Below are 72089 nucleotides of genomic sequence, written 5' to 3'. Positions count from 1 at the left end.
AACATCCCCTCCTCCACCCCACTGCCACCAGTTGGTTCCTGTCCTCTGCCTGGGGCAGGCTCCGCCCCTCCTATTTCCATTGGCAGGATTTGTGATCATGTCAAGTCTACTCTCTGCCATGACGGAGACCAGCGTCAATTCTAATTCACCATTGGACTGTATCATTCTGTACATTGTCTTGTTGCATTAAAATGTTTAACAGACATATTACGGTCAGATATAAAGACCAACTTCAGAAGCTGACATTGGAGCTTAAAACATGAATCTAAAGCAACCTAAAGTTGTTATGTGTCGGACGCGGTCGGAGCACCGACCCAGCGTTTGACAGGACCCAGCATAAAATAAGCAGAGCACGGTTCAAAAGATAACAGAATTTAATAATCATAGTGAGTTTAGTGATAAACAACCAAAAATGTCCGCGGTCTGGTGAGGTGAAAACACGGTGCGCTCTCAGCAGCGCAAACGGTCCGGAGCCACAGCAGTTCGGACCCAGGGACCCCGCCGACACCCCCCAGGTGGCCGCAACAAACCGAGTCTGTGAAGAAAGAAAACATGAGGTGAGTCCAACTCCACACAGAGAGACACAGCTCAAAGGTGCACACAATCAGCAAACACTTCCTGGCTTAAATATATACATCAGCTTCTCACCCTGCAGGCACGGAACAACTCAGTTCAAATCTCCACTGCAGCAGAAGCTGATTAGACAATTAGCATAACGTGACAGCTCACTAACACAAGGTGTGAGGGACACCAAATCCACTGTCATTACTTCATAAAAGTCACCAAAACCAAATTACCTCAGGAAGTGTGCTGAAGAGCGTGAGACCTCACCCAATCCTCCTTCACAGACTGTGGCGTCAAACCTGGAGCGGTCTCTGCGTCCGTGATGGTGAGATTGTTCTCCTGACGTCGATCTCACACGTCTGCTCACAAGGTCGAGTCTCTGGCAATCACACACTGTGCATTCAAGGTTTAAATGCAGCAATCTCTGATCAAGACAAAATACACCACAGCTGTGAGTCCTTATGACCTGCACGTGAAAACAAGCCTCAGGTGTTCAGGGTGAGGTCCTAATGCTCAGCCACTCAGTCCTGAATGCATACCACCTGGTGGGAGAAACACAAAACAAAAACCAAGCCAGCCAAACACCCCAGCCCATAACATAAAGTAGCTCAATGTGTACATCACCTTTAACTTCCCTTCTGTCCTTCAGGTAGAAGTGAAAGAATAAGAGGAGAAACAAAGGTGGGAGAAACATCTAACAAAGTCCAGGAACGTAGGTGTGTGGTTTGAACGAGAATGTGGTGTGATGAGAAGAGAAGATGAATGTGTCAGTAAACAAGTGATGAGGAGGGAAGTACAGTGTAAGAGAAAGAGGCTGAGGACCATCAGAACCATCACTCACATAGACCAGGAAGATTTCATCAACTGAATGTGGCTAATTGATCATGTGACCAGCATTTCGGTGGCCCCGACTGCGTCGTATAAGTCGACCAGCCGGTCTCAAACCTGATGTAAAAGTCAGTGAAAATCCAATAGCTCCATCCATCCCTGGTCTGTTCACTTCACTTTCCATCTAACCTCAGCCCATTCTCTCCTTCCTCTCCTCTCTTTCTCCCCCTCTCCTCCTACCATTTATCAGTCTCTCACCCCCTGTTGTTACTCTCCCCACATTCTCACCCTCCTTTTCTTCCCCTGCAACCTGTGGAACCAATTAGACCCTGTAAGTCGGGGCCTTGTGCCCCTGTCGTGCAGTCCATTTAACCCACTGCTCTAAAGGACCTGGACTCATAGGACAACCGCTGCCTCAGTGGGTGGGTTTGAGATGGTGGCTGGGGAGGGGGGTGAGGGGTGTGGACCACCAAGCCTCCTGTGAACCCATGTCCTCAGTTAAAAACAAAATGTTGGGTTGACATGGTTTAAAAGAGAAGATGTGGACACCGGTGAGAGCTCAGGTTCCCGTTTCTTTAGTTCCTCACTGACCGCGGTATGTTTGGTCGGCTTGTTTATCTGTTAGCACAAAGTCTTTAACATTAAAGACTCCATGAAAACTGATCAATCTCATCAAGGTGAATAACTCTTTAAATGTTATCAGTCAGTTGAGGATTCAGGATTATTCTGGTTTTATCTTGAACACAGCGGTTGTCTGTGTGGTTGCCATCCAGGACCCAAGACACTCCCACACTGTGGTGGATGTTTCACTGCATGACCTCATCTGATCTGACCTTTAGCATAGTGAGATCAGTAGTTCTCAATTTTCTACTGATCCCCAAGATGTTAGTGTGAGAAGGTTCCTGGTTCCAGGTCTCCTGGGCCCATCCTCTATGTACAACTGGAGTTAAGCTAGGAATGGCATCCGGTGTAAAACTTGTGCTAAATCAAAGTGTAAGAGAATGGGAGGAGCAAGAAAAAATGAGTAAAGAAGCTATGAAATTTTGGTACGGATGAGGGTCCAGATGTGGGTTCTGGCTTATTTCTTTGTGGTCTTTATGTCCTGCTCCACTTTTTGTCCTGACATCCAGTTATATTTTGATCATGTCTTTCCTGTTCTGTTTTCTCTTTTCTTAGTGCTGATTTAGTACATGCAGGTTTGTTATTTTCCTCTCCATCTTCGCCTGGCTCCTCGTGGGTTTATCTACCTTGTTTGACCACCTTTTGTGGGAACTCTGAGGCCTGACTGTTGATTCTTCTGCTGCCTAATCCCTCGCCGACACCTTGGATGTGGTAACAGATCTCCTGTGTTTTTGACTTAGGCCTGTTTAACAACACTGACTAAATAACTTTGGACTTACCTCAGGTTGTCTTCTCTGCGCTGGAGTCACCCATTGCTAGTTCATTACGTTTCCAGTTTTCAATGTTTTTCCCCTTAAAAAAGGAAAAAAAAAAACTGATCTTGACCATAGTTGTCAGACCTACATATCCAGTGGCACACAATCAAGTTAAATGCAGATCCAGATCTGGATCCACAACAGTAACTGAGATGGATCTGGGGATGGGGGATGCAAGATGTGAAAAGAAAAAGAAAAGAAAAGATGTGAAGAAAGCAAAAAGAAAGGAAAAAAGAAAAGAAGAGAAGGTTTTTAAGTCTGATAACATGATGTTTGCCTCGTGCCTGCAGAGTTGGGTTTCAAAGTTCGACCTATTGCTGTAGTTAAACTTCATGTTAGGTGTTGAAAAATAGTCAGATTAAGATCATGAGTCTGACTTTTTTTAAAAATTGTTCAGGTTTGATAAAAATGTGTCTGGTGACTTAACTCACTGTTAACAGTTGCAAAAACTCGCAATATCACATTGTATGTACACAGAGTAATGAAAAACAGGGTTTACAATAAAACAAATACTTTACAAATTAAACTTTTTATGTTATTATTCATGATGGAAAGAGTTGCTGACTACTGCTATATTTTTTTTTAACATCAGTGACAATATTATGCTGTCATTCCATGAATAAGCAGACTACCATAAATCAGACCCCCCAACCAAAAAACCTGGATCCACCCCTGGAGAGTGAAACATTTAGAGGGGAGTAACGTTGTGCTGTAAGAAGCAGCTCTTTAAGCCCTGTCGTGGTGTTAAAGCTGTGGAGCTGTCTGTGGACCTTCTCGTTGTCTTTCTCTGACTCTCTGCAGGAAGGTGACAGCAGGTTTTCGGTGCTGTGCTCGGCTGCGGCTGAACAAACTCCTCTTTTGGCAGCGGAGCGTCCCCTGGAATGCTTTTAACAATTCTCTGTCGGACGCAGAGGAGCACGGGATGCTGGCAGACTGTCACATTCCAAAGGGAAACATTTTTTGTAGCTCTTCACATGTCAATCAGCGACACTATCTGCATGTCACCCCTCGAAGGCCCTAAAACACACAAACACACTCGGCGAGCCTCCGTGCTGTGTCTCTCTTCGAAGGACGCGGCCGTGGATGTGTTAAGTGCGGAAGAATGCGGCCTGACACACAAATGCCGTTTTCTCAGACTTCACACAAAGACTCGTCCACCTCTGATGGGTGTGATCTGGGTCACTGAGGAGAGAACCAAGAACCTCTCCACTGGTGAGAGTCACAGTTCTAAAGACAAATCCTGACGGTGGAACTTTCCACTCAAAACAGAATCCTCAGGCCAGAGGTTCTAAGATCTGTTCCCAAAATATGATGGTGATGTTTGTTACTGATGTTTGCACCACTAGCTCTTACTCCAGGTCAGAACCAAACCTCGGGCTTCCAGCAGCACCAGAAAATGCTTCCTGAATACTGTTGGAGACACAAATGTTCGTCTGTAGTAAATGGTTGTCGTGACCTGGAAGTTCTCAGGTTGTTGTTAAACCCACAGTGAACTAAATCTACAGAGCAGAAAGTTGGATTTTTGGCTGAAGTTTCCTGGAACTTTCTTGCAGTTTTTGGGACTCGGTAGTTGGGTGATGGAGATTCACGTTAAAACATTCCAGTGATTGGACAGAGAATCTGCTCCGAGGCGACTTAGCAAACTTTTTGGGTACAAATTATCAACAAACTAAAGCAAAGGATTTGATGTGATTTTTTTTTCCTTTCTTTCTTTTTGTGACAAAAGCTCAAAATTCAAAGGTTTCATCTGAAGATGTTTGGAGGCTGGTGTGATCAAAAATACTGTAACAAACATGAATTAAGGAAGATGTTTTCTGGTGGTAGATCTATAACTGTGTATTTTTTCTAAAAATCTGACAAAATGTAGTGATTTCAGCAGAAGCCGCCGGTGTCCTGCTTGGTGTCCACTGGGAAGGTCAAAACCAAAACACCAGTGTGGCACTGTGAGTCCGTATTGGAGCGCACACCTCCACACTGGGCAGAGGGGGGCATCCGGCCCCTCAGCCAACCTTCTCCCCTTACAGCCAGGATGTCGGTGCGGGTGAGATTCCTCAGTGTGTTATCAGCGCGTTGAAAGCACCTGACTGGTGTGTGTGTGTGTGGGGGGGGGGGGGGGGGGGGTGACCCGGGGTGACACGAGTCCTGCTGGACACTCGACAGGAGCTGTCAGTGAGCCGAGGGGGGGGGAGCTTATCAATCAAGCACCTTTCCTATCTGCTGGGCTGACCTTTGAGCCACGACACGGGAACGTGTGTGTGTGTGTGTGTGTGTGTGTGTGTGTGTGTGTGTGTGTGTGTGTGTGTGTGTGTGTGTGTGTGTGTGTGTGTGTGTGTGTGTGTGTGTCAGAGACTGAAGTAATGTCTCTACAATATCAGAATGAAATGCATGAAGATCCAGTCAGTGTGATTCATGTGTCGTACAAACACAGACTGAGACTTTAAATGACTGATGATGTGATTCTTGTCTGTTACTGTTGGATTATATCAAAAAATACAACTGTTTATTCTGTTCAACAACGAAGAAAAGCTTTAGCAAAGAAAATGAAGAAATAAACACAAAATCCTGGCAGAACCCTGAACAGTGTGTGTGTGTGTGTGTGTGTGTTCATTTAATGTGACGGTTTTAATTAAATTTGTGACATTTCGACTTCTCAGATGTTTCTTCTTTTTTCTTTTGTCTGACGTCACAGTTTATCAGAGAGAAGCGTGTTGTGCTGCTCATCAGCTCCCTCTGCTGGACACTACAGTGTGCTGAATGGCCTTATGTTATATTATTATTATCATCCTTCCATCCATTTTCTACCGCTTACTCCAATTACAGGTAATTGTTTTTATTAGTAGTAGGAGTAGTAGTGATATTATAATGTGAAATAATCTCCCAGTGTAAAATGAACACTGTACGTCATTTAGGGGTTTTTTTTTCTAGAAGAAAGTTCTGCTGTGGATCACAAAATACAGTCCAACAGTTCATGAGCTCACCTCAGTTTTTACGCAGGATCACTTTGTGACATTCTGGTTTTCTAGTTATACAACAATTTAATCAGAATAAATGACAAGGTTAGACTTTACTTGTGTGAAGCACCTTGAGGCAACTTTGTTGTGATTTGGCGCTATGTAAATGAAAATAAATTGAATTGAATTACAAAATAAATAAATAAATAAATAAAAAATCTGCAATATTCCTGAATGTAGATCAGGACGCATTGGAATTTTCACAGACATTCTGAAATATTAATGTCATGTGATCACAAATTCACTGTAATAAACATTTTTAGCTGTTTTGAAAGCTGCTGCAGAAACATTAGGCTCCATCCATTCTGCTGAATTTGCTCATTTTTGTTACAGAGATACTGCACAAAAGTTTCGACATTCCAGCTTGTAAGTGGGATTATTTTCACTGTTGCAAAAGCGTGGAACCGGCATGGCTGAGCATGTGGCGGAGAGGTGTCCATGCGGCTGTGTGAAATTCAGTTCCCCTGAAACAATCTGTTTCTCTGGTGTCAGGAGCGCGCACGACAGCCGCAGAGGTGGATTCACACAGTTCATCATGTCAGTTGATCATGACAATTCCAAAAAGGTGTAGTTTGGATGATCTGTGACTGAATGTTCTGGGGTAAAAACAGGTCGGTTTCAGTTTGTACAGGGGTCAAAAGTTAAAGTTGCTCCAATTTTTGTCATAAGTGATGCAAATTATTGTTTGGGTTAATAGGGTTCTAAAAACTAACAGTTTGTGCCATCTGTCATGCTTAGTTGCATGTTACAGGGTAACATATGTCTCATGTAATAGAATCCAATGGACACCGACTTTGTTTGACCTTTACTTTGGTGACCAAACATCCAGCACAGTCTAAAGTATTCCATTTATTAATCCTTTTAGTTCTTTTTATTCCTTTTATCCTTTTATTCATTTTATTATCATTTTTGACCAGTTGGACTTTGGAATCCATCTCTACGGATGTCGTGCGCGCTCCCAACACCAGGGAATTATTTGAGGGGAACTGACTTTCCCATCGGGCAGGTTGTTGTCATGTGGGGTCAAGGATCATGATGCTGCCACCACTCTCACTGAAGACTGAAGCTTCTAGCTCTTCCTGGGTTGTTGTGGGTGTCTTGGTGGCTTCCCTCACACGCCTCCCTCGTGCACCATCACTGCACAAAGATGATATGCTGTGACTTGGAAATGTTCTGGCAACTCGTTTAACTTTTCATGGAGGTGCCTCACTGGAGTCTTCTTTCTTCTTCACAGTGCTGGTTTTTCTGCAGTGCTGACTCAGCAGAGACGATCAGCTTCATGTGACGTCTATGCAGCTGGCTGTAAAAGTGATGATTTTAGTTGTGTTCTGTTAAACTGGGTGAATCCAGTATATTTTTATTTGATGAGATTTTTTCTTCACGTGTGTGTCTTCTCCCCGTCCTGCCTCCTCTCCTTCCTTCTGTCTCCTTCCTGCTCTGATCTATAAATACTCTCTCATCAGCAGAGGCTGGCGGTGAGCGGTGGCGACCCTGGCCTCTCTCCGTCCAGCAGAGCAGTGATTTATGGGAGCTCAGCAGGGCTCTAACCTTGCACTTGGGCCCTGGCAGTATAAATGATGGCAGGTCAGCGGCTCTGTGGATGGAGGCGAGAGAGTCCTTTTCTCTTCGCTCGGCCTTTTTTCTGTCCTGTTATCATCAGCGTGATGGAGACATCATCATCTCCGGGGAGTATAAATAGTGCTGGATCAGGTGACATGCCGGCCCTGGCCTTTGATGGGAGCTTTAATTTCATGGCTAATTTCTCTCGGCTCAGAGAGGATCAATGCTGCCCCCCGTGCCTGTTCTGGGCTGCAAAGACTGAGAGAAAAAAGGACAAATGTTGGCTGTGCTGAGTGATTTAAACACACGTGTGCATGCAGATGTCACAGGTTCCAAACACTCACCAGGAGGACACAGAAAAATCACCAATAATTACATCACAGAGCAAAACTGGGATTATCGCTACACAATTACATCTTCTTCTTCCAGTTGCTCCCATTAGGGGGCGCCACAGCAGATCAGTCGTTTCCATCTCACCCTGTCCTCTGCATCTTCTTCTGTCCCACCAACCACCTCCATGTCCTCCCTCAGCACGTCCATAAAGGGGCATTCACAAGAGAGCACGAATGAGCCCGAATGCCGTCCGAATGAGGACTCCAGCCACATTTGGACAAATTGGAGCTGCATTCCATGTGAAATGGGATGGTGACATCCGCCATAATCGGAGGGCAGATGCGCCACCCATTACGAAATAATTATTCCATATGACGCCGCGGTGGTCCTGCGTGGGTCCACATCATCTGATTGCTTCGCTGCGTGTGCGTGAGCTCACCTGGACAGCGGGGCATCCGGCTGTCTGCAAAAAGCTGAACACCTGGAGAGCGAGATCAAGCGCGTGCATTGGATGTGGTCCTACATACATGGATCTGTACACATGATATATTCCTCAGAACTGATATTGTGTCACCAGCTGATATGCAGCCAGTAACTGATGGCACTTGTAATGATGCTGTGGTGATGACAGTTGCACCCTGCAGCTGCAGCAGAGGTCTGAGGACCATTTTAAAAGGCTGGATGTGACGTGGCCGCTTCCAATTCACCCTCGACTGCGTTCACATTGTTTTGAATGCTTTGATGCCGTGAGAATATTTAGTATGCCAGCAGATTACAGTCCACCTCGACTGCCGCATGATATTTTTCCACCTCAAACGCACCTCGACAGAAGACAGCATGTGCACTACAACTTCCGGGCTCATTCGTCCTCTGGTGTGACCTGGTGTGACGGGGGTGTTATTCTCACTGCATTCTGAAAGCATTTTGGGATTTGAACTGCTTTCCACAGCTATTACACACAGCATGTGCAGGGTTCATTTGAGGCGGGTCGGGGCACACTCTGAGCATTTGGATGCCATTCTTGTGCATTTCTTAAACCCTCCCAGATGTGGCACAAATTGTGGGTTTTTTCCTCCATTCAGCCTGATTCAAGTGTGAAGGGGCCCTAAACCTCCTCTTTGTCCTCCCTCTTCTTCTCCTGCCTGGTGGCTCCATCCTCAGCATCCTTCTCCCTATATACCCTGGGTCCCTCCTCTGCTCATGTCCAAACCATCTCAATGTCACCTCTCTGACTTTGTCTCCAAACCGTCCCACCTGAGGTGTCCCTCTGATATGTTCATTCCTAATCCTGTCCGTGCTCATCTGTCCTGTCTTTTTGTTAGTGCAACAACCAAGAAGCCTAGATGGATGATGGACAGCATATATTGATCAGCAAAAATTTGTGACTGATTAGTATGAAGTTATTCAGAAGTTACATGATAAAGACATTCATAGTCAAAAACTACCATGACAGACATAATGTATATTTATATTGTGATGTGTTAAGTGTGTACAGTTTGAATGAGTCCTCTGATACATTTCATTCATATTGTTCATCTTTAGATTTTTAATCCTGCTCTTATATATATATATATATATATATATATATATATATACTTGTATATATATATATAGTTACTAAGGCTCAAATTTTTCAAACAGAATGTTTATTTTTAAAGGTTAAGTGTGATGTAATTTTAATTTGCTACAAAAAAGGTTTTTTTTAATGGGTGATCCTTTTTTGTTGTTTTGTACCAAATTTTGTTTGGCAGATGTATAATGCAGACAGAGACAAATGATGACGTAACTTATTTTGCCAAAAGTGCAAAGTTCAGGGTGGTCCAGCATTGCTGGGTGTGGTTGGCACAGTCTGTCAATCAATAAATTGGTAAGAGCTGGATGAATGAGCTGGTCTTTTAAACTGCACTGGCAGAGATGATTGATTGCAGGTCCAAGTGGCAAGTAGGTCAGTCACGCCCATCCTAAGACTCACAAGACATGAAGACATGCAGGGTGAAGGAAAGAACAGCAGTGGATACAAACAGAAAAAGGTAAAGTCCTAACAAATGTATTTATATATCTCCAGCTAACTGTCTTGCTGTCTGGATCACATGTTGGTCCTTTTTGTTTGTTTACACACACACACACACACACACACACACACACACACACACACACACACACACACACACACACACACACACACACACACACACACACACACACACAGAAACAAGGAACCTTTGACTTAAATGAAACAATCGGTTTAGCGAATTTAATGATGGAGGAAATAAGTGTATTTTCACTTGGTTGAAACATTAAATAAAAGAGCTGCTGGGGGCGGGGTTACTTTCTCCGGTGGGTAATGAGTAACTGCACTGGAATACATCTGTCAGCCAGCTCTTGCAGCACACACTTGCAGAGATTCGTTTGTGCACGCGGAGCGATCAATACTGCAGGAACACATAAGAGCAACAACCAGACTATAAGTACACAACTACTCACCTGTGTGTTTCACATTGCCATGGTGATAAATATCAAACTGTGGGTCCCTGCTCGTGGCCCCGGGGAGACATTGAACTCTAGCCCCTCCATAATGACTTTGTCTACCTATCGATCTGGCTATGATCCATGTACTGTAATTCTTATATCATCAGCTGCAGCCCCAGCAATAACTCCAAGTCATATTTTGGGCCTCCCGTCAACTTGACAACTTAATGATGCAGGGGTCCTTGCCTGAGACGCAGTCTCCCTTCCTCCTCCTCCCCTGCAGGGCTCTAATTTCTCCTTGTTCTTTCAGACTAATATCAGCGAAGGTGCACAGAGGCTGTTGTCTCCGAGGACTCGACTCTCTCAGCCACATATCTTCTCCTCTTCACCTCCGTGTGCGTGCCGGATCGCACAGGTTAGTGTGTGCGACTGCTGTGCATCTGTCTCCTGTTTGGAGCACTGACCCCGCGGGCTCTCAAGGAGGCTCAGCCGTCCCTCTTTAGACCCTCTTCTTCTTCCTTCTCTGAGTTGGCCTATATTTCATTGTCATTTCAAGCCTCTCTTCTTAGCCTGGATGTAATAGTGGGAGATATATCGCCTCCATTCTGCAGCCTTCTGAGCTTCCTCTGCCTTTTATAAAACGCTGTCAGAGTGACAAAACAGCAGCCCCCGGGTATTCGGGCACAGATGCCCCCTCATCCAGAGGCAATTCCTCAATATCCAGCGATGATCCTTTTAGCAAGAGATAACATCTGGGTCCTTGGCAGGATGGGTTTGGAGCAGTTGTGGCGGACAGAGTCGTCGCTCATCTCTATTGCTCTGTCTGCCTACGAGCCCAAAGCTGTCTGTCGACTCGCTCTGTAGAGGCGCTGATTTAAAGAGCGGCCCTTCATCCTACCGCCAACACTTTTGATTTCTTTTTGATCCAACCTGACAATCAAACAGCTCAAACAACTTCAAATGTGAGCGGAGTTTTATGTTAAACATCCTCAAACTGTGCAAGTAGGAACCTCGCTACCGCTAAAAAGGAGCCAGTTTTAGACTTCTGTGACCTATGTCACCAAAAGACCAAACCTCCTGTCCACTGAGCCAATCAGCAGTCTGTGATATGCCTGTTCAACCACCGATCAGAGATCTATAGTGTCCTTATTGATCAGGTCAGCAGTTTAATATTTTTTGAAGTTATTGAACTTTTCAATGAACCGGTGTCTTTAAATTAACTTCAACCCAAACACATGACTCTGAGGAGGAGAACCAGAAACATTCTGTTTCTGTGACTGTAGCTTTAAGAGGGAACAAGCTGCTGCTGATGGGAGAGGTGGGCGTGTCACTGTCGGCCATATAGGCCATGTGGGCGTAGCACTTAAAAGGGACTGTTACCAAAAGCCAGGGAGCATCCACGTGCACGGTCACATTCAGGGCCGCAGCCAGGGATTTTGTGCCCAGCAAGAATTCTTACTGGGCACGCCCATATTATTTGGTCAGTATTATAATTGTAATAGGGGCCTCTCTGGGCCCTTGTCAATCATGGGCCCCTACACTGTAAATGCTAACATACAAATGAATTAAGTATGACAAGTGAACCAAACTCAGTTTTCATCAACCTGTTATGAACACTCATTTTAAATAAGTAAGTAGTACTTTGAGATTGGAAGACATGCTTTAGTTGATGTTTCCCATTTAAGACAAATTAGAAAAAATAATTTTTCATACCCAGTGTCCTTTGGGGCATTCTTTCAGACATGTGCAGATCTGCCTCACTTACTTTGCGCATTCCTGCCCGCATGTCCATGGTGAGCCCGTGTTTGGACCACCAGTGCTCTCTCCACCCTGTTTTTCACTCATTGATGATAAACTGTCTGGAATTAGTTTGGTTTATAAATCAAAACCATAAGTCAAAACTGCTTTGCTTTTAATGTCCTATGTGACACGTCAGTACTGTTCCATGTTGAAAGTAAATGACTCGTCCTCACAGCAGTGGGCAGAGTGCTCAAAGACAGAAGCTCTGACTCGTTGTTTGTGTTGGGTTTGTGATCGCCTTTGTTTTTCCTCAGAAGTGTTGGCGGTGCTTAAACGCAAAACTGGCTTGTCAGTAGCTGACCGGAGTCAATACTAAAAGTTAGCGGTTAGCTGTAGCTTCAAGAAAATTAAGTTGACCTGAATATGAAGGATGAACAAAACTAAAGAGAATTACGCTGTCACTTGTGTACTGGATGCTCACAGTAAATATGTTACTGTAATCTAATTTATTTGACTACTGTAAACTCAAAATAAATAAGTTACTATAATCTAGGTTTTTAAGTTTATTTGAGTACTGCTAAATCAAATTGAACAAGTTACCATTATCCAACTATTTAAATTAATTTGAGTACTGCACACTCACAATAATTATGTTAATCAGATCTGATTCATTTAAGCCAACATAAATTACTTTATTAAGGCAGCAAGTTTGCATAAGTTTTTTTTTTTAAGTAAAGTCAACTTATTATATTTTACAGTGTAGAATCCTTCTTATTCTCCCCTTTTCAGCAGCCGTGGTCATACGAATCATGAAAACCGGACACGACCTCTCGAAAGTACCAAAACTGATCAGTGGTCAGGTTCTGGAGGTTGATAAGATGTGAAGGTGTTCATTTGGACCAGGGTCTGGTTCCTTTAGCGTTCGGGGCTGATGTCGGGTTCTGGAGGTCGGTACGATGTGAAGCTGTTCATTTAGACCAGGGTCTGAGCTGTGGTTCCTCTGAGGTTCGGTTCTGGGGCAGCAGATGGGCTGCAGACAATTAAAGGTAAATGTTCTTTTGTGTTCCTGTCTCTCGCCTCATCTTTAGTGACGTCACCCTCTCGGCTGCATCTATTGGCCCCGGTGCCTGCCCCCCCTCCCCCTCCTCCCCCAGCCTTAATTGGGAGTCAGGGAGAGCGCTGGAAATCGCATTAACGCGGCCCCGGCCGCCGGTGCCATCCGTCTTGTTTTTTATTGCGCCGCGCCGGGGCTGCCTGCGCGCTGCCGTTCGATTTGTCACCGGCCTCGTTCGCTGATAACGGGCATTTGTCATCGCCGTGCCTCCCTGTTAATGTTATCATCTCCTCCCTGACAGCCGCCCTCCGCCGGGGCGCGCCGGCGACAGAGCACATCCGTCAAGCGAATATTTCCACGGCCAAAGGGAGCGCACGCCGCAATCACGCGCGCTGCAGCGCTTATCAAGGCGCGTGCGCGCGCAAACACTGATGTCAGCGCCATAAAATGAGGGGGGGGGGGGGGGGGGGGGTAATTTGTTGCAATTAATTACGCAGTGAGTGCGGCTTTGTTGTGTTCGAGCGCGTTTTATCTGCTGGAATGTTCCAGTGATGATGTTCGGCTGATTTACTGCTACCTGCTGCTCGAGGCCGCGCGGCGCGTGCACAGATACAGAGCCGGCCTCACAGGCACGGTACCGAACCCAGTACCGGAGACCAGAACCGATGCCAGTGTCAAATGTTTAACAATGATTCCGGTGTGACCCGTTGTGTGACCCGGACCTGAATGTCAGGATGATGATTGAACTGGATCGAACCAGTATCACCATGGTAACGTCTTCTCTCAGATTGTGACACTATTTTTGTTCCACGGTTGACAGTGGATGTGGAGGTGGGACGGTCTCCATGACAACGTGACTGCTGCAGATGGAAGTGACGGTTTTCCAGCAGCTGGTCTGTGTGTCTGTCAGAAACTCAAACAGTCACACAGACGTGACTGACAGCAAACAGACCATCACTGCGTCCAGCACGTTACTTCAGTTATTATTATCTGTTAGTGTCTCTCAGCAGTCTGCATGTTATTTGTGGTTTGGTGAAACAGCGCCCCCCTGTGGCACTGCAGCAGCCTTCAGCTGTGGCGGAGCTCTGCACTCTGAGTGCTGCCGCATTATAAATGACTGATAGCACTTTGAGACTTTGTTCCTTTTCGTTGTTGAATGTTTGGGATAAACGGCTTTAAAATTTTCATGTGAAAAACGATGAACATGAAAACACTTTTTTCTAATTACATAATCTTGTTTCCTCTCTGAATGTTCTGTTTATTTTTTGTTGGTGATAAATGTGATAAGAGCAGAAAACACCGTTTCATAGTTTTTAATCAGGTTTTTCATAAAAGAACCCAAATAAAAGTGAATAAAAATAAACACGGGTCACAGTTTGTGTTTTAATATTTATCTTCATCTTTTATTTCATGTACCTGATTGTTTGTGATGCATCATAAAGGGACGCCTTTTCCACTCACACAAAACTGCCAAATTAGCAAAAAGCAAAGTGTGAAAGTTTATTACTGTTCTGACCTTTAACCCCTGAGATGACACACCAGACTTCCTTCAGTACATTTAACATTGAAATATGGACAATAATCTGACGAGAAAAAAAACTGGGAATGCATTAACAAGTCACATGACTGCATGGATGAATCCTTCTTGATGGATTTCACAGAAAGGCAGCTAAAATACTGCAGTTATTTTCAGTTTGACAGGTTTTTGTTGCACCATTAGGTGAGAATACATAGAAAACTCCTGCAAGAAAGTGAGACACAATCTGTAACAGGAGAAGATTTATTTTACAACAACAACCCCAAATGTAAAGCCAGCAGCTAGTTAACATAAGGTTCACGTCCCAGAGAGGCCGAGTCAATCCTGTTGAGTTTTATGACCTGACCTGAAGGAGGCGGTCCCACTGACAACAAGATAGGAGGCGGAGCCAGAGATGGTGCAGATGCTGCAACTTACCTGCAGAGTAATAAGGAGGGACACTACAAGAAGGACGTTTGGAGACAGAGAGGCGAGATTGAGACGGTTTACACATGTGAAGAGGAGGGTATATAGGGAGAAGGATGCTGAGGATGGAGCCACCAGGCAGGAGGAGAAGAGGGAGGACAAAGAGGAGGTTTATGGATGTGCTGAGGGAGGACATGCAGGTGGTTGGAGAGACAGAGGAAGATACAGAGGACAGGGTGAGATGGAGACAGATGATGTGCTGTGGCGCCCCCTAACGGGAACATCTGAGAGAAGAAAACTTTAAACCATAAACAGTTGATTTTTTTTAAATGATATGTTAAAACAATAAAAACAAGAAAAGGCCAAAGTGGTTCAAACTTTTCTATTCTTCACTTTAGTCTTATTTGTGTCTAATGACACTATGTAACACAGTTTTTGTTCCTGGCTTCTAAGTGTTATATTTCGACTGCTTATGTCTAAAGTCTATGGAAAAATGACTACATTCAGCACAAACTTTGATTTTTTTTTTAACGTTCTAGAAAGTTTTAAAAGTTTCTTGAAATTTCTAGATAATTCTGGAAACTTCTAGAAAATTCTGGACAGTTCTAGCGGTTAAAGAATATTCTAGAAGACTACTCAGTAATAGTGAAGGCGAATCGAGAATATTCTTGAAAACAGACAAATTTCAAAATATCATTGTCCTGATCACAGAAGCAAAGTTTCTGTGGAATAACAGCTATTTTCTATTTATTTAAGGCGTAACAGGTTAGGAAAACACACTGTGTACCCAGGAACAAAACTAAAATAAAAATGTGTTACATAGTGTTGATTCCTGTTAGAGAAACGTCTCCTTCTGGCTGATGTAGTATTTTCTCGTGACATGCTGAGGTTACAGAACAATCTTCTTCTTCTTGTCGTTGTCTTAGTTTCCATCCCAGTGGCTGATGGTTCCGTAGCTGTTCATCACGGTCATGGTGAGATGACTGATGCCAAATTTGTTAGAGTCCTCCTCTTTGGGGACGCTGCTCATGTGAGCAAACATCTGACTGATCTCCACAAAGGTTTTATTCTTGGTCTCTGGGATGATGAAGAATGTGTAGAGAGCCACACCCATGCAGACGGCACAGAAGATCAGGTAACAGTAAGGACCCATACCAACCTGGACAAAGGCAAACACAATGGTACTGAGATCAGTGGCTCACCCCCCCCCCCCCCACAATCTGAAATTGCAGATACTGTGAGGAAGATGCGGTTCAGACCTCTAAGAAAGGGAAGACGAAGCCAATGGTGAAGTTGGACAACCAGTTAAGACATCCTGCGACTGTGTAGGCGGCCGGACGGTGCGACTGCTTAAAGAGTTCTGCGGTGATCAGGAAGGGAACTCCAGCTTCAGGAACAAGAACATGCGGAGTCAAAGAGCCGTTAGACCACGTTAGTCCACTCTGTTCACTTCAACTGTATGACGTCACACTCACAGCAGCATCCTCACTCATTCATGACATCACTTCCTCCACTGAGGCGGCGATGGCTTCAACTTCAACAAGGAAGAACTGTTTCTATTTACATGCTCATCAGGAACTGGATGTGAATTCTGGATCTCTTTTATTGCTTCCTTTTACAGAATGCAATGATGCATTTTTTTTTCTAAGATTTCAATCATTTACCCAAAAAATAATCCAGAGAGTTTAATGAATCCTGCCCATTTTCTGTGTTGAACAATCCAGTGAGCTTTGGTACCAATCCAGATCATAGCCCAAATCTGATCCAGTCACATTAATACAGGGCTGGTGTTCCTGGCACATGATGAGAACAAATAGCAGTAAGCCCTCTCCAGGATCTGGGATCCATCGATATCGGTGCTTATCCCCAAACTCCAACAGAGGTCACTTTACCAGCCAAGACCAGCGCCCATTTACAGCTGGGTGGACCGATTCGAGTCAGACCAGGGTTTTTGTCCAAGACCACAGACTCGGAATCAAACCAGGTCTACACATTGGTAGTTTGACCTGTTACCCTTCGTGCCCCCATCATGAAATGTGCCTGCTTTTCATCAGATGTTTTTTGAATTTTGCTATTTATACGATCTTCCCCTTCTCCTAACTGGAACCATAACCACAGCATAAGTGTCTACCCTCCCCAAACGTTAACCATGATCCCCCCGACAGTCCCTCTTTTCACCCCACATTTTGTGCCCCCGTTATGAAAAGTGCCCCATTTTCATACCCCCGTCACGAACCCATAGATTAATGTACTTTTTGTAACCCAGCCCCACAAAGAGCTGCGAGACTGGGTTGGTTTTGGCAGGAGTACGTGCTCTCTGAGTGCCACTTTAGACAAAATGACAAAGTCAGACAGACTGTAAACAGTAAAGAGTCCAGACGCCCTAAAGCGTGGGGCCGTCAGCATGGACTTCATTATGTCTCTTACTCAACGATCACTGATTGACACCAGGCAGGAAAATATTTTCAACTTGGCAAAACTCCAAAGCTCCAAGAAGAGAAGAGTTTATCCGGGACTTTGGCCATTCGTTACTTTGATGGGCAGGATGGAGGTGGCCGTGAAGTGGAAATCAGTGAAAGCTCTAATGATGAGCTTTTGGAGAGATGTCCTCATTATGTGTGCATGATAACTGCATGGAGGAAGGTTTAATATTGTCAAACCAATAACGAGGCAGTAATTTGTCAACATCTGTGGGTCTGTGAGCTTCATTGTGCATGCGAGGTTTCGTCTGAGTGAAACCGTATTCATCATGAGTAGCTTATGAACAATGAGCCATTAAAAGTCTAATTGCAGCTGCAGAATTCCTCGTCCTCGTGCTGCCGTATAGATTTTGCTTGACGGATGACGTTATGTAAACCGGATCCTCGCCGGTCCACTCAGTGCGGCTCCACCGCTGTAAACTATTTCCTCTTAATTCACTTTCTTCCTCTGTACAAATGGTTGTAGTGCAGCTGTTATGATTTCCTAATTTACAAGACAAATGAAATACAATATCTGCTGAAGGAGCGCTGCCGCTGTGCAGGCCAGCAGGGGGCAGTGTGACCTCATTCACAGCTCAGTGGAATCTGGATGAGTTCAGAAAAACATTTCAAAGAATCATTCTGCTCACCTGGTCCGATGCAGAAACCAGCAATAATCCCGACCACACAGCCGACGCTGACGTAATGCATGAAGGGCAGCGCCTGTCAATCAAACACATCAAACACAGTAACTGTCGTTAAGCACTTTGATGACACGTGGCTCCTGGAGCTCAGGTCTCTAATTACCACATTAAACCAAACAACAAGGAACCAGATGTTGAAGTCTGGGAACATGTGCTGATGCTGCACATCTGACCCCGGGTCCTGGGTGGTAACCACCCAGGCAGACAACCGATCCATCTGCCCCTCTCCAAAGTAACCTTCTGCCTGCTGCAGCCAAGTGAAAGGTGGGCGTGTCATTGGCCAGGTGAAGTGTAGGCGTGTCATTGGCCAGGTGAAGTGTGGGCGTGTCCTAGCCCAGGTGAAAGGTGGGCATGTCATTGGCCAGGTGAAAGGTGGGCGTTTCATTGGCCAGGTGGAAAGGTGGGCGTGTCCTTGGCCAGGTGAAAGGTGGGCATGTCATTGGCCAGGTGAAAGGTGGGCGTGTCCTTGGCCAGGTGAAAGGTGGGCATGTCATTGGCCAGGTGAAAGGTGGGTGTTTCATTGGCCAGGTGAAAGGTGGGCGTGTCCTTGGCCAGGTGAAGTGTGGGCGTGTCCTTGCCAGGTGAAAGGTGGGCGTGTCCTTGGCCAGGTGAAAGGTGGGCATGTCATTGGCCAGATGAAAGGTGGATGTGTCATTGACCTTCTGTAGCCACTGGGGTCCTCAACACTGAGGTGGCTGCGTGCTGAATCATGTCCACATGGACACAGCGTGGTAGCTGATGTTCCCTCACAGCCTGTTCTCCAGAATCATAAGACCTACAAAATCTAACACACAAAAATCCCTATAGATTTTGAGTTGGAATGTATAAATATCCCACATATTTTCCTGGCAGATTTTCTGAGCAACAATACAACGTGACAAATCATCTTTTGCTTGTTATTGTTAATATAACCCTCAATGTCACGCTAACCTTAGCAAAAATGTAAACGTACGATTCTGAATGTTAACCCCTTAACGCCTGAATTTATATAGCTGTATATAAATAAATGTTTTGTGTGTGTTTTTGCCTTTAAGTAGATTGTAAATAATGTTGAGATTATTAATTTCATTTTTGCACAAAAAATAAATAGTAATTTTGGATTTTTGGTAATAATGTATGTTATAATGTTATAATAATAATAATAATAATGGTATGTTGCAAATTTGCAACAACAGGCATACTGATCAATTTGGTATGTTGCATATTTGAGTCAAATATTGTAGCATATATGCGACAATAGGCGTTAAGGGGTTAAATGTGAAACCTGTGCTACATGTGCATGTGAAAAGTTTGTAGGAATATGCACGAAAGCTTGCATTTATCTTTACATATCATCTCATATGAAACACGTCATGCCAGTATAAGGTGGCAACGCAGATTAAAGTCCAAGTCTGACAGTCAGACAGGAAGACTCACATCCCAGTACTGCAGTCAGAGTTTCTGTTGACTCAGCAAGGATCACAGCAGCATCAACGATGTCAAGGTCAGCAAAACGTTCATCATCAACAAAGACACAGAAGCTGTTGGCCTCCACAATCCAACCCAACACCCAGTTCATGCAACACCTGAACCGTGCTGGAGCCAGAACACATCCCTGAGGAACACCAGAAATCCGCTCTATACGGGACCTGTGTGTAGGACGGCCGTGATGTCCGGAAACATGCTGGGGATCATGAGAATTCTCAGGATGCTTCAGAGGATGACCTGTTTAACTGAATCAAAATCTTTGTGACGTAAGAAGCTCTGATGACGTTGGAGCTAGCGCTCAGCGAGTACTCATAGAACGAAGATGCAGCTGATGGTCGACGTCTTTTGGTGTAAAGTCCGACTGCTCTGCTCACTGAGTAACCGGGACTCAGTACTGTTAAGAAAAATCCTTACAGTTACAGGTCAAAAGGTTAAAAGTCAGAGGTCATGATTTTTTTTTTACACTTAAACTCAACAGTACCTGAAGTTAGCTCATCTGGAATACAGACTCATGTGGTGAGATTTTATAAATCAGATTTACAAATGACATCATGCAGAATATCTCTGGAGGTAAACAGGATGTGAACCTGGAAGGTGATGGACACTGTGATCCCAGCGCAGCAGCATCCCATGAAGAGGAACCCGCCAATCATCAGAGGTCGTCTGCCCACGCGGTCGATGGTGAAACACTGGAAGGCGACAAAACCAGAAACAGTGAAGCTGGCTTTAACCAGGTCCAACAAGAAGAGGCGGCTCACTCACCCCCAGCATCCCGGAGACGACCTCCACGGCACCCGTTCCCACAGTGGTGTACTGGATGTGAGGGTCTGGGATTCCCGCGTTCCGAAATATCTCGTTTGTGTAGAACCAGATCTGAAGTCAACATGACAACACGTTAATGCCTTCCTTCATGCTTATTTCATGTTTCCACGTGATTCATCATCGCGATCATTAACAGACAGGAAATCAGTCATGCGTTTGAGATTCAGTCTTTCATCAGTATGGACGTCTGACAAGTGCTCCCTTTGAAATTAATTTGTGCATTCTCATTAATCACACTTTGCTGACGCAACATCCATCATTGATGAGGTGTGGACACGACGGTGATCGCTGCAGTTCAGTGCTGTCTGCTTGATTTAGTAACCACATGCACGGCGTTCCATCACCATTCCAGCACTTAATTATCCATGGATGCTCCCAAATCCAACAAGATAACATGCACAAGAAGAGCCTGCAACAGGTCCACACCAATCAGCTTCTGCTTCAGCACAGTCCACCAATAACAGAGCTTCACTGTGATTTTACGTCTGTGGACACAGGAAGTGCCCCCCCCACCCCCAACCAAATAAATAAATAAATAAATAAATAAATAACAAGCTTGATTTATAGCAAACTCCTGAGTCAGAGAAGATCTGTTTGATAGGCTTTAGTTAACTGTCCGTCCATCCATCCATCCATCCATCCAACCAATCATCAATACATCTGTCATCTGCCTGTCCACTCATCCATTCATCCAACCATCAATCCACCAAACCATCCATCTCCTATCTGTCCATTCATCCTTTCCCCAACGTTATCCATCTGCCTATCCATACTTTGTCTATTCAGCTATCCATTCATCCAACCAATCATTATCCATCCATTCAACCAATCCACCAACCAAACAACCATTATCCATCCATCATACATCCATTCATCCAGCCATTGTTCATCCATCATCTATCCATTCATCGAACCAACGCTCAGTCCATCTATCATCTGTCTGTCCATTCATCCAACATTTCACCTAGCAGATGGATGGTTACTTTGGAGACTAATTGGACCATGTGGGTGGTTGCCAATCAGATCTAAGAAGCTAAGCTGGTTAGTACTTGGGTAGGAGACCTCTTAGGGAGATCAGGGGCTGTGTCTGTTTCTCCTGAAAAAACTGGAGCTGTGTCAGGAAGGGCATCTGGTGTAAAACTTGTGCCAAATCCCAATATGGACCTGTACTGGATCTTCTGGGCCTGAGCAAATGGTGCAGCCGAATAACAAACAACATGATGATGTATGAACTCATCACTTCATGCACCAGATGGGAAAACGTGTGTGATGGTCCACTGAAACCAAAAAAGTTATCATCAGTAGAACAGAGGAAATGACAGTTTAATGTAAATAAACTGCAACACCTGAAGATTTAATAATCTTCTCTGCTTATTACGCAAAGAAATAAACTCACTGCATCGATACCAGACAGCTGCATGCCAATGTTGATGACCATGATGGTGATGACCTGCCAGCGAACACGACGGTCAGTGAGCAGACCCCAGACAGAGAAAGCCTGGATGGAGGACAGTGAACGAAGCTCCTCCTGCATTTCTTCAACCTCTGCCTCAATGTTTCCTTCAGTACGGAACCATTTCAGGGCTAAAAGAAAGAGCAGATCCACCAAGACCAATCCTGGAATTAACTTAGACCAACCATGATTCAAAAATAAAATATTCTATTCCAAAGGTGCAAAAGAAGTCAGCAGGTCACAAGGTTTTCGAAGTTTTCATGGTTTTGTGCTTCTTTCAGCTGTTTAAATCCAGACATAAACACATCTTTTCTCTTTGCTTTGTTTTATTGTCTGTTTTACACCATAGGGGATCATTTTGGCACTATGTTTACTCTGCAACAAAAATGGATAAGGAGTAAAGCAAGAGTCCATGCTGACCTGCGATAGTGGCATGCACGTTTCCCTTCTCTATCAGCAGGTACCGAGGACTCTCTGGAAACCATGGCAACAGCATCAACTGGAAGAAGGTCGGAAAGACCACCAGGGAAAGAAGAAGAGGCCAGTGCTCTTCCTGTGTGAGAGTTTTGATGTGTTTTAGGCTATTTCAGGAACCATCACATCACCAAAAGAACAGAAACAAAAGCATCAGCATCAGCAGGAACAAATATGAATGGAAGCTTAACGGACCATAATGGACATTTGAGACAAGAATATGCAGTTATCATGTTACATAACAGGAAGACGTGCAGTCATATCTCACTGGAACTATACAGACCCTGAAGCCTATTGGGCTGGGGCTAATCCCTGGATACTACAGCGTGGAACACATTAGAGTCTACAACTCTCCCTGGATGGGATGCCAATCCATCAGAGGTTACTTCCCCAGCCAAGACTGGTACACTTTTGCAGCTGGGTGGACTGGGAGATATGAAGTGTTTTGTCCAAAGACACAGACCGAAGAAGACACCTCGAATCAACTGTTCTATATCGAGTGACTCCTGACGCACAGAGCCGCTGCCGTCCTGACTCTGGAACAGTGGCGGATGCTGGTCTTTCAAGGAGGGGAAGCTCAATTTCGGCCTACATCATAAAATGTGTTGGTTTATTTATATGTAAATTCTACCCTCCGTTCCTTTTCAAGAAAATGATCTGTGACCCTGTCGTACCAACAAGGAGTCTTTTCCAGGGACTTGACTAGTGTCCTCTCAATGGCCAGCAGAGCTCGGCTGCTTAAACGGCCTTGGCCCATGGTGTTGCAGGTGTAAGACTTCAGCCGCTTTAAACAGGAGAAGCTCCTCTCTGCACCTGCAGATGTAGTTCCAATCGTTGCCACTAATGACAATAGTTTGTACACCTGAGGCATTGCACTGTCCAACTCCATGTCTTTCAGAAACAGCAAGAAATCACATAGCTTTCCCCTGTTGCTCTGCAAGTCCTGGCTTGAATATAGGACTTGAAGTTCAGACCTCAGTCTCCCTGAATCAAAGAACTGGCCAAAACTTTTCAGGACACTCTGAAATGCCTCCTCTGGAAACACTTGTCTCATCTCATCAAATTTCCCTGGATTGACCAATTCCAAGAAGTGCAGACTTTCCAAATTTGCTGATTTTGTCAAAAAAAAAAAAATTGCCAAATTTTTGTCAAAATGCCGAGGTAGCTGCTCTGTGAGATTGTTTAGGATGGCTGTGTACAGATTTCTATAGTGCTCCTTGGGATCCTGTAGTTGTGACAGACGGTGTTTTCTCACGGGCTCAGTTTGTGGGTCTGATGTGAGATCTGCTGCTTTGGCATAAACAGTTTGGAAAGCCCCTCTGACCTCTTCTCTTTGACAAAAGCAAGAAGAGACTCAATTCTTTTCTTGCAGTACAGAACATCCATAGCTCTCTGCTGGACAATATCAAACACCACATCAGTCTCAGAGAAGATTTGTTCATATGTGTACAACATGAACACAAACTCAGAATCCTCCAGTTTCATCAGAAGGCCTTTGGCACAGTCTAATGTGTCATCATCCATGGACTTATCTGCAATGATCATCTCAAACGTTTGCAGGAGGCATCATAATTGTTTGCCACAGTGCTCACTATCCGTGATGTGAAATTCCATCCAGTAGGAGCATTTCTGGGCAACCTTGAGCAGCCTGCAGACTCAAGAAAAGACATCCTCTTTGTGGATTTTGAGAAAAATGTGGCAAACCCAGAGAGTGATGCAAAAAATATTCTGCACTCAGATAAGCATTTAGCCCCCTGAGACAGAACCAGATTCAGTCTGTGAGCATAACAATGCACAAACATTGACCTGGGGGCTGTTGCTTTAATTTTGGCCTGCAAACCATTGAGAGCTGAAGCCATGACAGCAGACCCATCATAGGTTTGCGCCACAAGTTTCTCCCTGAAATTGTAGCCCTGCATGTTCTCATTCAAGACTTCAAAAACAGACTGAGCATCTCTTCCCCCAGAAATATCAAAAAATCCAATAAAGTGCTCCTGAATTTGACCTGCCCTATCCACATAGTGAACAATGACAGAGAGTTGAGCATGGCGAGCTATATCAGTTGTTTCATCCACCTGTCATGCAAAAAAGGGAGCAGCCTGGATTTCATCCTTGATCTCATCAGAAACTGTGGCTGAAAGAGAAGAGATCAAGTCATTCTGGATTGCACGGGACATACCAGAAAACACAGCTGATGACTGGAACTGTGTGGCCAGGACAGAGTCATATTTAGCTAATGTTTCATTAAACTCCCTGTAATTCCCCTTGTTGGATGATTCAACACTCTCATCATGCCCCCTAAATGACAGCTCCTGATGGCCAAGTAAGGAAGTCCCATCAATAAGGCGGTTTAGGAAAGCTCTGTTTTGTTTAACTGCTTCATTATGTTTTGCCACTTGAATGTGAGCGCCTTCATTGATTACATGCTCAACCCTGACTCTGCCCAGGCAGCTTAACCTTACACATGCACTCACATGTTCATTGCTTTTTTCATGCCTTTTGTATGCCCTGTCAACGTTGGACAGATCCCCAAAACCCACTTTTGACCAGACAACACATCCCTGAGATGGTTTCATCAAGAGGCATGACCAACAGTACATTTTATTTCTTACAGCTCTTCCAGTCAGCCAGCTCACTTTCATACCAGGACAGCAGAAAAGACTTTCCCCACCTTTTGCACCAAATTAATCTGAGGAGTTGATTCTGTCCTGCTGTTTAACTCTAAGTTTTTCTTCGTAAGGAAGCCTATCAAATGGCTTCGCCAAAATCTGGTCCACAACATTCAAATTGTCTGCCATTATGTGCAGCTTGCTACCTAGCTAGCTCGCTAGCTGGGACTGGCGCGAGGCTCGTGTGAAGTTTGTCCGCCTGTGAGCGCTTTGTGACGGTGGAGGAGCTCAGCAGCACCCGCTGCTCGGTAGGAACAGAAACTGAGATAGAAGACAGAAAGAGTGATAGAAGTCAGTCTGCAAACACAAGCAGCTACAAAAAAACACACCAGAAATAGAAGCTCAATTTGTCGCTAGTCGTTTTTAACAAAGAAAATGCCGCTAAGAGGATTAGGAAAGTCTCCGGTTAACTCAAAACAATGAAAATGCTCCCACGGATGTTTACACCAAAAGATCGCTGATTCGCTCATTTTGCTGTCAATCAAAAAGGGATTCAGCCTCAGACAGATCATCCAATCATCATGCAGAAGCTGAGCGTCCGGCCCAGCCGAGGCCCGCCCACTGCCCCATAGACCCCCAGACACACTGAGCGTCCGATGGGCGGGACAAAGCCCAGCATTTATCCAATGACTCGTCTCGTTTCGCTGATGCTTTGTGTCGCTCAGCGTCTACACTGTTTAAAGCGCTGTGAAGCTGCGGGTTTGAGTGAGAGGAAAGCCGCGTCGTTCCCAGTGATAAGAAGCTGATTCTGAATAAAAGTTGAGCGCGTTATAGCGCAAATTTAGTCAATCACATGTACACAACAGTATATATTTGATCACTTATTTTATGACATTTTAGGAGAAGCTGAGCTTCCCTTGCAGTCTGAGAGCAATCACCTCTGCTCTGGAAGCACTCAGCAAACTTCAGACCGGGAGTGACATGTTTAGCCGCATGTTCTCCTTGAATTGCTGGCTGTCTGAGTGGTGTCCAAAAAATGAGGTGGGTTTCATAGATAATTGGCAAAGCTTCTGGGGAAAACCTGGTCTTGTTAGGAGAGACGGCATCCATCCCACTTTGGATGGAGCAGCTCTCATTTCTAGAAATCTGGCCAATTTTCTTAAATCCTCCAAACCGTGACTATCCAGGGTTGGGACCAGGAAGCAGAGTTGTAGTCTTACACACCTCTCTGCAGCTTCTCTCCCCCTGCCATCCCCTCATTACCCCATCCCCGTAGAGACGGTGCCTGCTCCCAGACCACCAATAACCAGCAAAAATCTATTTAAGCATAAAAATTCAAAAAGAAAAAATAATATAGCACCTTCAACTGCACCACAGACTAAAACAGTTAAATGTGGTCTATTAAACATTAGGTCTCTCTCTTCTAAGTCCCTGTTGGTAAATGATATAATAATTGATCAACATATTGATTTATTCTGCCTAACAGAAACCTGGTTACAGCAGGATGAATATATTAGTTTAAATGAGTCAACACCCCCGAGTCACACTAACTGTCAGAATGCTCGTAGCACGGGCCGAGGCGGAGGATTAGCAGCAATCTTCCATTCCAGCTTATTAATTAATCAAAAACCCAGACAGAGCTTTAATTCATTTGAAAGCTTGACTCTTAGTCTTGTCCATCCAAATTGGAAGTCCCAAAAACCAGTTTTATTTGTTATTATCTATCGTCCACCTGGTCGTTACTGTGAGTTTCTCTGTGAATTTTCAGACCTTTTGTCTGACTTAGTGCTTAGCTCAGATAAGATAATTATAGTGGGCGATTTTAACATCCACACAGATGCTGAGAATGACAGCCTCAACACTGCATTTAATCTATTATTAGACTCTATTGGCTTTGCTCAAAAAGTAAATGAGTCCACCCACCACTTTAATCATATCTTAGATCTTGTTCTGACTTATGGTATGGAAATAGAAGACTTAACAGTATTCCCTGAAAACTCCCTTCTGTCTGATCATTTCTTAATAACATTTACATTTACTCTGATGGACTACCCAGCAGTGGGGAATAAGTTTCATTACACTAGAAGTCTTTCAGAAAGCGCTGTAACTAGGTTTAAGGATATGATTCCTTCTTTATGTTCTCTAATGCCATATACCAACACAGTGCAGAGTAGCTACCTAAACTCTGTAAGTGAGATAGAGTATCTCGTCAGTAGTTTTACATCCTCATTGAAGACAACTTTGGATGCTGTAGCTCCTCTAAAAAAGAGAGCTTTAAATCAGAAGTGCCTGACTCCGTGGTATAACTCACAAACTCGTAGCTTAAAGCAGATAACCCATAAGTTGGAGAGGAAATGGCGTCTCACTTTAGAAGATCTTCATTTAGCCTGGAAAAAGAGTCTGTTGCTCTATAAAAAAGCCCTCCGTAAAGCTAGGACATCTTACTATTCATCACTAATTGAAGAAAATAAGAACAACCCCAGGTTTCTTTTCAGCGCTGTAGCCAGGCACAAAGAGTCAGAGCTCTACTGAGCCGAGTATTCCTTTAACTTTAACTAGTAATGACTAGTAAAATAAAAAATTTTAAATTTTAAAAAAATACAATTTTAACTATTAGAGAAAAATTATTCATAACCATCCCAAACACATATCTTTATGTTCAGCTACTTTCAGTAATGCTGCTATTTGTTTAGACTCTTTATCTCCGATTGTTCTGTCTGAGTTACTTTCATTAGTCACTTTCTCCAAACCATCAACATGTCTATTAGACCCCATTCCTACCAGGCTGCTCAAGGAAGCCCTACCATTAATTAATGCTCCGATCTTAAATATGATCAATCTATCTTTATTAATTGGCTATGTACCACAGGCTTTTAAGGTGGCAGTAATTAAACCATTACTTAAAAAGCCATCACTTGACCCAGCTATCTTAGCTAATTATAAGCCAATCTCCAACCTTCCTTTTCTCTCAAAAATTCTTGAAAGGGTAGTTGTAAAACAGCTAACTGATCATCTGCAGAGGAATGGTCTATTTGAAGAGTTTCAGTCAGGTTTTAGAATCCATCATAGTACAGAAACAGCATTAGTGAAGGTTACAAATGATCTTCTTATGGCCTCAGACAGTGGACTCATCTCTGTGCTTGTTCTGTTGGACCTCAGTGCTGCTTTTGATACTGTTGACCATAAAATTTTATTACAGAGATTAGAGCATGCCATAGGTATTAAAGGCACTGCGCTGCAGTGGTTTGAATCATATTTGTCTAATAGATTACAATTTGTTCATGTAAATGGGGAATCTTCTTCACAGACTAAGGTTAATTATGGAGTTCCACAAGGTTCTGTGCTAGGACCAATTTTATTCACTTTATACATGCTTCCCTTAGGCAGTATTATTAGAAAGCATTGCTTAAATTTTCATTGTTATGCAGATGATACCCAGCTTTATCTATCCATGAAGCCAGAGGACACACACCAATTAGTTAAACTGCAGGATTGTCTTACAGACTTAAAGACATGGATGACCTCTAATTTCCTGCTTTTAAATTCAGATAAAACTGAAGTTATTGTACTTGGCCCCACAAATCTTAGAAATAATCAGATCCTTACTCTGGATGGCATTACCCTGACCTCTAGTAATACTGTGAGAAATCTTTGAGTCATTTTTGATCAGGATATGTCCTTCAATGCGCATATTAAGCAAATATGTAGAACTGCTTTTTTGCATTTGCGCAGTATCTCTAAAATTAGAAAGGTCTTGTCTCAGAGTGATGCTGAAAAAGCTAATTCATGTATTTATTTCTTCTAGGCTGGACTACTGTAATTCATTATTATCAGGTTGTCCTAAAAGTTCCCTGAAAAGCCTTCAGTTAATTCAAAATGCTGCAGCTAGAGTACTGACAGGGACTAGAAGGAGAGAGCATATTTCACCCATATTGGCTTCTCTTCATTGGCTCCCTGTTAATTCCAGAATAGAATTTAAAATTCTTCTTCTTACTTATAAGGTTTTGAATAATCAGGTCCCATCTTATCTTAGGGACCTCATAGTACCATATCACCCCAATAGAGCGCTTCGCTCTCAGACTGCAGGCTTACTTGTAGTTCCTAGGGTTTGTAAGAGTAGAATGGGAGGCAGAGCCTTCAGCTTTCAGGCTCCTCTCCTGTGGAACCAGCTCCCAATTCAGATCAGGGAGACAGACACCCTCCCTACTTTTAAGATTAGGCTTAAAACTTTCCTTTTGAAAAAGCTTATAGTTAGGGCTGGATCAGATGACCCTGAACCATCCCTTAGTTATGCTGCTATAGACGTAGACTGCTGGGGGGTTCCCATGATGCACTGAGTGTTTCTTTCTCTTGTTGCTCTGTATGCACCACTCTGCATTTAATCATTAGTGATTGATCTCTGCTCCCCTCCACAGCATGTCTTTTTCCTGGTTCTCTCCCTCAGCCCCAACCAGTCCCAGCAGAAGACTGCCCCTCCCTGAGCCTGGTTCTGCTGGAGGTTTCTTCCTGTTAAAAGGGAGTTTTTCCTTCCCACTGTAGCCAAGTGCTTGCTCACAGGGGGTTGTTTTGACCGTTGGGGTTTTTACATAATTATTGTATGGCCTTGCCTTACAATATAAAGCGCCTTGGGGCAACTGTTTGTTGTGATTTGGCGCTATATAAATAAAATTGATTTGATTTGATTTGAAACTTCTTCCATGCGACTGTCTCATCAAATTTATATGTTTTAAGGTTTGTTTGTTTTGTTTTCTTCAAGAAATGTCATTGCTCACAAACAGCACCTGGTGGGCAACAATCCAAAAACCTGGTAGTTGTTAAGAAGCAGAAGACAGCAGCTGGTAGATGGGACGAATCCAAATGGCAGTAACGTAAGAAAGAAAGAGTTTGAGAGGATTAGGAAAGACCAAGGCATGAAAGAAGAAGTGGAATTGACATGGAAGGTGAAGTCCAAAGTAGACTTGGGGGTGATATTAGAACAGCAGCTCCAGCAGATTCCTAGAAGAACATCTGAAGCTTCTTTGCAGAAAAGTGCATTCCTATGAACAGCTGAGGTGCAGTACTCAAAACGTGGACCTGGAGGACTCATGGAGTGTGTGGGTAAAGTTTTGGGTGTGAGTATTTCTGTCTGTAGGCCTCCTGACCGGGCACAGGTGTATCTACAAGCATGTGCAAGTACCTCGAATCCCTCTAGTGGTGACCCTATGATGACGCGATGATGCATTTGGTGTGACCGTGCTGCAAACTACCTTTCCCAGCAGTTCATGGAGTCCCAGGACCTGAGCGATAAAGACTCCAAGACAAATGTGGATGCTCGGCACGAGCCCCAAGAAGCCTCGCAGATTCTTTGGAGCAATCTCTCCGAGGTACATCGGCACCACACTGAGAGAGATACCTATTTTTTTTTTAAAAAAGAGACGTTAGACAATTTAAATGTTACACTTTGGACACATTTTGTCCAGAGTGACCAGGAACAACAAAGGGAAACAAGATTAAAGTTTTTTTTTTTTTTTTTCTGGACCTCTTTTTATTATTATCTCTGCACAGTAAGTTTTGATGAATAGAATTTACTGTGCCTGGATTACTTTTGATCTCAGTCACACTCTATTACAGAGTGAAATCAGCTCTACTGTCTTGTCAAAGCAAGTGTTTCTACTCCAGTAAGAATGGATTTTACACTGTAACAGAGTTTATTTAACGCTACACTCAACAAAAATATAAACGCAACACTTTTGGTTTTGCTCCCATTTTGTATGAGATGAACTCAAAGATCTAAAACTTTTTCCACATACACAATATCACCATTTCCCTCAAATATTGTTCACAAACCAGTCTAAATCTGATAGTGAGCACTTCTCCTTTGCTGAGATAATCCATCCCACCTCACAGGTGTGCCATATCAAGATGCTGATTAGACACCATGATTAGTGCACAGGTGTGCCTTAGACTGCCCACAATAAAAGGCCACTCTGAAAGGTGCAGTTTTGTTTTATTGGGGGGGGGATACCAGTCAGTATCTGGTGTGACCACCATTTGCCTCATGCAGTGCAACACATCTCCTTCGCATAGAGTTGATCAGGTTGTCAGTTGTGGCCTGTGGAATGTTGGTCCACTCCTCTTCAATGGCTGTGTGAAGTTGCTGGATATTGGCAGGAACTGGTACACGCTGTCGTATACGCCGGTCCAGAACATCCCAAACATGCTCAATGGGTGACATGTCCGGTGAGTATGCCGGCCATGCAAGAACTGGGACATTTTCAGCTTCCAAGAATTGTGTACAGATCCTTGCAACATGGGGCCATGCATTATCCTGTTGCAACATGAGGTGATGTTCTTGGATGTATGGCACAACAATGGGCCTCAGGATCTCGTCACGGTATCTCTGTGCATTCAAAATGCCATCAATAAAATGCACCTGTGTTCTTCGTCCATAACAGACGCCTGCCCATACCATAACCCCACCGCCACCATGGGCCACTCGATCCACAACATTGACATCAGAAAACCGCTCACCCACATGACGCCACACACGCTGTCTGCCATCTGCCCTGGACAGTGTGAACCGGGATTCATCCGTGAAGAGAACACCTCTCCAACGTGCCAAACGCCAGCGAATGTGAGCATTTACCCACTCAAGTCGGTTACGACGACGAACTGGAGTCAGGTCGAGACCCCGATGAGGACGACGAGCATGCAGATGAGCTTCCCTGAGACAGTTTCTGACAGTTTGTGCAGAAATTCTTTGGTTATGCAAACCGATTGTTTCAGCAGCTGTCCGAGTGGCTGGTCTCAGACGATCTTGGAGGTGAACATGCTGGATGTGGAGGTCCTGGACTGGTGTGGTTACACGTGGTCTGCGGTTGTGAGGCTGGTTGGATGTACTGCCAAATTCTCTGAAACGCCTTTGGAGACGGCTTATGGTAGAGAAATGAACATTCAATACACGAGCAACAGCTCTGGTTGACATTCCTGCTGTCAGCATGCCAATTGCATGCTCCCTCAAATCTTGCGACATCTGTGGCATTATGCTGTGTGATAAAACTGCACCTTTCAGAGTGGCCTTTTATTGTGGGCAGTCTAAGGCACACCTGTGCACTAATCATGGTGTCTAATCAGCATCTTGATATGGCACACCTGTGAGGTGGGATGGATTATCTCAGCAAAGGAGAAGTGCTCACTATCACAGATTTAGACTGGTTTGTGAACAATATTTGAGGGAAATGGTGATATTGTGTATATGGAAAAAGTTTTAGATCTTTGAGTTCATCTCATACAAAATGGGAGCAAAACCAAAAGTGTTGTGTTTATATTTTTGTTAAGTGTATTTGGACTGGGACTGTTATCCCAGCAGAGTAAATTTTACCCTGCTAAATTTACTGTGTGGATTTTGACCTTTACATTTGAATTTAATGAATTTATTCAGCACACACACACACAACAACAACAACAACAAACAAAACTTACAATGAAAAGAAAATGGATGGACAATGACGTTTGATGCTGACCTCACTTCTGACATAATACTTTGTCACTGACATCTACAACCCCAATTCCAATGAAGTAGGGACGTTGTGTAAAACGTAAATAAAAACAGAATCCAATGATTTTCAAATCCTCTTCAACCTATATTCAATTGAATACACCACAAAGACAAGATATTTAATGTTCAAACTGATAAACTTTACTGTTTTTGTGCAAATATTTGCTCAGTTTGAAATGGATGCCTGCAACACGTTTCCAAAAAGCTGGGACAGTGGTATGTTTCCCACTGTGTTACATCACCTTTCCTTCTAACAACACTCAATAAGCGTTTGGGAACTGAGGACACTAATTGTTGAAGCTTTGCAGGTGGAATTCTTTCCCATTCTTGCTTGATGTACGACTTCAGTTGTTCAACAGTCCGGGGTCTCTGTTGTCGTATTTTGCGCTTCATAATGCGCCACACATTTTCAATGGGCGACAGGTCTGGACTGCAGGCAGGCCAGTCTAGTACCCGTACTCTTTTACGACGAAGCCACGCTGTTGTAACACGTGCAGAATGTGGCTTGGCATTGTCTTGCTGAAATAAGCAGGGACGTCCCTGAAAAAGACGTTGCTTGGATGGCAGCATGTGTTGCTCCAAAACCTGGATGTACCTTTCAGCATTGATGGTGCCATCACAGATGTGTAAGTTGCCCATGCCATGGGCACTAACACACCCCCATACCATCACAGATGCTAGCTTTTGAACTTTGCGCTGGTAACAGTCTGGATGGTCTTTTTCCTCTTTTGTCCAGAGGACATGACGTCCATGGTTTCCAAAAACAATTTGAAATGTGGACTCATCAGACCACAGCACACTTTTCCACTTTGCATCTGTCCATTTCAAATGAACTCGGGCCCAGAGAAGGTGGCGGCGTTTCTGGATGTTGTTGATGTTTGGGTTTCACTTTTCATGGTAGAGTTTTAACTTGCACTTGTAGATGTAGTGACGAACTGTGTTAACTGACAATGGTTTCTGAAGTGTTCCTGAGCCCAGGCGGTAAGATCCTTTACACAATAATGTCGGTTTTTAATGTAGCGCCGCCTGAAGGATCAAAGGTCACGGGCATTCAATGTTGGTTTTCGGTCTTGCTGCTTACGTGTAGAAAGTTCTCCAGATTCTCTGAATCTTCTGATTATATTATGGACTGTAGATGATGGAACCCATAAAGTCCTTGCAATTGAACATTGAAAAATATTGTTCTTAAACTGTTGGACTATTTTTTTCATGCAATTGTTCACAAAGTGGTGATCCTCAACCCATCTTTGCTTGTGAATGGCTGAGGCTTTTGGGGCTGCTCCTTTTATACTCAATCATGACACTCACCTGTTTCCAATTAACCTGTTCACCTGTTGAATGTTCCAAACAGATGTTCTTTAAGTATTCATCAACTTTCCCAGTCTTTTGTTGCCCCGTCCCAGCTTTTTTGAAACGTGTTGCAGGCATCCATTTTTAAAAATGAGCAAATATTTGCACAAAACACTAAAGTTTATCAGTTTGAACATTAAATATCTTGTCTTTGTGGTGTATTCAGTTGAATATAGGTTGAAGAGGATTTGAAAATCATTGTATTCTGTTTTTATTTACATTTCACACAACATTCCAACTTCATTGGAACTGGGGTTGTAGCTCCTGATGGACAGAATGCCCTCCATGTTGTTATCACAATAGGTGAGAACTGGGTTGAGAACTTGGACACTGTTTTGGAATCAGGTGACCCTACCTGAGTGGACACCTGTGAAGAAGCGTCCAGTGACGACCATGGCAGGACTCCTAAATGTTCTGCTGAAGCCCATCAGAGCTCCTCCTACAAACACCAGCACAGTCGATCTCACCAGTGTTGCCCTCCTGTGTGGACACATTCATGACTCATCCATTGTCTCCACAGATCAAATCTAGAGTCGTCCACATACACTGACCTTCCATATTTGGTGACAAGTCTGCCCACGAGCAAGGCTCCGATCATCCCGCCAACAGCAAAGATGGACACAGTGAGAGAGTAGACCACGGTGATGAACTCTGCCGTCGGAAAATGGTCATAACTTTCCACTATTGTCTGGTTGTAGAAGTCCTTAATGTACTGGTGAAGAGAACGATGAGAGTTTAGATGATTTCATCTTCATTTTGTCCAGCTGGAGAATAAATTAACAATTGCTCTGCAGAGGTTCTTCTGGGAGATAACTGTGGAGAACACGTGGTGAATGTAGGTCCTACAGATCTGTCACATGCCAGAAACTGTCCCATGCTTTTACATGAAGATCCAAAAAGACAAGCAAGAAGAGACATAAACAAAGAACACAGGTGGCAATGATACACTCTCATCACTCTCATCACTCAATATCAATAATATATGTTGGGTCGTCACAGCAAATCCAAGGTGGATCTGCATGTTGAATTGGCACAAGTTTTACACCGGATGCCCTTCCTGACGCAACTGTTGTGAAAGTGTCGTGATACGGACCCACAACAGGGGGCGTAAATGAACGGACAATGAAAGAGTCAAATATGAACACTTTACTGTTGTGAAAAGCACAACCAAACACAGCAGATTACAGAAGTCAATTAGCAAAGGTGACGTGTGGGCAGGCTCGAGGATAGAAGACGTCTGTCCTGAGAAGAACCGGAACCACACGATTTCCTCCGCCGCCGAACCCGGAGAATACTGGAGCCACCAAATCCCGAACGCCCCAGGTGGCCACTGTCTCCGCGTGTCGGATCTGGTACTGCTGGCGAGGAGCAGAGACAATCAGATGTGGGTGTGTGAACACCCAGTAACAACAACGGTGGGAATTCCACCTCCACCTCTAACACACACTCGTGCAGTGTCTGAGTAACCACTTATCTGGATATGCAGGCTGAGAAGGTTACCTCCTAAGGTAGACGATATCTTGGCAACGAGGTGGAGATGACGTCCGGTCTTTATGGAGTGGGATGATGAAGTGTAGATGGGTGACAGCTGTCAAGAGATAATGAGTGACAGCTGTCACACCCGGCTGTGTCCGTGGCGGCAGCGCCCTCTCATGCCTGAAGCCCGCACTTCAGGCAGGGCGCCCTCTGGTGGTGGGCCAGCAGTACCTCCTCTTCTGGCGGCCCACACAACAGCAACTCCACATTACATGGAGAAATGTGGCAGGGGTGGGATTTGAACCCGGAACCTTCTGAACTGAAACCAAGCGCATTAACCACTTGGCCACCACTCCTGCATATATATATATATATATATATATATATATATATATATATATATATATATATATATATATATATATATATATATATATATATATATATATATATATATATATATATATATATGGTTGTTTTTGTCCATTTTCCCACTGATTTTTTTTTTGTTTTTTTTTTTGTCATTTTTGACATGAAAACAAATGTTTTTCTTTTGACATTAAGGCTGAGAAACAGGATTTCACAATCACATTATTTAACCTGAAAGTTGTCATTAGCATAAAGTTGATTATTGTCATTGGATCTCAGTTTTCTTTCTCGTCCAAGAACATGAGCTCAGAAATGGTTAAACTGTAGAAATTTTGTGGAACAAGCTGAAATGTTCAGGATAGGTCCTGGAAAAATGTGTAGAATCAAATATTAAAAGTCTCCAAAAATCCGCTGTGTGGCTCCATCAAAATCCAAGATGGTGCCCAAATGGCAGGCATTAAAACACACACACACACACACACACACACACACACACACACACACACACACACACACACACACACACACACACACACACACACACACACACACACACACACACACACACACACACACACACACAAACCCATATCTTTGATTCTGGAAAGGTTATAAACGGGTGTCTAAATATATATATTTTATGGCAGGAGAAGCACTTTCCCGCAATTATCTGGAGGATTTGGATGTGACCTCCTGAGATGATGTGTCAAGTGTTTTTTCCATGACATGGACCACAAAACGTCATGTACAGCTCCTGAAAATACACAACTATGTCATTTCATTTAGAATGACAAAACATCAAAACACAGAAGTCTCATTAAATCTTTGATTCGTTTTCGTGGAATTCTCACTTGTATATAATTTCTCCTTCAGATTATTTCTTCTTTTTTTCAATTTCAATTTCAGTTTATTTTCATTTATATAGGACCAAATCACAACAAAGTTGCCTCAAGGCACTTCACACAAGTAAGATCTTCTTTCACTCACATTTCATACAACTGGCCACCAGTGTTTGTAGAACTGAAAGGACAAGCTGAGAACGTTTATGGACGGCCCTGTGGACCTTTATTTGTTCTCTTCATAAGCAAATGCTTTGATTGTGATAATGAGGCAAAAATAAATCCACCACAGGTGGATCTAAAACATTAAAATCTCAATATTATCTCAGGAGTTCACATCTAAAACCTCAACATAGTTATGGTAAAGAATTCCTTGTGGCCCAAAACACACATTTAGACACTTAAATGAGGACATTTCTAGAAGCAAAGATACATAAAAACCTCAAAGGGCGACCATTTTGGACGCCATCTTGGATTTGGGAAAAGCCACAAGGGGATTTTTGAGGACTTTTAGTTGGTGATTCTACACATTTTTCTGGACCTGTAATGAAAAATTTCAACTTGTTCAGTAAAATTTCTTCACTTTGATTTCATGTTAAATCTGTTGGACTGCTCCACCTCACTCGCCCAGTGTTTCCATGACAACGTCTTAAAAATTTATTAATAGAATAAACACGTTTTAATAACAACACAATGTTTGAAACTTGGTCAAACTAACTGTCATCTCACTCAGCAAACACTGAATCAGACTTTTTTTTTTTTTAATTTATCTCCTGTAATTGCTCCGTCTTGGTGCTTATAATTTGATTTGGCGGCGGAACCGCAGTCAGATGACTCGCGCCATTTGAGCGTGAATCCTGCAGCTGCTTCTGCTAGTTTTGAACTCAAACACACACACAGACTGTGTTTCTGTTATTGGACAAATACATGACTTGTATTTACAACTGATTCTATTTTTGATGAAAGAAGTTATAAAGGTACAAACTGGGCGTGGTTTGTGTAGACGCTGTGCTCACACGCAGGTCGACCTGAGCGTTGTCCCAGCTGTGAGACATGAGGGCGTGTTTTGGATCTGGATCAGGTTTGGGCTGAAACCTGAGGATTTTGTTCTTTTTAATGACCGATCTGACTCACTGGTCGTCGTTCGTTTTACTCGGACGCTGTTTCTTTGGATTCTGTGTGTCTTCTGAAACATTTCTGTCTCTGCTGCTTCTGAAAGGTCCTTGTTGTGGTTTTTGGTTGATGTGTTCATCGATGCATTGGTTCGAGGCAGAACAATAAACCCGACTGTGATAAATGTCAACATTTTGATAATCTCAGAACTCAAACTCTAAATGATGATACCAGGATGTGACCGGCCTCTGGGAGTGAAGCATCATGGGACTGCATGTCCAAATTGTCTGTCCACGGTGTCTGTCAGCTAGTGAATGCTGGGATTGGTTCCAGCACCACTGTGACAATCAGAAGGTCTGGAAGTTTTTCTCATGTCTTCCTTTGCGTTCTTGTCCTGGACCAGGCTGGTGAATGCTTCCATGGACGGGAGCGGGGTCCAGTTTTGGACAACAGCAGATTTGGAGTCTCTCAGTAAGGACATGTTTCCTGACCTCCACTTTGCAGATGATGATGACTGTTATCTTTGTGGAACCGATGGATGCACTTGAGAAGCTGAGTGAGGAATCAGTGACGTTCATTTTTCAGGGTCAGTGGTGGATCCATGAGGGGTGGAAGGGGAGTTTGACATCTCTGCAGGAGAATAAAGGTACAAGTCTTTATGGTCCTGGTGCTTCTGTCAGACTTGGACTCTATCCAGTGACCTAAGGTGAGGACTGGATGTCTTTGGTACCAGGTGTCTGTGGAGGATCCTTGGGTCCCACTAGAATGACTTTACTTACTTAGTTTCTAAGTTACTTACTTAGTCAGACTCAGATGAGGCGTGTTAAGCCCAAAACATGAATCTGCTGTAAATCCTGAATTTTCTGCAAACTGTGAATTGCAAAATGTGAATAATGAAAAATATCTGCACAAAATGTGAATGTAAATCTTGCAAAATATGAATTTTTTTTCCAGGATTTGTCTTACGCTTCGCACATATTCATGATTTGTGGTCTTACATTTCACATTCTTCCAGGAACACCTGAGGGGAAAATCTACACTTTGTGTCCGATCACAGCGCCCCGTCATCACTTCCTTCAATTCCTTCAAAGCTCAAACTGGATTTTTATAGTGTTACATTTAAATACTTATAAATATTCATTGTATGGACATTTTAGTTGTTTCAAAATGTTGCTGATTAGTTTTTGAAGAACACAATATTCACATTAAACAAATATAATGCTTTTATGTAAAATATATATATATAGTGCAGTTACTGGTTGGAATGATATATCACGCAGTGAATCTAAGCCCCCCAATAGGTTCTGAAATTATCAGGAATGGTGGACAGAAATGTCTGGACACAATTGCAGGACTCAACAATGTAGCTTTGGTTCGTAAAGGCGTTTACTGAAGGATTCAGTGGGGTTCAGTACATGGCAAGGCAGTCCAAAACAAGCAAACAGATCAAAAACATCAGGCTTAAGGTGTGGTCAATACAAACAGGCAGGTGGTCAAAACACAACGTGGTAGCAGGACTTGGAGACATAGAATACAAGGCTGGAAGGGAAGGCACAAGGTGCAACGATCTGGTGAAGGAGTAGTGCCACCAGTGGGACATAAATACACCCAGGTGATGAGATGCAGATTAGAAACAGGTGTATGGAAAGATCCAGAACTGGGTGTGGCCAAAACCGAGTGCAGCCCCCACCACCACGCACCAAGAGACAGAGACAAGAGAGATAGGGACAGAAAAAGAGCAGGCAGGAAAAACCCAGCACCAAGAAAACCATAAAAACCTAAAGCACAGGTACAAAGCATGACAGAAATATGGATATGACCTACATATAAATAGTATAATTGAGAGAAAATTATTATATTTTCCAAATAGATACCATTTTTTTAATGAAAATGTTTAAAAATCTACATATTCACAGATATTCACAGTTCGTGTAGATTTTCGTTAATGGTTTGCAGATAATTCCCAATTTGCAGCTGATTCATGTTTTGGGGTCAACAGGAGGATCACTGACATTGTGAGGGAACTTCAGCTACCAACCTCGTCTCCCGCCACTTCGTGATCGCGTCATGCAAAGTGTTTCTCTGGGTGGTTTGTCACCCAGGGTCCAGGGTGGCTCCATAGTCTGATGGATCCACCGCACACATCTCCAGAGTTCAGTCCAGAACACTACTGGTTAATGTTTTTTGAACATATGACTGTCTGTGTCCAAAGACGAACGTCTCGCAGTGAACTCTGCACTCCGGAGCTAATTAAACAACCTAATGATGGTTGAAAAGACACAACACGACTTTGATTCCCACATTTGTTACACAAACCCCCGTGATGCCACGTGATGACACGCTGATCTTCTGCTCATCAGTAGATCAGGTGCAGCACTCATAAAAACACACAGCATGTTTCACATTGATCACCATGGACAAACCAGTGCAGGAGAGTTGACGACTGCCAAATTGTAGCCGTAGAGCAACGAGCTGCCGACTGAAGACAGGAACGCCGCTGCCAGAAGAGGCTTGGTGAGATTCTGAGGAGAAAATGAAAGAAAAATCTGTCACAAGACATTCTGCACATTGTCACACGTGATTATGGAGCAACATCTAACACCTGGGTCTGTGCCGGCTGCAGGCAGGAACCAAGTCCAAGAACCATGTTCTTTTGGTAGCACCAGTGCAACAGATCGCAGCTGCAGCATCAGAAACCCTCAAAGTCATACAAACCTCACACTGTGTTTGGAATCACAGTTTTATTTTTTGTATTTACAGCTTTTTGACCACTTGCAAAATGTTCAAATCAAAGAGTGAGTTTAAACGAGACAGACAAACTTTGTCGCTTGCCGAACCTGTGCTGTGGCAGAGAGCAGCCTCCTGCTGGAAGACTATGGAGCTGCGCTGTCTGCGGACTTGAAGCCTTCTTTTGAAAGTTTGTTGTCTAAGCTGGACAGTGTCCAATCTGCAGTGTGTGAACATGTTTATGTCTTAATGAATTCATTATTCTGCAGGTGCACTGATTTTGATCGTTTGGACCAGCTCAAGGCCGAACACTCTGCACTCTAAAAAGACAACTGGTGGTTAGAATCCAAGATGGCAGACCTGGAGGGATGCAGCAGATGCCAGAATGTTCAGATCGGTGGTTTACCTGAAGTTGTTCAGGGCCTGTGCCTGTTTTTTTCTCCCAACTCCTTGTCGATGTTTTTGGAACAGAGGTGCTCGCCTCACCGCAGGATCTGGACAGAGTGCACTGGAGCTTAGCTACCGGAGCAAAACCCCGTCCAGTTATCCTGTGCTTTCACCGCTTCCAAATGAAAGATCTGGTGATTTGTGAGGCACGTAAGGGGGTGACCTGACCTACAATGGACATAAGATTTGGCTCTGCGAAGATGAGAGCCCTGAAGTGGTGAAACTACACGCGGCAGAGTTTAAGGACGCCATGTCAGAACTCAGGGACTCAGGCCTGCGCTGCTTCATCCAGCTGTGTATCATTATCCCGAAGGGAAAAGAGAGGAAGTGGTTGCAATCTGGATCGGACGCCCACAAGTTTGTGCAGGACCTGTGAAAAGACTAGAGTTTTGTTTGTTTGTTTTTTCATTTCAGTAACAGCTATCTGCACTGTTACATGTAAAGTGGCCGTTGCTGTTTTTGCCTTTTCAAGAGTCAGACTGAGGTGATACACATTGTTTTGTGTCCAGTGTCTTCTTTTTCTTTCTTTTGCAATATCATTCAATGGTAACTTTGTTGATCGAGCACAACTGCCTCTGCCGAAAATGTTCCTGTGATAATTGAAGGGGGGGAACAATGGGGGAAACAACTGATTTGTTTTCCTCATTAATTTAATTTAATATAATTTATTTCGGTTATATAGCCCAAATCTCAACAGAGGTGCCTCAAGGTGCTTCACACAACTAAGGTCTAACCTTCCCAACCCCCAGAGCAAGAACACAGGCGACTGTGGTAAGAAAAACTCCCTCTGATGATTTGAGGAAGAAACCTCAAGCAGACCAGAGTCAAAGGGGTGACCCTCTGCTTGGGCCATGATACAGATACAATAGACAAAACAAATATACAGGAAATTTTGGACATCCATGCTGGTGTCCAGGATGGGAGAGTTGCAGAAGAAGACACCCACTCCCATCTCTGGATGGAGCTGCACCTCAAACGGTGTGAAAAAAACCCAGAATCAGACAGCAGAAAAGACAACAAATACAGTATAATTTGTCATCATTAAGCAACAAGAAAAACAGAAGAAATACTAAGGTGACTGATTTAATTTTTTTTTTTCAAATTAGACATTGTGCATCTTCTATTTTTCAAGAGTTCCCCACTCAGCCCCTAAACGGGCGACACAGTGCTCATGGTTAGCACTGGTCCCTCACAGCAAGAAGGTCTTTTACCAGCATTTCTGTGTGGAGTTTGCATGTTCTCCCCGTGTCTGTGTGGGTTTCCTCTGATTTCCTCCCACAATAAAAAACATGCTTATTTAGGGTCTGCTCCTGGTGAAGGCAGCGTCTACATCTGGAGTTGGGCCCTGGACTGTGGATACCCACTGCTGCTAGTGGTTGAATTGTGTCTAAGTGCAAGTAGGACGGTTAAATGCAGAGGACAAATTTCATTGTATGTGTATATGTACAATGACAATAAAGGCTCTATTCTATTCTGTTCTATTCTATTTTATTCTATTCTAAACATCCTTAGGAGGACCTCTTTGAATTTATGCCCCATAAGAAAGCTCTTATATTGTGGATATACAATCATTTAGTCAATAAAATGCTCTGTAATTGGGAACAAGAGTTGGGTCTGGAGTTCAGGGAAGGTTTCTGGGATAAAACAGTTGACAGAATTCCTACGTGATCTTGTGCAGGACTTTCCCTTATTCACTTTAAAGTAGTACACAGGCTGCATTTGTCAAAGTCCAAATTATCCTAAATTGATCCCAAAGTTTCTGATCTGTGTGGTAGATGTAACTCCTCCCCCTGTGATTTAAGTCACATGTTTTTTTCTTTGCCCCAGACTTCAGCCATATTGGATTTTGTATTTTGATGTTATCTCTCACATTCTTGTCCACTCATCACTGTTTTTGGAGTTCCTGGAGTCACACTGTGTCCCTGACTAACTCACAGGTGGATGTAGTTGCCTTTACCTCATTGTTTGCACGATGCAGAAAATTATTTTCCTGGAAAGCTTCACATCCCCCATCTATTTCTTTTTGGTTGAAAGATTTCATGTTTTTGTTAAAACGTGAAAAATCAAGTTTACACTCAGACGGCGGGCTGATGGGTTTCTAAAACTGTGCCAACTGTGTATCGATTATCTCAGGTCATTGAAAACATTTGGACCTGACTGTCGTGTGTGTGTGTGTGTGTGTGTGTGTGTGTGTGTGTGTGTGTGTGTGTGTGTGTGTGTGTGTGTGTGTGTGTGTGTGTGTGTGTGTGTGTGTGTGTGTGTGTGTGTTTTATTGTTTCATGGGGCGTGCAGTTGGTAGTTTGGATTGGATGTTCGAGTTGTAGCACATGTTTGATTATGATTTAGTTGTGTTTGTACTTTTGAAGAAGGTGTGCAGGTATTTTGTTTCTTGTTTAAAAAATTATAAATAAATGTTAAAAAAAAGACAGGGGGCGATCCAGTGCTTTATGACATCAAAAACCCCGAAACTGCCATCCCATGTCAGTGCACAGAGCTCAACTGACCTCTGAGGCTGAAGGTCAGCAGGGTTACAGTGTGTGTTTTTGATTGTCTGTGAGTTTGTTACCATAGTTACATCAACGCCAACCCCATAAGAACTGTATGATGTTCTCACGGGATTGAGGAAAAATATTTTTTAGTCAAAGTGTTTCAGGCGATGGGACATTCTGCAGCATGTGAATGATAACAAAAGGGGAGGTGATGGTCTAGTGGTTAAGCATTGGGCTTGAGACCTGAGGATGTTTGGTTCAAATCCCAGCCTGACCAGAAAATCACTAAGGGCCCTTGGGCAAGGTCCTTAATCCCCTAGTTGCTCTTAGTGTGTAGTGAGCGCTCTACATGGCAGCAGCCTAACATCAGGGTGAATGTGAGGCATTATTGTAAAGTGTTTTGAGCACCTGATGCAGATGGAAAAGCGCTATATAAATGCAGTCCATTTTTCCAACTGGTATCAGCCGGATTGAGATAAAACGGCTGTCAATGTGCTTATTTCTGCTGAGTAACTGTCCAAGGTACTGATTTCCATATAGCAGTTTGACCATTGCTCTGGACGTTTGTATTTAGTAATCAATATCAGGATGTAAAGGCCACTTAAAGCTACAGTGTGTATGATTTAGTGCCATCTAATGGTGAGGCTGTTTGACAGGGGCCAGCAGGAGGCGCTGTGCATGAGGTAGTCACTGGCGACTTCAGGCAGAGCTCGGCTTTTATCCGACTCTTCAGAACGTCTGCCTCTCGAGCCGGCGAGCGTGAGTTTGTGTCCTTTGGGGTGGGGTGGGGTGGGGGGGTGAGTGGGAGAAGTCAACAACAGAAACACAACGCGGAGCAAACCGCTACAGTTGTAGATTAGGTGATTAGATTAAATTAGATAGAACTTTATTATTTCCTTGGGAAGACTCTGTCAGAGAAGAAGTTATGTCGTTGCTGTTCACTGTTGTGTTTTCTCTTCTTTGGTGATTCTTGTTCTCTTACAATAAACAATGTGTCAAAAAAAAAAAAAATTAAGTCCCTTCAGCTTCTCCCTTGTTTTTCCACAGCAAATCTGAGGTGGATCCACATGTTGAATTGGCACAGTTTTAACACCAGATGTCCTTTCTGATGCAATGCCACATTACATGGTGAGGATTGAACCAGGAACCTTCGGCACTGGAAACAAGTGCACTAACCGATGGCCACCGCCCCCAAGCAGTGAACACAGCCCGGTCTCACGTTTAGTTTTTTTTTTCGTGCTCCCGTCATGAAATGAGTCAAATTTTTGTGACGCTTTTTTTTTAACTCACTATTACTATCCCTACTCCTTCCTCTAACCATAACCCCCCACCCACCCACCCACCCCCCGCTTCACTTTTAATTTCGTGCAGCATGAATTAGAATGAATTGGTGCTGCCATGATGAAAATGAGGCGCTTTTCGTCACAATATCACAAACCAATAGATTAATGTATATTTTGTGATGCTGAATCACGACTTGCCATGAGACTGGGTTGAATAAACAATATGTCTAATCCTTCATTTATCAAAAAAAATTAATATATAATTAAAAATAGCACATTCTCACACTTGTTGGCCTGCATTAGCAACTATTAGACGGTGTGTGTTTCCTCTTCTGGTTTCTTCAATCTTCCAGCCATATTGCAAAATGCAAAAGTCAGAGGAAGTGTCCCTTTTGGGCTACTGCATTAAAATCGCGGTGGAACATGGCGGTGTCTGTGAGGGGGCCCGCTCCCATGTAGATTTGAAGGACTCATTCTAAGCTCATGAAAACACATTGATTATTAATTAAACACTAATAAACAGATGATCAAACTTTCCATATTAAATTTCTGCTGATAAACGTCCCTATATCATGCACGCTGTAGCTTTAAATTTATTCTATCACAGTTACTGTATTTTCCAGAGTATAAGTCGCTTTTTTTACTAGTTTGGGAGACCCTGAAACTTATACGAGGTCTGTTAGAAAAGTATCCGACCTTATTATTTTTTTCAAAAACCATATGGATTTGAATCACGTGTGATTGCGTCAGACAAGCTTGAACCCTCGTGCGCATGCGTGAGTTTTTTCACGTCTGTCGGTTGCTTCATTCGCCTGTGAGCACACTTTGAGTGAGGCGTGGTCTACCCCTCTCGTCTATTTTTTATTGCGAATAAATGTCTGAATGATTTGGATCTTTGCTGCATCAATTTTTTTCCAGAAACTGTGAGAGACCTCCAGGTGGACACCATTCGAAAAATTAATATGGCTTTCAGGGACGATTTTATGGGGATTAAACAGATTACGGGGTGTTACTGCCCCTTTAAGGATGGCCCACAACTGCTGAGAGCGCGGCGTGCTCCCAGCGCCGATGGACAGGCTGACACCCCGCACAAACAACCAGATCATTTCCAACGTGAAGGCTTTGTTGATCCGGGACCTCGTCTGACTTACACAAAAAGGCAGAAGATGTGGACATCAGCACTTTTTCCGTCACATTCCACCATTACAGGAGTTTTTTTTTCATGGAAAAAGAAGCCGAGGGATGCGCCATGGAGCCGTTCATTACGCAAGACAAAACCACCTTGGTGTTGGTCTCACAGGACGGCTTAAAGGTGGATTTCAGACGGATTCCGGTTGCTTTCCAGTCGGTGAATATCCGATTGTGATTGTGAGCTGGACATGCCAGAACATGTCCTGTGAGGCTTCATCACGGCGTTTCTTTTCACCATGCAGCTCCGCTGCGACGCGCAGAATTCCTCCGCCTTTGTTCCTCTTTCCATGACAAAAACTCCTGTAACAGTGAAATGTGCCGTTCATTTCTAAACTGGATGCTGTCTTGATCCGGTATGTCCTCTGACTAGCACAGGAATTGTGAAAAGACGTGGACATCAGCACTTTTTCCGGCACATTCCACCGTTACAGGAGTTTTTTTTTCATGGAAAAAGAAGCCGAGGGACGCGCCACCGTGCCGCTCTTAACGCGGCACAAAACCACCTCGGTGTTGGTCTCACAGGACGGCTTTCAGACAGATTCTGGTTGCTTTTCTGTCGTGTGAATATCCGAGAAATTGAGCTTGAGCTGGACAAGCCCCAACATGTCCCGTGAGGCTTCATCACGGCGTTTCTTTGCGCCGAGCGGCTGCACCATGATGCGCTGAACTCCTCCACACGTCTGTCTTAATGTGACGAAAAAGTGCTGATGAAAAAACTCACGCATGCACATGAGGGTTCAAGCTTGGCTGATGCAATCACACGTGATTCAAATCCATATGTTTTTTGAAAAAAATAATAAGGTCGGATACTTTTCTAACAGACCTCGTATACTGCAAAATCACACATTTGTTATTAATTATAGTAATGATTATTTATATAAGACTTTTCCTGGGATCAAAGCACTAAATTGTCTGCATTTATAAAGCACTTTTCCATCTGCATCAGAAGCTCAAAGCACTTTTCAATTATGGCTCACATTCACCCAGTCACCCATTCACACAGCCACACTCACATGCTGATGTCAGGGTGCTGCCATGCAAGACGCTCACAAAGTGACCAAAGAACTAAACAAAATAAGCTCTGATAAGAAAATAAATAATTGCAGTAATTAAAAATACACTATAACAATGCACAATAATCCCAAATTAAAGCTCTGAAAACACAAAAAAAGGAGTGACTTACGAGGGCTGTCAATAAAGTAACGGTCCTTTTTATTTATTTCAAAAACTATATGGATTTCATTCATATGTTTTTACGTCAGACATGCTTGAACCCTCGTGCGCATGCGTGAGTTTTTCCACGCCTGTCGGTGACGTCATTCGCCTGTGAGCACTCCTTGTGGGAGGAGTCGTCCAGCCCCTCGTCGGAATTCCTTTGTCTGAGAAGTTGGCGAGAGACTGGCACGTTGTTTGATCAAAATTTTTTCTAAACCTGTGAGACACATCGAAGTGGACACGGTTCGAAAAATTAAGCTGGTGTTCAGTGAAAATTTTAACGGCTGATGAGAGATTTTGAGGTGATTCTGTCATTTAAGGACTTCCCACGGTGCGAGACGTCGCTCAGCGCTCTCAGCCGCCGTCGTCAGCCTGTTCAAGCTGAAAACCTCCACATTTCAGGTTCTATTGATCCAGGACGTCGTGAGAGAACAGAGAAGTTTCAGAAGAAGTCGGTTTCAGCATTTTATCCGGATATTCCACTGTTAAAGGAGATTTTTTTAATGAAAGACGTGCGGACGGGTCCGCGCGTCGGGACGCAGCCGCCGCGATGCTCCGCCACAGGAAAAACACCTCTGTTGAAAGCCTTAAGGACAAGTTGGAACATGTCCTGCCTGTTAAACAGTTTCTCATATACTCACTCCACTGAAAGCCATCAAAAGCCGCCTGGATTTTACAAATGGTTATCAACACGGAGGTGTTTTTCCTGTGCCGCCACACCGCGTCGGCTGCGTCCCGATGCGCGGACCCGTCCGCACGTCTTTCATTAAAAAAATCTCCTTTAACAGTGGAATATCCGGATAAAATGCTGAAACCGACTTCTTCTGAAACTTCTCTGTTCTCTCACGACGTCCTGGATCAATAGAGCCTGAAATGTGGAGGTTTTCAGCTTGAACAGGCTGACGACGGCGGCTGAGAGCGGTGAGCGACGTCTCGCACCGTGGGAAGTCCTTAAAGCGACAGGATCACCTCAAAATCTCTCATCAGCCGTTAAAATTTTCACTGAAAACCAGCTTAATTTTTCGAACCGTGTCCACTTCGATGTGTCTCACAGGTTTAGAAAAAATTTTGATCAAACAACGCGCCAGTCTCTCAGCAACTTCTCAGACAAAGGAATTCCGACGAGGGGCTGGACGACTCCTCCCACAAGGAGTGCTCACAGGCGAATGACGTCACCGACAGACGTGGAAAAACTCACGCATGCGCATGAGGGTTCAAGCATGTCTGACGTAAAAACATATGAATGAAATCCATATAGTTTTTGAAAAAAATAAAAAGGACCCTTACTTTATTGACAGCCCTCGTATACTCCAGTGCAACTTATATATGGGTTTTTCCTCTTCAAGAGGCATTTTTTAATAGATGCAACTTACACTCCAAAAATACAGTACATAGAAAACAGATGTGATCTGATTCCAAGACGGTTTTCTGTTTAAAGCAGAATAAAAGTTACAGCCGCTGGACGCAGACTGCCTGAAGGGGGCAGCATCTTCACAGCTCCCTTATGCCACGTTCACACTGCACGACACGCAACTCCACAAATTCACGTCTCTCACCTGGCGATGGATGTGCCACCATCTCCCGGTGTGTCACTCTGCTTTTGCTGTGAAAATTCACCCCAATGCGTCATCAAATAGGAGGAACTTCCATTACGCTTGCCGGCTCCGGTTGTCAGTCAAGTCAACATGCTGGACCTTGATCACACGGAGTGAGTTGCTGTGCTCTATTTGTTGTGGAAAGCTGACAAACGTCGCCAGCGGCACCGTCCCTGGGTTCACAACATCCTCAAGAGACCTTCCCAATTTGGGGAGTTTCATCATTTGCTGCAGGAGCTGGGTCTGGATGATGGCCACTTTCAGCAGTAATTCTGCCTCTCCAGGACCCAGTTTGAGGACCTCCTGTCTGTTCATGTGTGCACATGTGAACAATTAAAAAAAAAAAACTGGCTGCCGCTGCAGTTCTTCACTCTCCCATCAAACTCTGTCATAGCTGTGTTATAAACCAGTCACCATTTGTTTTATTATACATCTGTGTAGTTAGATCTTGTTCTGACTTATGGTATGGAAATAGAAGACTTAACAGTATTCCCTGAAAACTCCCTTCTGTCTGATCATTTTTTAATAACATTTACATTTACCCTGATGGACTACCCAGCAGTGGGGAATAAGTTTCATTACACTAGAAGTCTTTCAGAAAGCGCTGTAACTAGGTTTAAGGATATGATTCCTTCGTTATGTTCTCTAATGTCATATACCAACACAGAGCAGAGTAGCTACCTAAACTCTGTAAGGGAGTTAGAGTATCTCGTCAATAGTTTTACATCCTCTTTGAAGACAACTTTGGATGCTGTAGCTCCTCTGAAAAAGAGAGCTTTAAATCAGAAGTGTCTGACTCCGTGGTATAACTCACAAACTCGTAGCTTAAAGCAGATAACCCGTAAGATGGAGAGGAAATGGCGTCTCACTAATTTAGAAGATCTTCACTTAGCCTGGAAAAAGAGTTTGTTGCTCTATAAAAAAGCCCTCCGTAAAGCTAGGACATCTTTCTACTCATCACTAATTGAAGAAAATAAGTATAACCTCAGGTTTCTTTTCAGCACTGTAGCTAGGCTGACAAAGAGTCAGAGCTCTATTGAGCTGAGTATTCCATTAACTTTAACTAGTAATGACTTCATGACTTTCTTTGCTAACAAAATTTTGACTATTAGAGAAAAAATTACTCATAACCATCCCAAAGATGTATCGTTATCTTTGGCTGCTTTCAGTGATGCCGGTATTTGGTTAGACTCTTTCTCTCCGGTTGTTCTGTCTGAGTTATTTTCATTGGTTGCTTCGTCCAAACCATCGGCATGTTTATTGGACCCCATTCCTGCCAGGCTGCTCAAGGAAGTCCTACCATTATTTAATGCTTCAATCTTAAATATGATCAATCTATCTTTGTTAGTTGGTTATGTACCACAGGCCTTTAAGGTGGCAGTAATTAAACCATTACTTAAAAAGCCATCACGTGACCCAGCTATCTTAGCTAATTATAGGCCAATTTCCAACCTTCCTTTTCTCTCAAAGATTCTTGAGAGGGTAGTTGTAAAACAGCTAACTGATCACCTGCAGAGGAATGGTCTATTTGAAGAGTTTCAGTCAGGTTTTAGAATTCATCATAGTACAGAAACAGCATTAGTGAAGGTTACAAATGATCTTCTTATGGCTTCGGACAGTGGACTCATCTCTGTGCTTGTTCTGTTGGACCTCAGTGCTGCTTTTGATACTGTTGACCATAAAATTTTATTACAGAGATTAGAGCACGTCATAGGTATTAAAGGCACTGCGCTGCGGTGGTTTGAATCATATTTGTCTAATAGATTACAGTTTGTTCATGTAAATGGGGAATCTTCTTCACAGACTAAAGTTAATTATGGAGTTCCACAAGGTTCTGTGCTAGGACCAATTTTATTCACTTTATACATGCTTCCCTTAGGCAGTATTATTAGACGTATTGCTTAAATTTTCATTGTTACGCAGATGATACCCAGCTTTATCTATCCATGAAGCCAGAGGATACACACCAATTAGCTAAACTGCAGGATTGTCTTACAGACATAAAGACATGGATGACCTCTAATTTCCTGCTTTTAAACTCAGATAAAACTGAAGTTATTGTACTTGGCCCCACAAATCTTAGAAGCATGGTGTCTAACCAGATCGTTACTCTGGATGGCATTTCCCTGATCTCTAGTAATACTGTGAGAAATCTTGGAGTCATTTTTGATCAGGATATGTCATTCAAAGTGCATATTAAACAAATATGTAGGACTGCCTTTTTGCATTTACGCAATATCTCTAAAATCAGAAAGGTCTTGTCTCAGAGTGATGCTGAAAAACTAATTCATGCATTTATTTCCTCTAGGCTGGACTATTGTAATTCATTATTATCAGGTTGTCCTAAAAGTTCCCTAAAAAGCCTTCAGTTGGTTCAGAATGCTGCAGCTAGAGTACTGACGGGGACTAGCAGGAGAGAGCATATCTCACCCGTGTTGGCCTCTCTTCATTGGCTTCCTGTTAATTCTAGAATAGAATTTAAAATTCTTCTTCTTACTTATAAGGTTTTGAATAATCAGGTCCCATCTTATCTTAGGGACCTCGTAGTACCATATTACCCTATTAGAGCGCTTTGTTCTCAGACTGCGGGCTTACTTGTAGTTCCTAGGGTTTGTAAGAGTAGAATGGGAGGCAGAGCCTTCAGCTTTCAGGCTCCTCTCCTGTGGAACCAGCTCCCAATTCAGATCAGGGAGACAGATACCCTCTCTACTTTTAAGATTAGGCTTAAAACTTTCCTTTTTGCTAAAGCTTATAGTTAGGGCTGGATCGGGTGACCCTGGACCATCCCTTGGTTATGCTGCTTTAGACGTAGATTGTGGGGGGGTTCCCATGATGCACTGTTTCTTTCTCTTTTTGCTCCGTATGCACCACTCTGCATTTAATCATTAGTGATCGATCTCTGCCCCCCTTCACGGCATGTCTTTTTCCTGGTTCTCTCCCTCAGCCCCAACCAGTCCCAGCAGAAGACTGCCCCTCCCTGAGCCTGGTTCTGCTGGAGGTTTCTTCCTGTTAAAAGGGAGTTTTTCCTTCCCACTGTTGCCAAGTGCTTGCTCATAGGGGGTCGTTTTGACCGTTGGGGTTTTTCATAATTATTGTATGGCCTTGCCTTGCAATATGGAGCGCCTTGGGGCAACTGTTTGTTGTGATTTGGCGCTATATAAGAAAAAAGTTGATTGATTGATTGATTAATAAAATTATCTCACGGACGATTCGTTTGCGTGCACGTGGAAAAAAAAAACTGGCTGCTGCCGCCGCTGCTTCGGTGTTGCTGCTGCAGTGCTGCTGCTTGCTCTCCCCTCAAACTCTGTCATAATTGTGAAATAAAAGACAAAAGGGACATAAGTCCTGCTCACAGGCTGGCTGCCAGACACAGGACATGTCCACATCAAGTATAAACTCAGACATCTCCACATCACTACATCACCAGTCCCTGATTGGTCATCGTGACGCGACAAGATGAAAAAAATTCAGATTTTTCATCTTGGGAAGGCGGGCAACGCGACATGATATCACTCCACAAATGCGCCAATTGCTCAAAATCGCTTTATTTTCATCCATTGCATCGCATTGCGTGGCTTGAACTTTTGTGGCGCCACAATGCTTCCTTCCATAGGGATTACATGGCAACCTGTCGCCGCTGTCACTCGCGTGTCGGTGTGAATGCGGCATTATTCTGACACCACTTCATAACTGCAAGAAATTGTGATTTTTATGTTTTGTAAATTGAATTTGTGTCAAAAAACATATGAATCTGCTGCTGTGATTCTGATTTGTTTTCTGTGACTCAGTGACTAGAACGTCTCTCGTTTTGCTCACGTGGAACCTCATGAGAAAATCTATATATTAAAAGCCAGGTGGCGGGTGTTTACATGGCTGTGTGCAACCCGGTTATTGCTAATATTCCGGTTATGAAAGGGTTATTGGCTGCGTGTAAACATCGTCCGTGAACAATGGACGCTGATAATTACATTCTGGACTCATACTTCATTCCAAATCATTATCAAAACTTTGCATAATTTATTACCACCCTTGAAAAATGTCAGCTATTTTATAAACACGACTCAATCTAGAACCCATGGATCCCCACAGGAAACGCGCTAGTTTTATTTTTAATGCAGAAAAAGGAAACAGCATTGGAATGATGTTAATTTCTTCATTCATGAGGTTTTTCTCTACAATAGACAGATGACATTCTTCTGTCTTTTTGTGCATTTGTTGGTGAGATTGTTCAAAAGTTTTACTGTTACTTTAACTTTTACTTGAATTAAAGTACAGATTACATTTTGTAGCAATTAATTAGTGAGATTACTGGAATATGTTTTTTTAATAATTATTATAAAGTTGTGTTACTTTGTTGTTATCTGATGTTGTTTATTGATCATGACTCCAGAGTGATTCAAACCTCTGCTGGGACCTAAAGGGACTTGAACCAATCTTGAACCTTTTCTCATTATTTTATCACAAAGAAACACTTTTTAATTATTACTGAAACATTTTATTACTAAATGTGAAACACTGTATCAATAAAGCACAACAAAATATCTGAATAAAAGATGAAGCAATATTTAAAAACAAAATATTGATCATCTTCAATCTTATAAAAATAAAACGTGTGCATCAAAAAAGTCAAACCTGTTATTTCCTCAGCAAAAAAAAAAAAAAAAGAAAGAAATTAATTATACAAAATCAAAAAGCATGTGTCTGTATTTCAGTCATTTCTGAGGAGATTTAAATACTCACCCTGGTGATTTTTTCATTCTTTGCCAGTAATGTTTCCTCTGCCATCTAAGTCATGAATAATTTGCTCCCTGTGAGTGATTTGTCGTCTTCAGATGTCAAACAGTTGGTCTGCACCACGTCTGCAGAGCGTGGCGTCTCCTGGGAGGCGTGTCTGAGCACGGCTGTGAACATGCTTCCCACTCAGAAAACAAAGTTATCTCGGCCATGAAAGGTTCTGCTGTCTCCATCACAGGTCACATGAGCCTGGAAGCCCCTTTGTGCCGGGAAAAGGAAGCTGATAATTAAGGAATGGAGGGAGCCATCCCAAACATCCCAGAGTGAGAGAGAGAGAAGATGGTCTGAAAAATAATTATGAGATAACAAGATGAATATTTTAAAAGTCATTCCTTTCTGGTGGTGGAAAGGAGTGTTTGAGTGCGTTCAGGGCAGCTGCAGAGTTAGAGGTGACAAACAGGACTTTGTCCCAGAACAACATTTAAAGGATCCTGACTGCAGATGGTAAAGACAAACAGAAAGAACCACAGCAACACGACACTTAAACCTCTAACACTTCTGTCACTTGTGCACTGTGACTGTGAATAAAAGTCCTCTGTGGATCCTCGGACGAGCTGTTGGGGCCTTCGTACGCGCTCTCTGAGTGCCGCTGCAGCTCCTGTGACCACGTCAAACAGCAGTGAGCTTATCTTTGTGGAAACTCTTGACTGAGGCCCGTCATGTGTTTGGAATCCTCGCTTTAATCGACACAGTTACACTCGGATCATCTGACTTTCCACCACTGTATCTGTGACATCACGCTGCCTGTACACCCCAAATCAAATTCAGCATTTAACATTCTCAAGCTGAATGCATTCCTCCTGACTGGAAGTACATTTAATTTCCTCTCAGCAGTGAATCAAAGATCATTTGATAAATTACCCATCAACAGCTGACAGTAGCGGGCGCTGCACTGGCAAACGTGAACTGTGTGGAAAAAAGTGGCTGCACTTACATGTGCATTTGTGCTGCTAACGTGTGTTAGCGCGTGTATGTGCATGCATACGTGTGTATGCACATGAGTGCATGCCTGTGTGTATATATATATATATATATATATATATATATGTGTATGTGTGTGCATGAATGTGTGTGTGTGTGTGTGTGTGTGTGTGTGTGTGTGTGTGTGTGTGTGTGTGTGTGTGTGTGTGTGTGTGTGTTTGTGCACCCACACAGAGTAACCTCACATTAGTGGCCCATTATTTCACTGAGGCTCCTTGCTCATGCTGCTGACAGATCATCTGCGTAGAAAAGTAGATATTGTGGCCTTTAATCAGTCAGCCCCCTCCGAGCTGCCGTAGTCTCTTGTGCAGTATTTAAATTCCTCATTTACTGTGTTGCAGGCGGGACGTTTCTGTCCCCCATTGTTCGCTCTGAATAAAGCGAGGAGCTGATCGTGTTAAGTGCAGCCGTGATTGATGGCTACTGATGAAATCTAATATAGCTGCTCCCTGCCATCATTTAGCAGAAACAGGATTAGAGAGAACGACTCCGGTGCCGACTGATAGAAGCTGCAAACACACTTAATGTCGCTATTTTAACTCTCTTCTTACTGCAGATTGAAAAGTTTGCTTGTGGAACAGACTTTATCCTGCGAGTGACGGATCCCCGTCAATGTGTGTGGATCTGTACTGGGTCAGTCTGTTCCCGGGTCACTGCGTGTTGCTGGTTCGGTTGCTGGTTCAGTTGCTGCCTGCGTGTCCGGCTGCATTTAGACATTTGCTTCTAAACTGACAGAAACCGTGTTAATTTTTTTAGCAGCTCAGTGATTCTGGACTTATTCGAGTCTTGAACCGTTTTTCTGGAGTGACGATGACTGACTGATTCTTAGTGAGGTCAAAAGGTCAACCAATCAGGCGTCAGCTGCACGTTTGCTTAAAAGCAGCACCCAGTGGGCCTAATGAAGGCGTGAAGACTCGCGGGCTCCATCAGTTCTACAGGAGAACAAAGCGACATGATGATGCCGGGAATGAATGACGCTGATTAAACGAGCAGAAACAAAAGTTAAATGTGTTGTTTTTTTTGTCCTGATGGAGTATCAGCGAGAAGACGCACGCCGGATCTTCAGGCATCCTCCTCGCGTCCACATCCATGTGGGTGGAATAGAGCTTCCTCCGCCCCTCCCCTGCTATTGGCTGCTGCTGGCCCAAAGCCCTGCCCACCTGCTCCACGGTGCTCTCCTTAATGTGACTGGCCGAGGATGATGGATCACCCTCTGTCACTTCCACCTTCTCGTCCAATCAACAACCAGCCATGGAAATTGATTGTTCTAATTTGCTCTCATTATTATTATGATATTAAGCACAATATACAGACACAGCTCACTGTCAGATCCGGGCGGCAGCGTCATTAGTTACAGCGGCTGGAGAATATGCCTCGGTGGGCTTTTCTCCCACAGACGCCAAGATGTAAAGGAATCAGAGTGTTGGAGGAACATTCTGCTTTTTCTTAATAAGATTTGCCACGCAGCCCCTCGCTGAGGTGATGTAGCATCTAATTAAGTTCAATTCAGTGCATCTGCAAGAGAAAGAAGAAGATATGATTAAGTTCCTGCGTGCGTCGTGTTCACGTGCAGTTGGCAGATCGGCGGAAACGGGAGGCGCTGCTGTCAGGAAACATTCGTCCTTACATCTGCAGCGGATGCAAAAAAGAACGGGATTAAAATTATTACCACAAAATCCTGGAAGCTAAATGTTAAACTTATGCTCTTTATTTCCAAAGAACACAATCGCAGAGAACTTTCTTCACATCTCTGATGCAGGTTGTTGTTGAAAAAATCTTCAGCCGCAGTCACACAGAGATAAGAGTTGAGGATTTGTGGGAGCCACTGGCCGTCTCTGTCACAGCCCCTCACCAACACAGTCACAAAAAAACAAAGAAAACAAATTAAAAATGAAGCTGCAGTCACAAATATGACTGTTTTGTGATGTCATAAAGGCCCTGTGGCACAACATATGTAACTCAGTGGCACCATTGTTGTTGGACGATCGTGTTGACGTGGCACAAATTTACAAGACTGTTTCCTTTTTCAGAATATCACATCAGTGTGGGAGAGCTGTTTTGTGCCATGTCGAAAAACTGTTTTAACCTCCAAAATCACTGCAACAGTTGCCAACAGACGCACCAGTGTAGATCACAATGGCACCTCTGTGGCTCACAGTGGCACCTCAGTGGCTGACAGTGGCATCTCTATGGCTGACAGCGGCACCTCAGTGGCTGACAGCGACACCTCTGTGGCTCACAGTGACAGCTCTGTGGCTGACAGTGGCATCTCTATGGCTGACAGCGGCACCTCAGTGGCTGACAGCGACACCTCTGTGGCTCACAGCGACAGCTCTGTGGCTGACAGTGGCATCTCTATGGCTGACAGCGGCACCTCTGTGGCTGACAGTGGCACCTCAGTGGCTGACAGTGGCACCTCAGTGGCTGACAGCGGCACCTCAGTAGCTGACAGTGGCACCTCAGTGGCTGACAGCGACACCTCTGTGGCTCACAGCGACAGCTCTGTGGCTCACAGCGACAGCTCTGTGGCTGACAGTGGCATCTCTATGGCTGACAGCGGCACCTCTGTGGCTGACAGTGGCACCTCAGTGGCTGACAGTGGCACCTCAGTGGCTGACAGCGACACCTCAGTGGCTGACAGCGACACCTCAGTGGCTGACAGCGGCACCTCAGTAGCTGACAGCGGTACCTCTGTGGCTCACAGTGACAGCTCTGTGGCTCACAGCAACAGCTCTGTGGCTGACAGTGGCACCTCAGTAGCTGACAGTGGTACCTCTGTGGCTCACAGCGTCAGCTCTGTGGCTCACAGCAACAGCTCTGTGGCTGACAGTGGCACCTCAGTAGCTGACAGTGGTACCTCTGTGGCTCACAGTGACAGCTCTGTGGCTGACAGCGGCACCTCAGTAGCTGACAGTGGTACCTCTGTGGCTCACAGCGTCAGCTCTGTGGCTCACAGTGACAGCTCTGTGGCTGACAGCGGCATGCTTCTTTAAAGCCAGTCCTGTGTGTTCAGGATGCACTGTGCGACTGATTTTCAGCTCAAAACACTTTGCTGACACCCATATTTGTTCTGTGACAGTATGACACCTGAAACATTTGGTCTCGAACCTGTGGCAGGGTCGTCATCACGGGCCCTTATTGTCATGTTTCTTTCAGACTGAATCGGGATGGATTTGTGTTTTATTTGTATTTTGTTGCACTCGTGTTGCTCTTTATTCATTCCAACAGGTCTCACAAGGAACAGAAGGGTCCCACCGGCACGGCGTGGCCACCGCCGGCCTTCACAGACTGCATGGCTTGTGAATGAAGACCTGCAAACATTTGGTGGCTTCTGCCAAATGAAGTCTCATCATGCAGCAAACTTCAGGGTTCCAAACACAAACCTGGACTTCATGAGACCTTTCGTGTCGTGTGAAGCTGTGAATCCTGTAGAGTCGCGGTGGCTTCCCTCACTGCGCTCATTTGTTGAACGCTCACTCAGTTTTTCTTCTCCAGACACACGTACCGCACTGTGCCGGGCTCAGTCCTTCCTCATGATCAGCTGATGATCCTGTTAGTCAAATCAATCAAAACCTCTTCAATGGACACAGCTGATTTGGCTGTAAAAGTGATGATGTAGTTTTTTAATGCACACAAGTATTTATTGTTTCATATTTTATCAGGTTCAAATTAAGAGCATAATTTTGTTATTTATTATAAAACAAGTTTTTTTTTTTTTAGAACATCATAAAACTTGAGAAATGTGTGAAAGTTCCGGACTGAATATTTCTTCTTGGGTCTATTCAGCGTCTTTGCGTTGACCTTTTTTGTTTTCAGCCTCTTGAAAACTCTTTGGTGTTCGTCATCACGCGTGCAGAAGAACGCTCAAAGGTCAACAGTATTATCATGGCGAGCGTGCGCTCAGATGGTCCAAATGAGACTCCAAAAGGCCAAAGCAAATAGCAGGGAAATGTGCTGATGGTGATATTAGCGGCGCGGCGCCCCTGCAGCTGGATACGCTGATGTTCCGAGTGGATCCCCAGCTGGCGCTCATACTGCCAGCGCTATATTGGATAGAGCTTACATTAACACACACTGTCTAACAAACCGCTTACGCACCTTTAATTGGATTACAAGGAGTGCTGCATTCCCATTGGTGAGATTAGGAGGGTCCGGGCACTGAGCCGACTCCCCCCCACGTGAGCCTGGGATCTGATTCGCCGTCGTCCCTAACGACCTGCAGATGGCAGATGTTTGATTGGTGGCGTGGCGCTGACGCTGGCGCCCGTTGGTGCGTGTCGGTGTAATAAGGGCAGACGCCAAGTGGACTGTTAGTGTCAGCTCTGATCTGCGGCTGATTGATGAGTCTGTTTATTTATTTACTGGCCTTAAAAACTCTTTGTGAAGATTCTTGTCTCGAGTAGATTTAAAGGTCAGCGTGGCTCTTTATGGGGAAATGTAAAGGTCGCGTTGGCGAACGCCCTTCAGTCCTCTTTGGTTTCATATGTAAGCATGTGACACGCCGCCGAGGAGGTCATCATGTGATCACCAGCGTCTGCTGGCTGGTTTGTTTGAACATCAGGAAGAGTCAAAAATTCAGCAGCAGGTCTTTAAGGAAATAAGTGTTCGGGTTCATTTTGTTTGTTTGTTTGTTTATTACATCATGGTAAATTATTTACATTTTCAGACAATCTTCTGCAAATCTGTTCCATTGCTGAATCTTATCTAGAGGAAGAAATCATTCAGTTCTTCTGATGATCTGGATTTGGATCTGGATTCTACATTACTTTCTTCCACAGACGTTACATTTATATCTGAATGGAATCATTCTGATCACTGAATAAAACACAACAATCACACAGATACACATCATTATTCTGAACTGGCTATTTTAACATGTGCAAAACCGCCTCCTGCCCCCCCCCCCCCCCCACACACACACACATACAATTTTTGCCGCTCAAACTGCAACAGAAGAAATTTTATCTTCGTAAAGAGAGCAGAAAAATCACACCACGTCGCTGTCTAGCATTTTTTTTACTTCTGACTATCTCCCTCTCAGACCAGAATCTTTACATCTGTGGTGCCGCCGTCGTGTCCAAGTCTGACTTACAACTGAATCTCAGTCTGACCTGAAACCTGTTAAATAAAGAAACCGAAGTGATAAAAATGCTCACAAAGGTCCATCTGTGGAGACTCTGATTTGACGTTTATGTGACTAATAAATGTTCGGCCTGAAGTCCCCCCCCCCAACACAACTCAACAAAATCTGTTTTTTTAAGCTTCTGGATCTAATAAACATGAATTTGAATGTTAACACTGAAAATATTGCGTTACAATCCATGTTCTGACATAAAATGCCACTTTGTGTAAAACACAAATTTCATGTATTAATTAGCTTCTAGCTCAGTCAGTAAACTTTGTATTTTAGTGTACAATATATCAAACAAAAGCTCATTACATGCAAAATGGCTTTACATTCATTTAAATGTGTTTATCTAAAATACACTCAACAAAAATATAAACGCAACACTTTTGGTTTTGCTCCCATTTTGTATAAGATGAACTCAAAGATCTAAAACTTTTTCCACATACACAATATCACCATTTCCCTCAAATATTGTTCACAAACCAGTCTAAATCTGTGATAGTGAGCACTTCTCCTTTGCTGAGATAATCCATCCCACCTCACAGGTGTGCCATACCAAGATGCTGATTAGACACCATGATTAGTGCACAGGTGTGCCTTAGACTGCCCACAATAAAAGGCCACTCTGAAAGGTGCAGTTTTGTTTTATTGGGGGGGATACCAGTCAGTATCTAGTGTGACCACCATTTGCCTCATGCAGTGCAACACATCTCCTTCGCATAGAGTTGATCAGGTTGTCAATTGTGGCCTGTGGAATGTTGGTCCACTCCTCTTCAATGGCTGTGCAAAGTTGCTGGATATTGGCAGGAACTGGTACACGCTGTCGTATACGCCGGTCCAGAGCATCCCAAACATGCTCAATGGGTGACATGTCCGGTGAGTATGCCGGCCATGCAAGAACTGGGACATTTTCAGCTTCCAAGAATTGTGTACAGATCCTTGCAACATGGGGCCGTGCATTATCCTGCTGCAACATGAGGTGATGTTCTTGGATGTATGGCACAACAATGGGCCTCAGGATCTCGTCACAGTATCTCTGTGCATTCAAAATGCCATCAATAGAATGCACCTGTGTTCTTCGTCCATAACAGACGCCTGCCCATACCATAACCCCACCGCCACCATGGGCCACTCGATCCACAACATTGACATCAGAAAACCGCTCACCCACACGACGCCACACACGCTGTCTGCCATCTGCCCTGAACAGTGTGAACCGGGATTCATCCGTGAAGAGAACACCTCTCCAACGTGCCAAACGCCAGCGAATGTGAGCATTTGCCCACTCAAGTCGGTTACGACGACGAACTGGAGTCAGGTCGAGACCCCGATGAGGACGACGAGCATGCAGATGAGCTTCCCTGAGACGGTTTCTGACAGTTTGTGCAGAAATTCTTTGGTTATGCAAACCGATTGTTTCAGCAGCTGTCCGAGTGGCTGGTCTCAGACGATCTTGGAGGTGAACATGCTGGATGTGGAGGTCCTGGACTGGTGTGGTTACACGTGGTCTGCGGTTGTGAGGCTGGTTGGATGTACTGCCACATTCTCTGAAACGCCTTTCGAGACGGCTTATGGTAGAGAAATGAACATTCAATACACGAGCAACAGCTCTGGTTGACATTCCTGCTGTCAGCATGCCAATTGCACGCTCCCTCAAATCTTGTGACATCTGTGGCATTGTGCTGTGTGATAAAACTGCACCTTTCAGAGTGGCCTTTTATTGTGGGCAGTCTAAGGCACACCTGTGCACTAATCATGGTGTCTAATCAGCATCTTGATATGGCACACCTGTGAGGTGGGATGGATTATCTCAGCAAAGGAGAAGTGCTCACTATCACAGATTTAGACTGGTTTGTGAACAATATTTGAGGGAAATGGTGATATTGTGTATGTGGAAAAAGTTTTAGATCTTTGAGTTCATCTCATACAAAATGGGAGCAAAACCAAAAGTGTTGCGTTTATATTTTTGTTGAGTGTGTATATATTGAAATGATGAAAGTGGAGTTTGTTTATTTGTGTATGTGTCAATAACGAGCAAATAATAGATAAATACTAAATAAACACGGGATACATACAATTTCAGTGCTAATATTCAAATTCATGTTTATTAGATCCAGGGGCTTAAAAAATCCTGATTTTGTGGAGTGTGTGTGTGTGTGGGGGGGGGGGGGGCACTTCTGATTTATTTCCAAATCTAACAGACTATAAAAAGGTCTGACCTGCCCTCATTGATCCGATCAGATCTGTGATCAGATCCACTGACTTAATTCCGATTGAAGAGTTATTATGAGACGTTTTTGTTTTGATCCTCGGTCATTCTGATTATTTTCAGGTTATTCTGATCCTCTTAAATGCAGCTCATGAAATATGGCACTTTTTAAGTGTTTCTCCAAAGATAATCCACTGATCCGGATCATTACGGATCCCACAGATCCCACAGCAGACCACGAAGACGTGACATACAGTGTAGATCCAAATTAGAACGTGGATCCTGGATCCAGATTCGGATCTGGATGTTTACAGAAACATTTACAGCTTTGTTCACCGTCAGCTTCAGATCCGTGTGTTTGAGTGTGCCCTCTGACCTTCCACACTTTGACCTCTGACCCCTGACCTTCACAGTAACACCGGTGTTATTTTAACCAACACTAAACCTCTGATGGTGACCTGACATGAAGTCTTCGGCACAAGCTGCTGAAAAGCTGGCAGCTGCTGGCCTCCTGTGAAGGCGGAGCCTCTCCATCATGGCGGTGACACCTTAAGTGTCCTACTCCGACTCGGCGATGAAGGCCCCCCGCCGGCGCCACCGTCTTCATGTACTCTGTCCTGTCCCTGCAGGTGACCCGACCCGTACTGTCCCGCCTGTCAGCGCAAGCAGCTCATTCAGCCAGATGGCAGCGGCGCCACAAAGCGCCGAACAAGAGCCTGAGTTAATATGTAGCTTTAACCAATGTCTCCTCGTCCACACAAAGGAGTGAGGCGGGAGGGAGGAGCGCTTAGATGGAGTCGGTGTGTATTCTTGGACCACTTCATAAAAACCCCGTGAAAACCCACTTGATTCATCACTGTCTCATTTGGGCAGCAAAGCAAAGGGACGCGGAGCCTCAGAAGGCGTCTCACCGGGGACGACTAAGGGGACACTTTAGTGCCGACTCAGCGCTTCAGCCTTCATGCAAACTAAAACGCAACATTTGTATTTGCCAGGCGACACTCGAAGCTGCAGGAAACACTTTACGATTGTTTCTAAAAATCCACATTTGATCACTTTAACGTTCACGTTCAACCTCCGTCCAACCGCACTCTTAAAAGATACAAACAAAACAAAGTCCAACTGCATTCAGCCACACTGGGGGACAGAGACTCAAAGACAAGTGGTTGCCATGGGAACTGGAGGTAGCCAAGGAGAAATGTGGTAACCTGGAAGTTCTGACCTTCATTTTAAGACCTTATTGAAGTAAAGTGACAAAGCGGAACCGAATGGACCACAAATTTACCTGGAACTTTCTTACACGACACAATGAATCTTTATTGAAAAGTTGATCAGTGAGCAGCTCAAAGAATTTCTGGACACACATGGCCTGCTTTCACTCTATCAGTCAGGTCTTAGGAAAAAGCATAGCTGCCGGCTATGACATAATTGAGACACTGGATTGTAAAAAATACTGTGCGGCCCTATTTTTAGATTTATCAAAAGCTTTTGATACGATCGATCATTCAGTTTTATTTAACAGGCTTCACAAACTTGGCTTATCTGACCAAACTGAGACCAAACACTCAGTGTGTCCAGTCTGCAGGGCATTCCTCTTCACTTCTCCCAGAGTTCCCCAGGGTTCTATTCTGGGTCCATTGCTCTTTTCTATTTATATCAATAATATTTGCGATAATGTACCTAATGTTGCTTATCATTTCTATGCTGATGACACAGCTTCATACTCTTCCTCCATTTGTGTTTTTAAAACTTTGGAGTTTCTGCAATCAGTCTTTGACACTGTTCAAACCCCTCTTACCCATCTGAAGCTTGTTTTAAATGCAGACAAAACTAAATACATGATTTTTACAAATCAAAAAAGTCTTCCTACTCTTTCCACTGCACAGGGGGCGGCAATTGAAAAGGTGAATGTTTTTAAGTATTTAGGTTTTATTTTATACAACCTGTCTTTTAAACATCACATCGAAAAGGTAGTCATTAAAATTAAATTGAAATTAGGATTTTTCTACAGAAATAAATCAAGTTTTTTGCTACAGGTTAAGAAACAGCTTATTTCTTCCACGTTTTCTTTTTTTACCTCTTTTTGACGATGGTGATCTCCTTTTTATCAACACTTCTGAAATTTATTTGAAAAACTGGACCCGTGTACCACTCAGCTCTGTGTTTTGTTACCGGTTGTGGCAGTCGGGTCCACCACTGTGCACTGTACGCTGTGGCAGACTGGCCATCTCTACATGCTCGCAGATTCTCTCAGTGGTTGTCTTTCATTTATAAATCCCTGACTGAACTCGTTCCATCTAATTTATGTAATTTTATGATCAGGAAGCAAAATACCCATTACTTACGCTCATAGGACGTGCTGCTGATGGTGGTGCCCATAGTGAGGACAGAACCTGGTAAAAAGGTGTTTAAGTACTCGGCGCCTTCTTCCTGGAATGAATGATTTGAAATGACCAGGACCGCTTTCATTTGGAGAATTTAAACGCGTCATTTCCAACATGGAAAGGAATTCTCTTGGACTGTGTGATTGTGTTTGATCAGTGCTGGTTTTACACGCCTGCTCCTCACTCTGTTTTTTATGTCATGTCTTTTATTGTATTTTGTGTTGTTTTAGAGTTGCAGTGTGTCTGTGTTTGTTTGTTTTAGTGTTTTATTGTTGGAACCCTGTGCTGCCCTCCTGCCCACATCACTCTTGGAAAAGAGATTTTAAATTTCAACTGTGCCTATCTGGTAAAATGAAGGATTTGATTGATTGATCGATTGATTGATTGACGTGTGCAGAATTTTCCAGAACACAAATTGCTACTTTTTTCCAGGTTTTTTTTTTTTTCAGCACATTAATTTGGGATTTTTGTTGTGTGAGCCGCCAGAAGAGGAGGTACTGCTGGCCCACCACCAGAGGGCACCCTGCCTGAAGTGCGGGCTTCAGGCACGAGAGGGCGCTGCCGCCACGGACACAGCCGGGAGTGACAGCTGTCACTCATTAATTCCTGACAGCTGTCACACATTCTTCATCATCGCACCCCATAAAACCCAGATGTCATCTCCACCTCATCGCCGAGAGATCGTACTTCATTGGAGGTAATATCCTCAGCCATTTGTGTTTACTGATAAGCTGTATATTGTGAGTGTTTGCAGGAGTACCGGTCCCTCTTCCTGTGGAGGCTGAATGAGTGCAGGACGGCACTCTTTTCCTCTGAGGGATCACTGTTGAGTACCACGATCTTGCTGACGTCTTCAGCAAGGATCTGGCACTCACCCTTCCCCCGCACCGTCCGTACGATTGTGCCATTGATTTGGTTCCAGGCGCTGAGTTCCCGTCCAGCAGGCTGTACAACCTCTCACGACCTGAGCGCGAATCAATGGAGACCTACATCCGGGACTCATTAGCTGCCGGGCTGATCCGGAACTCCACCTCCCCGATGGGGGCAGGTTTCTTTTTTGTGGGCAAGAAAGATGGCGGACTCCATCCATGCATTGATTACAGGGGGCTGAATGAGATTACGGTTCGCAACCGATACCCGTTGCCATTGTTGGATTCCGTGTTCACCCCCCTGCATGGAGCCAAAATCTTTACTAAGCTGGATCTTAGAAATGCGTATCACCTGGTTTGGATCCGGAAGGGAGACAAATGGAAGACGGCATTTAACACCCCGTTAGGTCACTTTGAGTACCTGGTCATGCCGTTCGGCCTCACCAACGCCCCCGCGACGTTCCAAGCCTTGGTTAATGACGTCTTGCGGGACTTCCTGCACCGATTCGTCTTCGTATATCTGGACGATATTCTCATCTTTTCTCCAGATCCTGAGACCCATGTCCAGCATGTACGTCAGGTCCTGCAGCGGTTATTAGAGAACCGACTGTTTGTGAAGGGCAAGAAGTGCGAGTTTCACCGCACATCTTTGTCCTTCCTGGGGTTTATCATCTCCTCTAACTCCGTCGCCCCTGATCCGGCCAAGGTTGCGGCGGTGAGAGATTGGCCCCAACCAACAAGCCGTAGGAAGCTGCAACAGTTCCTCGGCTTCGCTAATTTCTATAGGAGGTTCATTAAGGGCTACAGTCAGGTAGTTAGCCCCCTGACAGCCCTGACCTCTCCAAAAGTCCCCTTCACCTGGTCGGATCGGTGCGAAGCCACGTTCAAGGAGTTGAAACGACGGTTCTCTACTGCGCCAGTTTTGGTGCAGCCCGACCCTAGCCGCCAGTTCGTGGTTGAAGTGGACGCCTCTGACTCAGGGATAGGAGCCGTGCTATCCCAGAGCGGAGAGACCAATAAGGTTCTTCACCCATGTGCCTACTTTTCTCGCAGGTTGACCCCAGCTGAACGGAACTATGACGTCGGCAATCGAGAACTCCTTGCGGTGAAAGAGGCTCTTGAGGAGTGGAGACACCTGTTGGAGGGAGCGTCTGTGCCGTTCACGGTTTTCACTGACCATCGGAACCTGGAGTATATCAGGACCGCCAAGCGGCTGAACCCCAGGCAAGCCCGCTGGTCACTGTTCTTCGGACGTTTTGACTTCCGGATCACCTATCGCCCCGGGACCAAGAACCAGAGATCGGATGCCTTGTCCCGGGTACACGAAGACGAAGTCAAAACGGTGCTGTCGGATCCACCGGTGCCCATCATTCCGGAGTCCACTATTGTGGCCACCCTCACCTGGGACGTGGAGAAGGCCGTCCGGGAGGCCCTGGCACGGAGCCCGGACCCCGGAACCGGTCCGAAGAATCGTCTATACATCCCACCAGAGGCCAGAGCTGCAGTCTTGGACTTCTGTCACGGTTCCAAGCTCTCCTGTCATCCAGGGGTGCGAAGGACCGTGGCAGTTGTCCGGCAGCGCTTCTGGTGGGTGTCTATGGAGGCTGACGTCCGGGAGTACATCCAGGCCTGCACCACCTGTGCCAGGGGCAAGGCAGACCACAAGAGGTCCCAAGGGCTTCTCCAGTCACTTCCTGTGCCTCATCGCCCCTGGTCCCATATCGGCCTGGATTTCGTCATGGGCCTCCCGCCGTCCCAGGGCAACACCACCATCTTCACAATAGTGGACCGATTCTCCAAGGCGGCCCACTTCGTGGCCCTCCCGAAGCTCCCAACAGCCCAGGAGACAGCAGACCTCCTGGTCCACCACGTCGTCCGTCTGCATGGGATACCCACCAACATCGTCTCTGATCGTGGTCCCCAGTTCTCCTCACACGTCTGGAGGAGCTTCTGCCGGGAACTGGGGGCCACTGTGAGCCTCTCGTCCGGGTATCACCCGCAGACCAATGGACAGGCAGAACGGGCCAATCAGGAATTGGAGCAAGCCCTGCGCTGCGTAACGTCCGCACACCCGACGGCCTGGAGTGAACATCTGGCCTGGATCGAGTATGCACATAACAGCCAGGTGTCCTCTGCCACCGGCCTCTCCCCGTTTGAGGTGTGTTTGGGGTATCAGCCCCCATTGTTTCCCGTGGTGGAGGGAGAGGTCGGTGTGCCCTCAGTCCAGGCCCACCTGCGGAAGTGCCGTCAGGTGTGGTGCTCCGCCCGTTCTGCCTTGTTGAAGGCCCGGACGAGGGCGAAGACCCATGCGGACCGCCGGCGATCCCCGGCCCCTGCTTACCAGCCCGGGCAGGAGGTGTGGCTGTCCACGAAGGACATCCCCCTCCAAGTGGACTCCCCTAAGTTGAAGGACCGTTACATTGGACCATTCAAGATCCTCAAAATCCTCAGTCCTGCCGCAGTGAAGCTCCGACTCCCAGCTTCACTGCGGATCCACACAGTTTTTCATGTGTTCAGACTCAAGCCTCACCACATCTCACCCCTCTGTGCTCCCGGTCCGGCGCCGCCTCCTGCCCGGATCATTGACGGCGAGCCGGCTTGGACAGTGCGCCGGCTCCTGGACGTCCGTCGAATGGGCCGGGGGTTCCAGTATTTGGTGGACTGGGAGGGGTATGGACCCGAAGAACGCTCCTGGGTGAAGAGGAGCTTCATCCTGGATCCGGCCCTCCTGGCCGATTTCTACCGTCGACACCCGGACAAGCCTGGTCGGGCGCCAGGAGGCGCCCGTTGAGGGGGGGTCCTGTTGTGTGGGCCGCCAGAAGAGGAGGTACTGCTGGCCCACCACCAGAGGGCACCCTGCCTGAAGTGCGGGCTTCAGGCACGAGAGGGCGCTGCCGCCACGGACACAGCCGGGAGTGACAGCTGTCACTCATTAATTCCTGACAGCTGTCACACATTCTTCATCATCGCACTCCATAAAACCCAGACGTCATCTCCACCTCATCGCCGAGATATCGTACTTCATTGGAGGTAATATCCTCAGCCATTTGTGTTTACTGATAAGCTGTATATTGTGAGTGTTTGCAGGAGTACCGGTCCCTCTTCCTGTGGAGGCTGAGTGAGTGCAGGACGGCACTCTTTTCCTCTGAGGGATCACTGTAAATACATCAGCATATTGAGTGAGAGGTGGAGGTGGCATTCCCACCGTTATTGTTACTGGGTGTACACACACCTACACTTGACTGTCTTTGTTCTCGCCAGCAGTACCAGATCCGACAGTCGGGGACGGTGATCACCTGGGAATTCGGGACTTGGCGGCTCCAGTATTCACCAGGTTCGGTGGCGGCGGAAATCGTGTGGTTCCGGCTCTTCTCAGGACAGACGTCTTCTATCCTCGAGCCTGCCCACACGTCACCTCTGTGGATTGACTGTAATCTTATTCTGAGATTGTCTGTATGTTCGTTGTGCTCCTTCACAACATTAAATTGTTAATTTTTGGCTCATCTATTGACCGTTCATTTGCGCCCCCTGTTGTGGGTCCGTGTCACTACACTTTCACAACAATTTTTGTGCATTGTTGTAGTTTACTTTTTACTTTTATTTTTGGCATTTAGTGTTGTGTGGGCCGCTGAAGAGGAGGTACTGCTGGCCCACCACCACTAGAGGGCGCCCTGCCTGGAGTGCGGGCTCCAGGCACCGGAGGGCGCTGCCGCCTTACAGGAGCAGCCAGGATGACAGCTGTCACCCATCACCGGAGACAGCTGATCCCAATCAATACGGAGGTATATCAGCAGGACGGCATCTCCACCTCATTGGCCGAGATATCGCCTTACCAAAGAGGTAACCATTTCAGCCTGCACATACGTGTGTCTTTACTTGTATTCTTGTTTGATTGTCTATAGGACAGCTGACTACTAGACAACATTCGGATAAGTACTCACCTTCCTACATTGTTGTTGACGAGAGGTGGAGGTGGACTCTCCACCCTCCGTGTTACTGGGTGCAGCCGCATCCACACCTGACTGTTTCTGTTTCTTGCCAGCAGTACCGGATCCGACGAGCGGAGGCAGTGGCCACCTGGGAATTCGGGACTTGGCGGCTCCAGTATTCCCGGGGTTCGGTGGCAGAGGAAATCGGGTTGGTTCGACTTGGACAGACGTCTCCTATCGTCGAGCCTGCCCACACGACACCGTTGTAATTGGACTCCATTTCGATATTGTAACCGGTTGTATTTGTTGTGCCTGTTTCACAACAGTAAAAGCAGTGTTATTCGACTCCTCCATTGTCCGTTCATTTGCGCCCCCTGTTGTGGGTCCGTGTTCCTACACTTTCACAACATTTAGTCTTTAATTGTTGGAGTTTATTTTGTTTAGTATTTTGATTCCCGGGGAAGCCTGACATAAATACTTATAATTAATAATTCTATAATTGTAATTAATAATAATATAATTAATAGTAATTATAATTATTATTAATAACAAATGTGTGATCTTTTTTGTATAGAAGTCACAGGAACTCCCAAACTAGTAACAAATAAATAAATAAATAAACCCTGTGATTTATATTTCAGAAAATACCAGAAGTACCAAAAACCTTTGAGTTCAAAATATCTATTATCGCAATATGAACTTAAACTTTTCTTCCCACTTCTTTGAAGCACTTTGTTTCCAAACTATATTTCCTGAGAACTTGCTTCCAGACGTCTGGAAGGTGGTGATCTGATTGATCAATAGATTTGGAAGTTACAGTCAGAAGACACGTACCGCCACACCGCCGTCGACTGACACAGTCTCAGTTCATGATTTGGTCTCTGTGTGTTTATGACATCATAAGGCAGACTGAGATCATGGCCAGAGTGTCACTAAGGTATGCACAGGTCCCTGTGATGTCATAAAGTTGTTTATTGTATGACTGTGTTCCTTTTGTACTCTGTCTCACTGCTGCTGGCCACGCCCCTAAGTCCGGTGTGCTGTTATTCTTAAAATGCCCCACATTCATCAGTGAGCTCCCAGGTGTGTGGTGGGTCAAGTCTAGACCAGGGATCACCTACTCTAATGCTGGAGATCACTTGACCTCTCCCCGCCCCACCCACTGCTAATTAACTAAGTCAGGTGTGCTCAACCAATCACAGGCTGGGAAACACCAGACTGCACTAATCAGCTGCGGCAGATGGAGAACAAGCAGAGCAGGTGACCTCCAGGAGCAGGGTCATGACCCCTGGTCAGGTGACTTCTCTTATGATTTGCTATAAATAAATTAAGTTGAATTGCTGTTAAAATAGCTGTTAAAAGCACTTTTAAAAAATTCGACCTCAAAGACTTTTGTGTCCGATCCTGATCCGTCTCAGTCACATGACCTTTGCCCTCCTCCACTGGCAGAGGTAAAACTGATACGAACTGATGTTTTCTGTTTTTAACACTCAGAGCACAAAGATTTAAACTGAACAAAGGAGTTCAAAGTGTTTTCTTGGTGTTCGCTCCAGCAGCTTCACAGGCTGACAATGGCGCCAACATCGCCATTGTCAGCCTGTGTTCCTCTGTGCTATCACTTTCCTAAAGATGAGGGTAATTTTCTATGCAAATGGGCTGCCGTCATTGTCCCCGCCTCGTTAATCTGGGCCTGCGTTCCTTTGACAAACCCCCCTGTGATGGATGAGGCCCTGACAGCTCCAATGTGTGCGTGCATTTTCACAGATTGACATCATCATTAAGGAGCGAGAGCAGGGCCTGAATCAGTGCAGATTTACTCCCCCACAGCGCCGCCCCCCCAGCCCCCGCTCACACTCTGCGCACGGGTTGATGTGTGTGCATGTGGAAACAGACACCTATTCGGCTCAGCATCCGTCTAACAGCTGAGCGTTGCCGTCTGCACCCACACCGTCGGGCGGGCGGCGGAAAGCGAGGCTCTCACTCATTGGCTGCCTGAATCTGTCACGGTGAAGTTAATCGGTGTAGGCTTTAAGCAAATTTCCAGCAGCACTCCCAGTCACCACATTAGTTGGCAGCTGAGCCGCCGTCAGATGGCACCTATTGATTCACCCAGGGGAAGAGATGACTCCTGTAACGCTCGCTATGTCAGTGTCACGCTCCCAGAGAGCGGCCGAGAGCTTCCCTCATCCTGCCTGTTTGTTCCCAGTCACCACACTGCGGATGCAAAAAGTAGAAAGATGGAATGCATCCCGCCACCAAAGGAACAGCCGCTGCTGTTACCTCTAACAACCAGCAGAGGGGGTGGTAAGAGGTGTGACTTTGATCCCCTTTAGCTCTTTGTGACATCATCAGACAAAAATGCTGAAGAAAGAAGTAGAAGGAAAGAGCCTGAATGAAGATCCAACAACACCAACAAACAAATCAGGATTCTGCTGATGAATGTCACCAGTTGAACCTTTTTTTCTGGGACAGTTTATGCTTACAGATGGATTTTGGGATAAAAAGACTAATTTTTCACAAATTTCACGCCGTTCAACTCCTTTAGAACATCTCGTTCCAATGTGTGCAGGAACTCCTCAGACAGCTTAAGTTTTGTGCACATGAGAAGCCAAGAACGAGACTCAGCAGAGCCGCAGGCAGACGCTGCATGGAAACTTAGCTAGCTTAGCATATAGCCAGGTTTTATGACCTTTGTTCACTTAGCAGCAAGAGAGGGCCACCCTGTGGTTCCAAACCACAAGGTGTGTGTCTGTGTGTCTGTGTGTCTGTCTGTGTGTATGTGTGTGTGTCTGTCTGTGTGTGTCTGTGTGTATGTATTTCTGTCTGTGTGTTTGTGTCTGTGTGTTTGTGTCTGTGTGTGTGTGTGTGTGTGTCTGTCTGTGTGTGTGTCTGTCTGTTTGTGTGTATGTGTGTCTGTGTGTGTCTGTCTGTGTGTATGTGTGTGTGTCTGTCTGTGTGTGTCTGTCTGTGTGTGTCTGTCTGTGTGTATGTGTGTCTGTCTGTGTGTATGTGTGTCTGTGTGTGTCTGTCTGTGTGTGTATGTGTGTGTCTGTCTGTGTGTATGTGTGTATGTGTGTCTGTCTGTGTGTGTCTGTCTGTGTGTATGTGTGTGTCTGTCTGTGTGTGTCTGTGTGTGTCTGTCTGTGTGTATGTGTCTGTATGTGTCTGTGTGTGTCTGTGTGTGTATGTGTGTCTGTGTGTATGTATGTGTATGTGTGTCTGTGTGTATGTGTCTGTAT

The 72089-nt window shown here is 44.6% G+C and overlaps 1 protein-coding gene across 1 annotated transcript; it reads right to left on the bottom strand.

Moving 5' to 3' along the window:
- Window positions 1-15859: 15859 nt before the first annotated feature.
- LOC117526687 (solute carrier family 2, facilitated glucose transporter member 5-like) lies at window positions 15860-54694 on the bottom strand. The gene is made up of 13 exons (XM_034188739.1): window positions 54663-54694; window positions 43274-43295; window positions 40033-40131; window positions 34364-34524; window positions 34168-34292; window positions 30172-30317; window positions 22263-22395; window positions 21786-21973; window positions 20330-20440; window positions 20146-20256; window positions 18047-18113; window positions 16197-16324; window positions 15860-16096 (listed from the first exon to the last, which is right to left on the bottom strand). The coding sequence occupies exons 1-13, from the start codon at window positions 54692-54694 to the stop codon at window positions 15860-15862; spliced, it is 1560 nt and encodes a 519-aa protein (XP_034044630.1).
- Window positions 54695-72089: the final 17395 nt, after the last annotated feature.

This window comes from Thalassophryne amazonica, chromosome 15 (genome assembly GCF_902500255.1).
Source record: "Thalassophryne amazonica chromosome 15, fThaAma1.1, whole genome shotgun sequence".
Classification (NCBI taxonomy): Eukaryota; Metazoa; Chordata; class Actinopteri; order Batrachoidiformes; family Batrachoididae; genus Thalassophryne; species Thalassophryne amazonica.
The sequence above is the reverse complement of the archived record's forward strand: the minus strand, read 5'-3'. Positions and strand labels throughout refer to the sequence as shown.

Bases quoted from the DNA above. Each gene is read 5' to 3' on its own strand.
- LOC117526687 (XM_034188739.1), bottom strand. From the start codon at position 54,694: ATGGGGGACAGAAACGTCCCGCCTGCAACACA. The intron at 22,396-30,171 runs GTAGTTTGCAGC...ACTCTCACACAG, and splicing joins TCCATGAACTGCTGGGAAAG to GAAGAGCACTGGCCTCTTCT. The intron at 21,974-22,262 runs GTCAGCATGGAC...TCTTTCTTTTAG, and splicing joins CGTGCATGCCACTATCGCAG to CCCTGAAATGGTTCCGTACT.